General features: G+C 52.9%; 3 protein-coding genes and 1 pseudogene across 5 annotated transcripts in view; 2 read left to right on the top strand and 2 right to left on the bottom strand.

The window, feature by feature from the left end:
• LOC129693665 (phosphorylase b kinase gamma catalytic chain, liver/testis isoform-like) overlaps positions 1-5,668 on the bottom strand; it is a 20,495-nt gene extending 14,827 nt beyond the window's left edge. The window contains 5 exon segments of the mRNA XM_055630449.1: positions 30-95; positions 512-566; positions 2,692-2,867; positions 3,174-3,276; positions 5,621-5,668. Coding sequence (XP_055486424.1) covers positions 30-95; positions 512-566; positions 2,692-2,867; positions 3,174-3,276; positions 5,621-5,633 — 413 coding nt within the window. The 5' untranslated portion in view covers positions 5,634-5,668.
• Positions 5,669-23,249: 17,581 nt separating this feature from the next.
• LOC129693658 (zinc finger protein GLI4-like) lies at positions 23,250-25,389 on the bottom strand. The gene is made up of 3 exons (XM_055630441.1): positions 25,043-25,389; positions 23,850-23,919; positions 23,250-23,744 (listed from the first exon to the last, which is right to left on the bottom strand). The coding sequence occupies exons 1-3, from the start codon at positions 25,387-25,389 to the stop codon at positions 23,250-23,252; spliced, it is 912 nt and encodes a 303-aa protein (XP_055486416.1).
• A 5,044-nt stretch (positions 25,390-30,433) lies between these two features.
• Positions 30,434-39,109, top strand: LOC129693663 (zinc finger protein 239-like; annotated as a pseudogene).
• On the top strand, positions 30,434-56,788 carry LOC129693659 (zinc finger protein 850-like). Of its 3 annotated transcripts, none has more exons than XM_055630443.1 (3): positions 44,084-44,198; positions 44,925-45,045; positions 51,201-56,788. In XM_055630443.1, exon 3 carries the CDS (start codon positions 51,327-51,329, stop codon positions 53,910-53,912), a length of 2,586 nt encoding a protein of 861 aa, XP_055486418.1. In that variant the 5' UTR covers positions 44,084-44,198; positions 44,925-45,045; positions 51,201-51,326; the 3' UTR covers positions 53,913-56,788. The 3 variants fall into 3 exon arrangements, with proteins under 3 accessions (XP_055486419.1, XP_055486418.1, XP_055486417.1); XM_055630442.1 differs by having other exon boundaries at positions 51,198-56,788; XM_055630444.1 differs by lacking the exons at positions 44,084-44,198; positions 44,925-45,045 and adding an exon at positions 30,434-30,557.
• The last annotated feature ends 13,298 nt before the right edge of the window (positions 56,789-70,086 follow it).

Here is a 70,086-nt window from a genome sequence, read left to right as displayed (position 1 = left end):
ACATTTGTACATTGACCAGTATCTCTCACCTTGACTCTCTCTCAGTCAGGAGAACTTTCTTTGTCAGATAGTCAAACAGTTCCCCTCGTTTCATCCTGAGAGAATAAAGAATCACGTGATGTACCCACATCTGGTCTCGTCCCAGCAAGTCCGCGCCGACCAGCGATCGCCCCGTATACTAGTTTAGTTTAGAGATACAGCGCGGAAACAGGCCCTTCCCCACCCAGTCCGTGCCGACCAGCGATCCCGCACACAAACACACACACACAGACACACACACACCCACCCACACACGCCGACACACACACACACACACTGGGGACAATTTACAATCTTCACCGAAGCCAATTAACCTGCAAACCCGCAAGTCTTTGGAGTGTGGGAGGAAACCGGAGTGCCCGGAGAAAACCCACACAGATTATGGGGAGAGAACGTGCAAACTCCATACAGACAGCACCAATGAAACGCGGGTCTCTTGCGCAGTGGCAGCAACTCTAATAATAATACTTACAGATCAAACACGAGAAAAGTCACTGTGGCTGAACTGAAGTGGTCGATTAGTGTGACTGTGAGAGAGGGAGGAGGGGGCAGAGGGGAGAGGGAGAAGGGGAGAGAGAGAGAGTGAGGGGGGAGAGAAATAGGGGGCGAGAGAGAGAGAGGGGAGAGAGAGAGAATGAGGGGGAGAGAGAGAGGGGGAGAGAGAGAGGGGAGAGAGAGAGAGGGGGGGGGGAGGAATAGGGAGAGAGAGCAGGGAGAGAGGGGGAGAGCAGTTAGCGACGAGAGGAAACATGCCCACTGTTCTAATTCTAACACAAATCAGGGATACATCCACAAATAGGGAGGGGATGGAGGGTAGGGGAAGGGAGGAGGGTGGAGAGGGACAGGGGTGGAGGGGAGGGTAGGGGGCGGAAGAATGGAGGGATTCAGAGATGGAGGGAAAGAGAGCACACTCGCTGATGCTCGGGTGGCATAGAAAATAGGTGCAGGAGGAGGCCATTCGGCCCTTCGAGCCAGCATGCCATTCAACGTGATCATGGCTGATCATCCCCAATCAGTACCTCGTTCCTGCCTTCTCCCCATATCCCCTGACTCCACTATATTTAAGAGCCCTATCTAGCTCTCTCTTCAAGCCAGCTGAAGCACCATCTGAAGGATCTCCATCTCGGTGGGAGGGAGGGATGGAGAGACGGGGATGGAGGGGAGGGGGTGGAAGAATGGAGGGATTGGGAGATGAAGGATACTCACTGATATTCTGGTGGCCAAGTACCATCTTAAACATATAACCATATAACAATTACAGCACGGAAACAGGTCATCTCGGCCCTTCTAGTCCGTGCCGAACACTTATTCTCCCCTAGTCCCATCTACCTGCGCTCAGACCATAACTCAGACCAGACCATTCTTTTCCCGTCCATATAACTATCCAATTTATTTTTAAATGATAAAATCGAACCTGCCTCCACCACCTCCACTGGCAGCTCATTCCACACAGCTACCACTCTCTGATTAAAAAAGTTCCCCCTCATGTTACCCCTAAACTTCTGTCCCTTAATTCTCAAGTCATGTCCTCTTGTTTGAATCTTCCCTACTCTCAGTGGGAAAAGCTTATCCACGTCAACTCTGTCTATCCCTCTCATCATTTTAAAGACCTCTATCAAGTCCCCCCTTCACCTTCTGCGCTCCAAAGAAATAAAGACCTAACTTGTTCAACCTTTCTCTGTAACTTAGTTGCTGAAACCCAGGCAACATTCTAGTAAATCTCCTCTGTACTCTCTCTATTTTGTTGACATCCTTCCTATAATTAGGCAACCAAAATTGTACACCATACTCCAGAATTGGCCTCACCGATGCCTTGTACAATTTTAACATTACATCGCAAATTCTATACTCAATGCTCTGATTTATAAAGGCCAGCAAACCAAAAGCTTTCTTTACCACCCTATCTACATGAGATTCCACCTTCAGGGAACTATGCACAGTTATTCCTAGATCCCTCTGTTCAACTGCATTCCTCAATTCACTACCATTTACCATGTACGTCCTATTTTGATTTGTCCTGCCAAGATGTAGCACCTCACACTTATCAACATTAAACTCCATCTGCCATCTTTCAGCCCACTCTTCCAAATGGCCTAAATCTCTCTGTAGACTTTGAAAATCTACTTCATTATCCACAACACCACCTATCTTAGTATCATCTGCATACTTACTAATCCAATTTACCACACCATCATCCAAATCATTGATGTACATGACACACAACAGTGGACCCAACACAGATCCCTGTGGCACCCCACTAGTCACTGGCCTCCAACCTGAGTATCTCTATCTCGTTGGGGCTGAGGGATGGAGAGACGGGGATGGAGGGGAGCGGAAGGGGTGGAAGAATGGAGGGATTCATAGATGGAGGACACATTCCAATGCTCTAGTGACCAAGTACCATCTTAAGTTTCTCCAACGCTGCGAGGGATGGATGGAGAGACAGAGATGGAGGGGGTAGAATGGAGGGATTCAGAGATGGAGGACACATTCTGATGCTCTGGTGGCCAAGTATCATCTTAAGTATCTCCATCTCGTTGGGAGAGAGGGATGGAGTGACGGGGATGGAGGGGAGGGGTGGAGAGACGGAGGGGAGGGAAGGGGTGGAAGATTGGAGGGATTGAGAGATGGAGGGGAGTGAAAGACACTCACTGATGCTCTGGTGGCCAAGAACCATCTGAAGGATCTCAACCTCGTTGCGGATGGACCTGCGGGCCTCCTCCATCTGTTCAAGGGACAAACTCTCCTCCGGCACCTCCATCACCTTCACCGCGTACTCTTGTCCTGTCTTCTTGTGGACGCATCGCTGCACCACGCTGCTCACTCCCCTTGAGAGAGAGTGAGAAGAGTAGAGAGAGTGGGGAGACAGAGAGAGAGGGAGAGAGGGGGGGGGTGAGAGAGAGAGAAGGGAGAGAGGAGGAGGAAGAGGGGGGCCAGATGAGAAAGAGAGAGGGGGAGAGAGGGAGAGGGAGCTAGGCGGAGAAAGGGAGAGAGAGAGGGGGAGAGAGAAAGGGGGGAGAGAGAGGAGGGGGAGAGAGTGGTGAGTGAGTAGAGAGTAGAGAGAGCGGGGAGATAGAGGGAGAGGGGGAGTGGGAGGGTGAGAGAGGAGGGAGATAGGGAGACTTCATCCTCACCTGCCAAGCACTTCCTTGGGATTATACTTCTGGTGAAACCCACCAGCGGCCAAATCCTGCTCTTGCCTGAAGTCTCTGGACATCGGGAATGGAAAGATTGGCTCTAGAAATCAGGCAGGAGGGGGGGGGGGGGGGGAGAGAGGGGGGAGAGAGAGACGGGGAGGGAGGGAAGAAGAGAGGAGAGTTATGCCTTGGTCCTGTCTTCAAAAGAAGGATCTTGACCCGAAATGTCACCCATTCCTTCTCTCCAGAGTTACTCCTGCACTTTGTACTTATCCACGTTCTCCAGAGATGCTGCCTGACCCGCTGAGTTACTCCACCACCAGAATTCAGGCCATTCGGCCCATCGAGGTTTACAAGAACAATCCCAGGAACGATGGGCATTTCAGGGTTAACTTACGATGAGCGTTTGTCGGCGCTGGGCCTGTACTTGCTGGGGTGACCTCATTGAAACGTCACCGAACAGAGAAAGGCCATGAGGATGTTTCCATTAGTGGGAGAGTCCAGGACCAGAGGGCAAAGCCTCAGAACGAAAGGACGTTCCTTCAGGAAGGAGACAAGGAGGAATTTCGTTAGCCAGAGGGTGGTGGTGAAGTTGCCAGAGGAGTTAGTTGAGGCACAGGTTTAGAAGGATATGGGCCAAACGCAGGCAGGTGGGACTAGTGTGGATGGGGCATGTTGGTCGGGGTGGGACTAGTGTGGATGGGGCATGTTGGTCAGGATGGGACTAGTGTGGATGGGGCATGTTGGTCGGGGTGGGACTAGTGTGGATGGGGCATGTTGGTCAGGATGGGACTAGTGTGGATGGGGCATGTTGGTCGGGTGGGACTAGTGTAGATGGGGCATGTTGGTCGAGGTGGGACTAGTGTAGATGGGGCATGTTGGTTGGGGTGGGACTAGTGTAGATGGGGCATGTTGGTCGGGGTGGGACTAGTGTAGATGGGGCATGTTGGTCGGGTGGGAACTAGTGTAGATGGGGCATGTTGGTCGGGGTGGGACAAGTAGATGAGGCATGTTGGTCGGGGTGGGACTAGTGTAGATGGGGCATGTTGGTCGGGGGTGGGACTAGTGTAGATGGTGCATGTTGGTCGGGGTGGGACTAGTGTGGATGGGGCATGTTGGTCGGGGTGGGACTAGTGTGGATGGGGCATGTTGGTCGGGATGGGACTAGTGTAGATGGGGCATGTTGGTCGGGGTGGGACTAGTGTAGATGGGGCATGTTGGTCGGGGTGGGACTAGTGTAGATGGGGGCATGTTGGTCAGGGTGGGACTAGTGTAGATGGGGCATGTTGGTCGGGGTGGGACTAGTGTAGATGGGGCATGTTGGTCGGGATGGGACTAGTGTAGATGGGGCATGTTGGTCGGGGTGGGACTAGTGTAGATGGGGCATGTTGGTCGGGGTGGGACTAGTGTAGATGGGGCATGTTGGTCGGGGGGGGACTAAGTGTAGATGGGGCATGTTGGTCGGGGTGGGACTAGTGTGGATGGGGCATGTTGGTCGGGATGGGCAAGTTGGGCTGAAGGGCCTGTTTCCACTCTGTATCACTGTGACTGTGACTCCCTCCCTCTCTATCTCTCTCTCTCCCTTCTCCCTGCCTCCCTCTCTCTGTCCCCATCCCCCTCTATCTCCCTCCCCCTCTCCCTCACCCTCTTTCTCGCCTTCCCCCTTTCCCTCTCCTCCCCCCTCCATTCTCCTCTCTCTCTCCCCATGAACACAATGGCGCCAACCCTGACCCCAGACCCGGTGTTGCCCTGTGCCCGCCGTGCCCTCGCCGCCCGCAACCTGCAGGTATGTCGAGGCGTGGCGTGGCGGGGAGGTTCAGGGGGGTCGGGGCCTCCACTCCCTCTTGGCCAAAGAGGGTGGAGGGGACAAGATGGCTGCCGGGGCCACGTGACCGCGGGGGGGTCGTCACGGGTACACAACGGCCGCCGGCGGCGCGAGGGCACGTGACGTCATCGGCCGCGAAGTCATCGCGTCTCCTGCCGTTACCACATGACGTCATCGCGGTCCCGCCCATCGTTACCCCTCGACACCATCGCGTTCCCGCGGTCTCACCCTCCGAGCCGCCGCAACGTCATCGCGTTCCCGAGGCCACGCCCTCCGAGCGGCGTCGACGTCATCGCGTTCCCGCGGCCCCACCCATCGTTAGCCTTCGACACCATACAACACCGAGGCCCCGCCCTCCGAGAGGTCGCAACGTCATCGCGTTCCTGCGGCCCCGCCATCCGAGCCGCCACAACGTCATCGCGTTCCTGCGGCACCGCCATCCGAGCGGCCGTGACGTCATCGCGTTCCCGCGGCCTCGCCCATCGTTACCCCTCGACACCAAAGATCTTACAGCGGAGCTCCGCTTTAAGATCTTTGCTCGACACCATCGCGTTCCTGCGGCCCCACCCTTAGTGCGGCCTCGACGTAACCGCGTCCCCGCGGCCCCACCCATCGTTACCCCTCGACTCCATCGCGTTCCTGCGGTCCCTTGGGTCCCATCCACCGAGCGCCCGCGACGACATCTCATCCCCGAGGCCCCGCCCTCAGAGCGGCCGCGACGTCATCGCGTACCAGTGGCCCCGCCCATCGTTACTCCTCGCCATCATCGCGGCCCCGCCAATCATTATCCCTGACGTCATCGCGTCCCCACGGCCCCGTCCACCATTACCCCTCGACGTCATCGTGCAACCGTCGCTCCGCCCACCGCCTGCCTTCCGACGTCATCACGTCCTCTGCCTGCCCCAGGTCCTGGTTGATGAGGCAGACAGGTCCTGGTCGGTCAACAGAAGGGAAAACGTCACTGAAGCAACTCAGCGGGAAGGGCGGCGTCATTGGAGAGAGGGGATGGGTTGACGTTTGGGGGTCGTCACCCCACGTCAGACCGGTAACCCCAACCCCCCCCCCCCAAGCCGGGTCCTTCATTGTTCTCCCCCCCTCCCTCCTCACGGCAGTCCCCCGAGCTCTCTTCGACCGCAGACCGGGGCTCGACCCACGAGGCTTCACCGCCACACCGCCGAGGCTCCACCACCGCCGAGGCTCCACCACCGCCGAGGCTCCACCACCCACCTCCGCCGAGGCTCCACCACCGCCGAGGCTCCACCACCGCCGAGGCTCCACCTCCGCAGAGGCTCCACCACCGCCGAGGATCCACCACTGCCGAGGCTCCACCACCGCCGAGGCTCCACCACCGCCGAGGCTCCACCACCGCCGAGGCTCCACCTCCGCCGAGGATCCGCACACCGCCCAGGATCCACCTCCGCCGAGGCTCCACCACCACCGAGGCTCCACCACCACCGAGGCTCCACCTCCGCCGAGGCTCCACCACCGCCGAGGCTCCACCTCCGCCGAGGCTCCACCACCGCCGAGGCTCCACCACCGCCGAGGCTCCACCTCCGCCGAGGCTCCACCCCCGCCGAGGTTCCGCCACCGCCGAGGATCCGCCACCGCCGAGGCTCCACCACCACCGAGGATCCACCACCACCGAGGATCCACCACCAACGAGGCTCCACCATCACATCCCGTGACTAATAGCCCCAATCATTGTTGTGTCCAGACAGCACCATCTCGATAAGCCTCCGCTATATAAAGCAAACTCAAACTGAGAGCAATTGGATTGCAATATTTTGGGGTTATTTTTTGGGGTGACTGAGCGCTCTGAACCAAATGCTCTAGTATCTTTGCTCTGAACCAAAGCACCAATGTGTAAGTGGACGAAGGAGCGCATCTCTCGTAACACCCCCCAACCCCCCCCCCCCCCGTCCCAGGGTCAATGCTGTCCAGCCATGGCCGCCCTCCGCCCCGTCTCCCCCTGTGGGCCCCACTGTCACGGGCTGTGGGTCAGCAGAGCCCACACACGGGGCAGGATGAAGCGGGGCTGCGGCTCCGAGCAATGTCAGCTGCAGCAGAGTTAGGGACGGTCTACTCCCTCTGCCCACCCAGAGTTACTGACCGCGCTGCACCGACACCCCCCGACCTCTTCCTCCCCCCCCACCCCGTCCTCCCCCCCCGACCTCCCCCCGCCCTCGCATCCGCGACTGCCCCCTCCCCAACCTCCCCCGTGACCACCTCCTCACACCTCCCCCCGACCTCCTCCTCCTCCCCCCCACCCTCACATCACTGAAGAAGGTTTTCGACCGGAAACATTGCCTGTTTCCTTCGCACCATAGATACTGTCTCACCCGCTGAGTTTCTCCAGCATTTATGTCTACCTTTGATTTTCCCGTATCTGCAGTTCTTTCTTAAACATTTTGTCTACTCCACTGCGAAATCTCCTCAAGGTATGCCTACTTTGAAGAAGTTCTCCTCCTCCCTCTGAAGACAGTTTTACGACCTCCTCTTTCACTGTCCCCCCCCCCCCGTGATAGCCTCTTCCCTCCAACTCTATGACCATATCCTAAACAGTACCACAGCCACGTTCGCTTGCTCAGGACTTGCCTGTGCCTCCATCTCATACCTCATGGCTTCCAGCTCCAGTTCACTACCTCCCAGTTCGGACCCAACCCAGAATACCGACTGGCTATCTGCCGCCATACACGGCAATTCTCCTGTGGCCAGCGATCTACTCTGGCTGCGATGAGCCGGCACCAGCAGGACCTTGATTTGAATCTCCCAAAACTTCGGGCCTCACTCACCCGGACCTGCAACGGACCCCAACTCTATTCATCCTACGGAAGATCCACAACTTCAATCAATGATTCCTGGCCCACCTGGACTCTACCAATAACCTTAAACTCGCCCGCCTACAGGTTGCTCCTGCCACCGACACTCCGTGACTCGACTGCCTGCAGGCCCCGGGCCCCAAAACTGGCCCGCGCCGCCTGCCCGAACACCACCAGGCCGAGTCCCGTGACGCCATCTTTGCCACGAGGAGCAGCACCAACACTCACCGCCTCCAGACCGACCTCAGACCCGGACCACCGAGGACGCCGCCATCGCCGACCTCAACATCGATGCTGCCGCTGACCTTCACCTGCCCACCGATGACGCTGATCCTCGCTGCCTCACTGGTAACTCTGACTACCGCCCCCTCAACGATTACGCCGGCCCTCACAACCTCCCCGATTCCTCTATCGCCACCATAACGTGACTGCCGAACCTCGCCGCCTCACCGGGGCCTACTCACCGACGCTGCCTCACCGGGACCGTCGAACAACGCTGCCTCACCAGGACCATCGAACCTCGCCGCCTCACCGGGACCATCGAACCTCGTTGCATCACCGGGACCGTCGAACCTAACCGCCTCACCAGGACCGTCCAACATCGCCGCCTTACCAGGGCCTACTCACATCGCCGCCTCACCGGGGCCTACTCACATCGCCGCCTCACCGGGGCCTACTCACATCGCCGCCTCCAGGGCTGGCCTTAAGCCAAATGGACCAATTGCTCCCAATTGGCCCCGCGCCTATTGGGACCCCGCGCTAGGCTGACGGGCAACACACGCTATCCCCTCAGCAGCGACCCCAGTAGGTGAAATTCCTCACCGACACCAACACAGCCCCGCAGATAACTCTCAATAGGGAGGTTGCACGCAGTCGAGGTCACGACCCATGACCCATACTATTGCCACACAATGCCAACTGGAGTACACGCGGTGAACTGCAGGTAAGCATTTACTATGGCTGCCAGCACAGTGGGCCCTTCTTCTGTCTCTGCACCCGGACTGGATGCACACTCACGGACCCCGGACGCACCGGCGGTGGGGGGGAGGAGGGATAGGGTGCGGGAGGAGGAGGTCGGGGGGAGGGGTGAGGAGGTGGTCACGGGGGAGGTTGGGGAGGGGGAAGTCGGGGATGGAGGCGGGGGGGGGGGGGTGGGGGAAGGACGGTGTGAGGGGGAGGAAGAGGTCGGGGTGTCGGTGCATCGCGGTCAGTAACTCTGGGTGGGAGATTAGAGCCAGAGCTGAGAATTGGAGGAGAAAGTAAGGACCACACTGAAATTTTGTCAATGAAGTCACTGCCCAAGCAAAATATGAGGTGCTGCTCCTCCAATTTACGGTGGTCCTCACTCTGGCCATGGAGGAGGCCCAGGACAGAAAGGTCAGATTCGGAATGGGAGTGGGAGTTGGGGCTGAGCCACCAGGAGGTCAGGTTGGTTATTGCGAACTGAGTGGAGGTGTTGGGCGAAGCGATCACCAGTGTAGCATTTCCTGTGGTTGCAAGGGAAAATGCCAGGTACGAATTGACCAGGGAGTTACGGAGGAAGTGGTCTCTGCGGAATGCCAACAGGTGAGGAGATAGGAAGATGTGGCCAGTGGTGGGATCCCATTGGTAGACAAAAAAACCTGGAGAAAATCAGTGGGTAAGGCAGCTCTCTGGAGTGAAGGAATAGGCGACGTTTCAGGTCGAGACAGACAGGGGAGGAGATGGGAAGATGGGAAGATGTGGCCAGTGGTGGGATCACGTTGGATATGGCGAAAATGTTGGAGGATTATTTGTTGTATGTGACGGCTGGTAGGGTGGAAGGTGAGGACAAGGGGGACTCTGCCCTTGTTACGAGTGGGAGGATAGGGTATGAGTGCAGAATCACGGGGTATAGAAAAGACCCTGGTGAGAGCCTCATCTATGGTAGAAGAGGGGAACCCCCGTTCCCTGAAGAATGAGGAGATCTCCGATGCCCTGGTATGGAACACCTCATGCTGGGTGCAGATGCGGCATAGACGGAGGAATTGGGAGTAGGGTATGGAGTCCTTACAGGAAGCAGTGTGGGAAGAAGTGTAGTCCAGATAGCCATGGGAGTCAGTGGGTTTATACTGGATGTCGGTCAGAAGTCTATCACCTGTGATGGAGATAGTGAGGTCAAGAAATGGTAGGTAAGTGTCGGAAGTGGTCCTGGTGTATTTGAGTGCTGGATGGAAGTTAGTGGTGAAATGGATGAAGTCAGTGAATTCTGCATGGGTGCAGGAGGTAGCACCAATGCAGTTGTTGATGTAGCAGAGGTGGAGTTCGGGGATAGGGCCACGGTACATCTCGAACAAGGATTGTTCGACGTTCGCTACAAAGAGGCAAGCATAGCTGGGCCCATGCGCATGCCCATAGCTACGCCTTGTATTTGGAGGAAATGGGAGGAGTCAAACGAAAAGTTATTAAGGGTAAGCACCAGCTCCGCTAGGCGGAGAAGAGTATCGATAGACGGGGATTGGTTGGTTCTGCGGTCAAGGAAGAAACGGAGGGCTTTGAGACCTTCCTGGTGGGGAATGGAGGTGTAGAGTGACTGGACATCCATGGTGAAGATGAGGGAATGGGGGCCTGGAAAATCGAAGGCCTGGAGTCGACGAAGAGCATGTGAGGTGTCTTGAACATAGGTAGGGAGGGATTGAACCAGAGGGGATAGAATGGAGTCGAGATACGTGGAATGAGTTCGGTAGGACACGAACAGGCAGAAACAATGGGTCTGCCAGGACAGTCAGGTTTGTGGATTTTGGGGAGAAGGTAAAATCGGGCCGTGCGGGGCTGGGGAACGATGAGGTTGGAGGCTTGGGAGGACGGAGCCAGAGTTGATGAAGTCAATGATGGTGGTCGAGATGGTGGCCTGATGCTCCTCTGTGGGGTCATGGTCCAAGGCGCGTGGCCTCAGCCTTGTAGAGATCAGCGCGGCAGACCAACGCGCACCTACCTTATCGGCGGGTTTGATCACCCAGTCTGGATTGGTGCAGAGTGAGTGGAGGGCTGTACGTTCAGGGGGCCTTGAGGTTATAGTGAAACAGGGGAGTGGAGCAGTTGAGGCGGTTAATGTCCAGCCAGCAGTTTAAAATAAAGAGGTCCAAAGCCAGTAGATGGCCATGAGGGGGGGGGGGAGGTCTAGGAGGAGGGTATCCGTCGGAGAAGGGAGAAGGGGTCATCAATGGGGGGCGAGGACTCCTTCCCATGGAAGAACGCTTTGAGGCAGAGGCGACGGAAGAGCTCCACATCTCAGTTCTCCCTCAGCCCTCTGGCTCCACCTCTTCCTTTTTTACTCCCCACCCCCCACTCTCATAGCCGTCTGAAGAAGGGTTTCAACCCAAAACAATGCCTATTTCCTTCGCTCCATAGATGCTGCCACCCCCGCTGAGTTTCTCCCAGCATTTTGTCTACCTTCGATTTTCCAGCATTCCGCTCCCTCTCCCCTCCCCTCCACTATTCTCACCCTCCCCTCTGCCCACCCCGTCTCCCCCTCCCCCCCCTCCGCCCCCTGTGTGTTTGGGGGGTGATTAGTGTGAGTGTGATGCCGCAGCTCCACCCCCCCCCCCCCCCTCCCCCTGCAAACGCGCATTGGGGGCACATACCCAACGGGTCTGCACTTGGACCTATATTTAAAACTCTGTGGGGCTGCCTGCCGCCTGCCTGACTTGTGGCTTCCAGCCTTTGATTCCTTGCTACGCCAACACCAGACGCAGAATTGGCGAGATTTTTTCCATTTTGGTAGAGATTTCACTTTCCATTCCAAGTATCCACTTCTGATTAAATTTTGTCGTGTTTATGTACACATTTTTTAATAAAATCCTACTACTCCCCCCCCCCCCCCCAAAATTTCAAAATAAATCTCCTCACCCCTCTCCTTCCATCTCCTCTCCTCCCCTCTTCCTCTCCTCCCCTCCCCATCCCTCCTCTCTCCGCCCCCTCCTTCCCTCTACCCTCTTCTCCCCCCTCCCTTCCTCCTCTCTCTCCCCCCTCCCCCTCTCCCCCTCCCCTCTCCCCCCTCCCCTCTCCTTCTTTCTCTCTCTCCTCTCTCCCCTTCCCTCTCTCCTCCCTCCCCATCCCTCCCCTCTCTCCCCTCTCTCTCTCTCCCCCCTCCCTCTCTCCTCCCCTCCTCCCTCCTCTCTCTCTCCTCTCTCCCCTCTCTCCCCTCCCCCTCTCCCTCTCCTCCCCTCCTCCTCCTCTCAACCCTCCCCTCCCTCTTCCCCCCCTCCCTCTCCTCTCCCCTCCCCTCTCTCTCTCCCCTCTCCTCCCTTCTCTCCCCTCCTCCCCTCCTCTCCCCTTCCCTCCCCTCTCCCTCTCCTCCTCTTCTCCCCTCCTCTCTCTCTCCTCCCCCCTCTCTCTCTACTCCTCCCCTCTCCCTCCCCCCCTCCTCTCTTCTCCTTCTCTCTCCCTCGTCTCTCCTCTCCTCCTCCTCCCCCTCTCTCTCCTCTCCTCCCTCTCCTCTCCCCCTCCTCCCCTCCCCTCTCCTCCCCTCTCTCTCCCTTCCCTCCCCTCCCCTCTCTCCTCCCTCTCTCTCTTCCCTCCTCTCCCCGCTCCCTTCCCCCTCTCCTCCCCCTCCCCTCTCCCTCCCCTCCCCTTTCTCCTCCCTCTTCTCTCCTCCCTCCTCCCTCTCCTCTCCCTCTCCCCTCTCCCTCCTCCCTCTCCTCCTCCCTCCTCTCCCCCCTCTCCCCCACCTCTCCTCTCCTCTCCTCTCCTCTCTCTCCTCCTCTCCTCTCCTCTCCTCTCCTCTCCTCTCCTCCCCTCCCCTCCCCCCTCCTCCCCTCTCCTCCCCTCTCCCCTCCTCTCCTCTCTTTTCCTCTCCTCCCCCTCCTCTCTCCCCCCTCCTCTCTTCTCCTCCCCTCTCTTATCTCCTCGCCTCCCCTCTCCTCTCCTCTCCTCTCCTCTCCTCCCCTCCTCCTCCTTCTCCCTCCCCCCCCTCTCCTCTCTCCTCCCCTCCTCCCCTCTCCTCTCCTCCCATCTCCTCTTAACTCCTCTACTCTCCTCCTCTCCTCTCCTCCTCCCTCTCCTCCTCTCCTCCCCTCTCCTCCTCCTTCCCCCTCCTCCCCTCTCCTCCCCCTCCCCTCTCCTCTCCCCCTCCTCTCCTCCCTCTCCTCTCTCCCCCCCCTCTCCTCCTCTCCTCCCCCTCCTCTCCCTCCCCTCTCCTCTCCTCCCTCTCCTCCCCTCTCCTCCCCTCTCCTCCTGCTCTCCTCTCCTTCCCTCTCCGCTCCTCTCTTCTCCTCTCCTCTCCGCCCTCTCCTCTCCTCTCCTCTCCTCTCCTCTCCTCTCCTCCCCTCTCCTCCATTCTCTCTCTCTCCTCCCCCCTCCCTCTCCCTCTCCCTCCTCCTCTCTCCCCCTCCCTCCCCTCTCCTCTCCCCCTCTCCTCTCCTCCCCCTCCTCTCCTCTCTCCTCCCCTCCCTCCTCCTCTCTCTCTCCTCCCCCTCCTCCCTCCTCTCCCCTCCTTCCCTTCTCTCTCCCTCTCTCCCTCCTCCTCTCCCCTTCCCCCTCTCCTCCCCTCTCTCTCTTCCTCCCTCCCCTCTCCTCTCCCCCTCCCCCCTCTCCTCTCCCTTCCTCTCCTCTCCTCCTCCTCTCCCCTCTCTCTCCCCTCCTCCCCTCCCCTTCCCTCTCCTCTCCTCCCCTCCCCTCCTCTCCTCTTCCCCCTCTTCCCTCTCCCTCCTCTCCTCCCCCCTCCCTCCTCTCTCCTCTCCTCCTCCTCTCCCTCTCTCCTCCCTCTCCTCTCCCCCCCTCCTCTCCTCCTCTTCCTCTCTCCCCTCCTTCCCTCTCCTCTCCTTCTCCTCTCTCCTTCTGTCTCTCTCCTTCTCTCTCTCCCTCTCACTCTACATCTCCTCTCCTTCCCTCTGTCTCTCTCTCCTTCTCTCTCCATCTTTCTCTCTCCCTCCTCTCCATCTTTCTCTCTCCTCTCCTCTCCTCTCCTCTCCTCTCCTCTCCTCTCCCCCCTCTCCTCCCCTCTCCTCCCTCTCTCCTCTCCCCCCCTCCTCCTCTCTCTCTCCCCCTCTCCCCCCTTCTCATTCTCTCTCCCCTCTCTCCCCTCTCTCTCTCCCCCTCTCCCTCCTCTCTCTCTCCCCTCTCTCCTCCTTCACCTCTCCCTCTCCCTCTCTCTCCTCTTTCCCTCCCTCTCTCGCCCCCTCCTTCCCTCCTCCTCCTCTCCCCTCCCTCCCCTCTCTCTCTCTCTCTCCCTCCCTCCTCCTCTCTCCTCTCTCCCTCTCTCTCCTCCTCTCTCTCCTCCTCCTCCTCCCCTCCCCTCCCCTCTCCTCTCCTCTCCCTCTCTCTCCCTCCCTCTCTCCTCTCCCTCCTCCCCTCCTCTCATCCCCTCCTCTCCCTCCCCCTCTCCTCTCCTCTCCCTCCTCCTCCCTCCTCCCTCTCCTCTCCTCTCTCCTCCTCTCCTCCCCTCCTCCCTCTCCTCCTCTCCCCTCCTCCCCTCCTCTCCTCCCCTCTCCCTCCACCTCTCCCCCCCCCCCTCTCCTCTCTCTCCTCCCCTCCCCTCCCTCTCTCTCCTCCCTTCCTCTCCTCTCCTCTCCTCTCCCTCTCGCCCCCCCTCTCTCTCCTCTCCTAGTCCCTCTCCCTCCCTCTCCTCTCCTCCCCTCTCTCCCCCCTCCCTCCTCTCCCCTCCTCCCTCCCCTCTCACCTCTTCTCCATCCTCCCCCTCCCCTCTCCCCCCCTCCCTCCTCTCCTCTCTCCTCCTCCCCCTTCCCTCCCTCTTCCCTCTCTCCCTCCTCCCCTCCCCCCCCCCTCTCCCTCTCCTCCGTCTCTCTCTCCCTCTCTCCCCCTCTCTCTCTCCCTCTCTCTCCCCCCTCCTCTCCCCCTCCCCTCCCTCTCCTCTCTCTCCTCTCCCCCAGGAGTCCCTCTCCCCCTCCCCCACCTCCCCCCCTCTCCCCTCTCCTTCTCTCTCCCTCTCCCTCCTCCCCTCTCAATCCCCTCCTCCTCTCTTTCCTCCCCTCCCTCTCCTCCTCCCCTCTACTCTCCCTCCCCTCCCTCTCTCTCCCTCTCCTCTCTCCTCCCCTCTCTTCCCCCCTCCTCTCCTCCCATCTCCTCTCCTATCCTCTCCACACCTCTCATCTCTGCTCCTCCTCTCCTCCCTTCGACTTCCCTCCTTTCTCCTCTCCACACATCCTCTCCACCTCCTCTCCTCCCTCCTCTCCTCTCCCCCTCCTCCTCCACCCTCCCCTCTCCAAGGAGCCTCCTTCACCCTCTTCTCCTTGAGAACCTCTCCTCCCATTCTCTCTCCCCTCCTCTCCTCTCTCCTCTTTCCTCCCCCCTTCCTTCCCTTCCTTATTCCAGACTTCCTTCCCTCTCCCTCCCCATTTTGGTTCCTCAAAAAACTCTCTCACCAGACTCCCTCTCTCCTCTCTCCCCTCCCTCTCCCCTCCTCTCTTCTCTCTCCCTCACTCTCCTCTCCCCTCTCTCCCATTGAAAGTCCAATGCATCTGCAGCAGGGGCCTGAAAGAAAGCTCTGGTATGTTCCTTTTTTCATCTCTTCCCCTTGTCCCTCTTCCTCTCCCCCCTCTTCTACCTTCTCTTGTTTTCTCTTCTTCCTGAATCCCGCCCCTCCTTACCTTCCCGTACTCTTTTCTCTCTCCACTCCTCCCCCTAATCTTCTCATCCCCTTAGAGGGAGTTCCTCCTTCCCCTTCCTGATTCCCCCCCTCTCCCTCCTCTCTCTCCTCTCTCTCCCCAGACCCCTTATCTCTCCTCTCCTCTCTCCCCTCCTCTCCTCCCTCCTCTCCTCCTCTCTCTTCCTCCCCTCTTAAGTCTTCCCCTCCTCCAGGCTCCTCTCCTCCTCTCTTGTTCCCACAGTTCTCCCTCCTCTCCCTCCTCAAGGGGTCACAGCTCTCCTCTTCCCTCCTTCTCTCCTCTCCTCCCCCTCTCCTCTCTTCCTCCTCCCTCTCCTCCTCTCTCCTTCTCTCTCTCCCCCTCTCTCTCCCCTCCCTCCCCTCCTCTCCTTCCCTCCATTGGCTCTCTCCCTCTCCTCCCCTCCTCCCCCTCCCCCTCCTCTCCTCTCCCTCTCCTCCCTCTCCCCCCCAGGTCCTCTCCCTCTCCTCTCCTCTCCTCTCCCCCCATCCTCTCCTCTCCTCCTCCTCTCCTCTCTCTCTCCCCTCCCCCTCTCTTCCCTCCTCTCCTCTCCTCCCCTCCTCCTCCCCTCCCCCCCTCCCCTCCTCTCTCCTCCCTCCCCCCCCTTCCTTCTCTCCTCTCCTCTCCTCTCCTCCTCTCCCTCCCTTCCCTCCTTACCACTCTCCTCTCCTCCCCCTCCTCCCTCTTACTCTCCTCTTTCCCCTCTCCCTCCCCTCTCCCTCTCCTCCCTCCCTCCCCTCCCTCCTCTCCTCTCCCTCCCCCTCTCTCCCCTCCCCTCCCCCCCTCCTCCTCTCTCCCTCCCCCTCTCCCTCTTCCCTCCCCTCTCCCCCTCTCCTCTCCTCCCCTCCCTCCTCCCCTCCTTCCCCCTCCCCTCTCCCCCTCCTCTCCCTTCCCTCTCCCCCTCCCCCCCTCTCATCTCTCTCCCCTCCCCCTTTCCTCCCTCCCCTCTCTCCCCCCTCCATCCCCTCTCCTCCCCCTCTTACCCCCTTCCTCTCCCATCTCCTCTCCCCCTCCCTTTCCCTCCCTCTCCTCTCCTCTCCCCCTCCCCTCTCTCCTCATCCTCTCCCTCTCCTCTCCTCCTCCCCCTCTCCATCTCCCCTCTCCTCACCTCTCTCCCTCTCCCATCTCTCCTCCTCCATCCCCCTCCCCCTCTCTCCCCTCCCCCCTCTCCTTCTTCCTCCCTCCCTCCCCTCTCCCCTACCCCTCTGTCCCTCTATTCCACCACTCTCTCTACCCCTCTCCCCCTCCCTCCCCACTCTTTCACTCCCTCCCCCTCCCACTCTCCCTCCCCACTCTTTCCTCTCTCTCCCCCCCTCCCCCCTCCCTCCATGCAATTGTCCCTCTCCCCTCCCCTCCCCCCCATCTCCCTCCTCCCCGCCCTCTCCCCCACCCCTCTCTCTGTACCTCACTCTCCTCCCTCCCACCCCATTCCTCTCTCGCCCACCCCCCTTCTCCCTCCCCACTCTTCTTCCCCTCCCTCCCCCACACTCTTCCCCCTCTCTCCCCCTACCCCAGTCTCCCTCCTCCCCTCCGTCCCCCCTCCCCCACACCTGGAGCCCCTCCCCTCTCTCCTCCTGGTCTCCCATCTCCCTTGCCAAAGACATTCTTGCCATAGAGGGAGTACAGAGAAGGTTAACCAGACTGATTCCTGGGATGTCAGGACTTTCATATGAAGAAAGACTGGATAGACTCGGCTTGTTCTCGCTAGAATTTAGAAGATTGAGGGGGGATCTTATAGAAACTTACAAAATTCTTAAGGGGTTGGACAGGCTAGATGCAGGAAGATTGTTCTCGATGTTGGGGAAGTCCAGAACAAGGGGTCACAGTTTAAGGATAAGGGGGAAATATTTTAGGACCGAGATGAGAAAAACAATTTTCCCACAGAGTGGTGTATCTGTGGAATTCTCTGCCACAGAAGGTAGTTGAGGACAGATTTCGTAGGGGGCGCTGCACTGGCAGCGCCTGTCAGCAGCGCGTTAGTCTTTTCAATTTTTAGTATGTTTTAAAGTATGTTTTAAAGTTTGTTTGAATGTTCCTTTGTGTGTCTTGTGTGGGGGGTGGTGTGGGGGGGTAAGGGGGAAACCCCTTCGATCGCCTCCTCCCCCGTGGCCTAACAACGAGGATCGGCGCGGCCTTTTCCAGAGACGCGCCCGGGGCTTCGGCTAATCTCGGCTCTGTCTTCACTTTGAGATTAAGCACTGAGGCCCAATTGGCTTGTGGTGCATTTTTATCAAGTTTTGTTCAGATTGATGTTATGTTTCACAACTTATTCACACTTTTAACTTTACAAAATCCCAGATTGACAACAATTTCTTCCTTCTGCACACTGGCAGTTACAGCTATAACACCACAATCATCTGAGGACACGTTATCCGAGGACGTACACACCATTGAGGATAAATGGGGATACTGTGGATAGGGTGAGCTGTTTTAAATACCTGGGAGTCCACATCTCGGAGGATATGACATCGACATCACACACCGCAGCACTCGTGAGTAAGGCAAGGCAGCGCCTTTACCACCTCAGGCAATTGTGCAAATTCAGAATGTCTCCGAGGATCCTCCAGTGCTTCTACTCAGCAGGCTGTGGAAAGCATCTTGTCCGGAAATATTACAATCTGGTTTGGGAATTGCTCTGCCCAGGACAAGAAGGCGCTACAGGGAGTAGTGCGTTCAGCCGAACGCACTATGGAAACATCACTCGCCCCTCTGCAGAAACTATACATAAGGACTGCAACAACCAGGTTCAGGAATAGCTACTTCCCCACAGCCATCAGGCTATTAAACCTGGCTCGGACAAAACTCTGATCATTAATAACCCATTATGTGTTATTTGCACTTTATCAGTTTATTTATTCATGTGTGTATATATTTATATTATGGTATACGGACACTCTGATCTGTTTTGTAGTAAATACCTACTATGTTCTGCGTGCTGAAGCAAAGCAAGAATTTCATTGTCCTATCAGGGACACATGACAATAAACTCACTTGAACTTGAACTTGACACTTGCGGAGGTGCAACTCCTAGAACCAATAAGATCATGGGAGACCCCTTCAACCCCAGCAACGGACTGTTCCAGCTGCTATGTTCAGGCAAACGCATCCGTTGCCATGCCGTGAGAACGGAGATGTTGAAAAGGAGTTTCTTTCCAGAGGCCATTAGGACTGTAAACTCCTATCTCACCAGGGACTAACTTTACTGAACCACTCTACTGCTTTTTTTTAAATTGCTGTTTTTTTTCCCTTTTTCCTTCCGCCCACAATATATTTAATATGTAAAAGAATATGTGATTCTGTTCCATTCTGTTTGTAGTTTGGTTGTTTGTTTGTTTGTCTTCTTGCACAAAGTTCGCGAGCATTGCCACTTTTCATTTCACTGCACATCTCGTATGTGTATGTGACGAATAAACTTGACTTGACTTGACAATGGGATCCAAATCCTTGCTGGCCCTCCCCACTGAGTCCTGCCAGCAGGTTTTTAAAGTTTAAAAACAGGGAAGCTGAAGAGGAGGGGGGGGATGCTGGGGGAGGCAAGCTTGGTGTGGGGGGGTTGGAGAAAGTTGGAAAGGAGACGTAGGAATGGTCACCTTAGATTCCCTTCCCTCTCCAGATGCGGCCTGACCCACTGAGTTTCTCCGCTTTAGAAGGAATGGACAGACGACGTTTTGAATCGGCCTTTCTTCAGACTGATTGGAGAGGGTGGGGGGAGCTGGAAAAGAGAGATGGGGGCTGGACAAAGCCAGGCAAGTGACAGGTGGACACACAATACTGGAGTAACTCAGCGGGACAGGCAGCATCTCCAGAGGTCTCCAGGGATGGGTGACGTTTCAGGACGTGGCCGATTAGGAAAAAGGGAGATGTAACAAAACCTGGGTGTCATGGTACACCAGTCATTGAAAGTAGGCATGCAGGTGCGGCAGGCAGTGAAGAAAGCGAATGGTATGTTAGCATTCATACCAAAAGGATTTGAGTATAAGAGCAGGGAGGTTCTTGCAGTTGTACAGGGTCTTGGTGAGACCACACCTGGAGTATTGCGTACAATTTTGGTCTCCTAATCTGAGGAAAGACATTCTTGCCATAGAGGGAGTACAGAGAAGGTTCACCAGACTGATTCCTGGGATGTCAGGTAACTTTCATATGAAGAAAGACTGGATAGACTCGGCTTGTATTCGCTAGAATTTAGAAGATTGAGGGGGGTTCTTATAGAAACTTACAAAATTCTTAAGGGGTTGGACACGCTAGATGCTGGAAGATTATTCCCGACTTTGGGGAAGTCCAGAAGAAGGGGTCACAGTTTTAGGTTAAGAGGGAAATCTTTTAGGACCGAGATGAGAATATCATTTTTTGCACAGTGAGTGGTGAATCTCTGGAATCCTCTCCCACAGAAGGTAGTTGAGGCCAGTTCCATTGGCTATATTTAAGAGGGAGTTATATACGGCCCTTGTGGCTAAATAGATCAGGGGGTATGGAGAGAAGTACAGGATATTGAGTTGGATGATCAGCCATAATGGTGGATGGCTGTTTGTTGGGTTGGTGGCAGGTGACCAGTGGGGTGCCTCAGGGATCTGTGTTGGGTCCTTTGTTGTTTGTCATGTACATCAATGATCTGGATGAATGTGTGGTAAATTGGATTAGTAAGTATGCAGATGATACCAAGATAGGGGGTGTTGTGGATAATGAAGAGGATTTCCAAAGTCTACAGAGTGATTTAGGCCATTTGGAAGAATGGGCTGAAAGATGGCAGATGGAGTTTAATGCTGATAAATGTGAGGTGCTACACCTTGGCAGGACAAATCAAAATAGGACGTACATGGTAAATGTTAGGGAATTGAAGAATGCAGTTGAACAGAGGGATCTGGGAATAACCGTGCATAGTTCCTTGAAGGTGGAATCTCATATAGGGTGGTAAAGAAAGCTTTTGGTATGCTAGCCTTTATAAATCAGAGCATTGAGTATAGAAGCTGGGATGTAATGTTAAAATTGTACAAGGCATTGGTGAGACCAAATCTGGAGTATGGTGTACAATTTTGGTCGCCCAATTATAGGAAGGATGTCAACAAATAGAGAGTACAGAGGAGATTTACTAGAATGTTGCCTGGGTTTCAACAACTAAGTTACAGAGAAAGGTTGAATAAGTTAGGTCTTTATTCTCTGCAGCGCAGAAGGTTAAGGGGGGACTTGATAGAGGTCTTTAAAATGATGAGAGGGATCGAGTTGATGTGGACAAGCTTTTCCCTTTGAGAATAGGGAAGATTCAAACAAGAGGACATGACTTCAGAATTAAGGGACAGAGGTTTAGGTGTAACATGAGGGGGAATTTCTTTACTCAGAGAGTGGTAGCGGTGTGGAATGAGCTTCCAGTGGAAGTGGTGGAGGCAGGTTCGTTGGTATCATTTAAAAATAAATGTGGATAAGCATATGAATGAGAAGGGAATGGAGGGTTATGGTATGAGTGCAGGCAGGTGGGACTAAGGGAAAATAATTGTTCGGCACGGACTTGTAGGGCTGAGATGGCCTGTTTCCGTGCTGTAATTGTTATATGTTATATGGTTATATGATCATATTGAATGGCGTTGCAGGCTCGAATGGCTGAATGGCCTACTCCTGCACCTATTTTCTATGTTGAGATCCTTCTTCAGAAGTGATAGGTGGATATAGGTGAGGGAGACGCAAGAAACTGCAGATGCTGGAATCTTGCATAGAACTCAATTTAATTAGATGCACTGAATCTCTTGCCCAGAGTAGAGAAATCGAGGACCACCTGTGTTCAAGGTGAAACGGTTTAATAGGAACCTGAAGGGTAACTATGCCACACAGAGGATGGTGGGTGTATGGAACAAGCTGCCAGAGGAAGTAATTGAGGCTGGGACCATCCCAACGTTTAAGAAACTGTTAGACAGGTACATGGATAGGACAAGTTTGGAGGGAGATGGACCAAACGCAGGCAGGTCGGACAAGTGTAGCTGGGACATGTTGGTAGGTGTGAGCAAGTTGGGCCGAAGGGCCGGTTTCCACACTGTATCCCTGTATGTCTCTAACACCAAGTGTTGCAGTATCTCGGCGGGTCAGGCAGCATCTGTGGAGAACATGGATAGGTGACATTTCGGGTCAGGACCCTTCTTCAGACTAACACGATGTTAACAGATGAGGGCGTGACGGCAGATGAGTGGAGTAAGTGACAGAGGCGGGCGAGGGAAAATAAGATTAAAGGGAGTGAGATAAGGATAGAGGAATGTATATGTGCAGCTTTAAGGGACATAGAAACATAGAAATTAGGTGCAGGAGTAGGCCATTCGGCCCTTCGAGCCTGCACCGCCATTCAATATGATCATGGCTGATCATCCAACTCAGTATCCCGTACCTGCCTTCTCTCCATACCCCCTGATCCCCTTAGCTGAATCTGAATCTGAGTCAGGTAGCATTTGGAGTATTGCATACAGTTCTGGTCACTTCATTACAGGACTGATGTGGAGGCTTTGGGAAAGGTGCAGAGATGGTTTACCAGAATGGTTTAAAATCAAGGAACTGCAGATGCTGGTTTACAAAAAAGGACACAAAGTGCTGGAGTAATTTAGCGGGTCAGGCAGCATCTCTGGAGAGAAGGAATGGACGATGTTTCGGGTCGAGACTGAAGAGGGTCTTGACCCGAAACATTACCCATTTCTTCCAGAATTTTGTATTTAAACAGCGCCTTTCCCTGTTGCGGTGTGCCAGCAGGCTGGAGGAGCGGGCAAAGGCCTTGCCACAGAGCGGGCAAGTCAAAGCTTCAAAAGTTCAAAGGTAATTTTATTGGTCACATACACCTAGGTGTAGTGAAATGCTTCTTGCCAATGCAGCACATAAAGGAAGAATACAGACATAACAGTAATAACGAAATTTAAACATAAAAACATCCCCCCCACAATGGTTCCCATTATGAGGGAAGGCACAGTGTCCAGTCCCCATCCCATGTCCACCCATAGTCGGGCCTATTGAGGCCTCCACGGTTGCCTTTACGGCGGCCCGTTGTTCCAGGCCGTTCTCGCCGGGTGATGGTGCTCCGGCGTCGGGAGAATCCTTTCAGCGGCATGGGAACCCTGGAACGGCCGCTTCCCTTACCAGAGACCGCGGCTTACGAAGCCAACAGGGCCGCGCCGGAAGGAGCTTCACCACTGGCGATCTCAGCGAGAGATCCCAGGCTCCCGATGAAAAGACAGCGCCGCCGCCCACAGCTGGCCGCTCCACAGACCCGCAGCTCCGCGATGTTTCATCGGTGGTCTTCAGCTCACCGGAGCTCCGGCGCGGCGACCCGGGCAAGGCATCACCCACTCCGCAATAGCGCTCCAGCGTTGTGCAGCCGCCGCCAAAGCCAAGGTACTGGGCAGTCCCGTCAGGAAATGCCGCTCCAGGCCCGCTGGTAGGCCGCGAGGATGGGTCGATGGTGCAGTCCGGAGAAAAGCTGCCTCTCCGGCAAATGAAGGGGAGCTGGCCGGTGCGGACTCACTGGTGCTCCAGCAGGTGGTCAAGACGGGTGAAGTCCTTACTACAGGACGGGCAGGGGAAGGGACGCTCACCGCTGTGGGTACGCCGGTGCTGCCACAGGCTAGACATGCGGGTGAAACCCTTGCCACACTCAGCGCACACAAAGGGTCTCTTTCTGGTGTGTATCCGCTGGGTCTCCCATAGCCTCCGAACGCTGTTGAAATGCTTGCCGCAGTGGGAGCAGCCGCTCGCCGGCGTGGGACCACCGGTGCTGCCACAACTCCCGCGAGCTGTCAAACGCCTCACCACAGTACGGGCAGTCGTAGGGCTGGCCACTGGTGTGCACGTGCTGGTGAGACAGAGTTTGGGAGGCCATGGCAAAGTGCTATTCACACATCGGGCTGGGGAAGGGAAGGTCGCCGGCGTGCACCCGCTGATGGGACAGCAGGTTGCTGGAGCGGGAGAAGGCCTTGCCGCACTTGACGCAGGTATAGGGGCGCTCGCCAGTGTGGATGCGCTGGTGCTGCACCAGGGCTTTGGAGCGGGTGAAGCCCTTGCCACAGTCGCTGCAGCTGTAGGGCCGCTCCCCAGTATGCAGGCGCCTGTGCACCTTCAGGTCCGGCGACAACCTGAAATCTTTGCCACAGTCGGAGCAGGTGAAGGGCCTCTCGCTGCTGTGCACTCGCCGGTGGACCTTCAGGTGATTCGTTGACTTGAAGCTCTTGCCGCATTCGGAGCAGCCGAAGGGCCTCTCACCAGAGTGCACTTGGTAGTGCCGCAACAGGTTGCCATAGCAGGAGAAGGTCTCGCCGCAGTTGGAGCATTCGAAGGGGCGTTCTCCCGTGTGCACCCGTTGGTGGGTCTCCAACTGGCTCGGTTTCTGCCAGGCCTTGCCACACACGTCGCACTCATAACGCTTCTCCTTGTTGTGCCCCGTCATGTGGTCCTCCATTGAAGCTCAGCCCTCGAAGCTCAGCCCGCTCACCGGCACCCTGGCTGCTACCAATGGCCGCTCACGTTCCTGTCTCTCCATCCACAGCAACGGCTTTAAAACCCTGCAAGGGGGGGGGGGGGACACACAGAGGGTCAACAAGCTGGCAAACAGGACATTACTAATGTGTGAACATTACTGGTGCTTGAAGGGGGAGGAGGGGGGGGTTGTGGGGGGGGGGGCATAGTCGGGGTGAGTTGTGGGGGGATAGGGGGGGGTGAGTGGTGGGGGGTGAGAGGAGTGGGTGGGGAGGTGAGAGGAGTGGTGGTGGGGGGGGTGAGAAGAGTGGTGGGGGTGAGAAATGTGTGTGGGGGGTTAGAGGAGTGGTGGGGAGGAGTGGTGGGGGGTGAGAGGTGGGGGGTTGAGTGGTGGGGGGGGTATGTGGGGGGTGAAAGGAGGGGTGGTGGGGGTGAGAAATGTGTGTGGGGGGTAGAGAGGCTGTGTGGTGGGGGGTGAGAGGGAGGGGGGGTTGAGGGTGTGTGGTGGGGGGAGAGGAGTGTGGGGGGGGTGAAAGGAGTGGGTAGGGGGGGGTGAGAGAAGTGTGTGTGGGAGGAGTGTGGTGGGGGGGTAAGAGGAGTGGTGGGGGTGTGAGAGGAGTGGGTGGGGGGGTGAGAGTGGTGGGGAGGTGAGAGGAGTGGCGGGGGGGGGTGGGGGTGGTCTGAGGAGGTGTGGTGGGTGGGAGTGGGGGTGAGGAGAAGTGGGTGGGGTGTGTGAGGAGCTGGTGGGGAGGTGTGGGAGGAGATGGAGGGGGGTGTGAGGGGGGTGTGTGGGAGTGGGTGGGTGTGGAGGGGAGGGTGTGAGGAGGGGTGAGAGGAGTGGGGGGTGTGAGGGTGGGGGGGGTGTGGGAGGAGTGGTGGGGGGGAGGGAGAGGGGGGTGTGGGAGGGGTGGGGGGGGGGGGAGTGGAGGAGGTGGGGGGGAGGTGAGAGGGGAGTGGCGGAGTTTGGGTTGGGTGTCTGGGAGGAGAGGGGTGAGGGGAGTGGTGGGGTGGTGGATGTGGGTTGTGGGGGGTGGGAGGAGGTGGTGGTGGGGTGGGGGAGGGGTGTGGGGGAGTGGGGGGTGTGTGGGAGGATGAGGAGTGGTGGTGGGGGGGGGGGGAGAGGAGTGGTGGTGGTGTGGGGGTGAGGGTGTGAGAGGAGTGGATGGGGGTGTGGGAGGAGTGTGGGGGGGGGGGGGGGGGGGGGGGCACCGATCCGGGGACACCGGGAAACCGCGTCCAGTCGCCCGCCCGGCGTCATCCGCCACGATCGGCGCCCTAACGTCATCGCGTGGCACGGCTCTGTAATCGGAGGACCAGAGGGCGCCCAGAAACTGACATTCTCCCCCTCCCCTCCATCCGCACGCCTCGGGAAGGGAGGGGAAAGGGCGCGGGACCGAGCGACGGCGGCTGTTCCCACCTGAGCTCCCGGGGAAGAGCGGCCTCGCCTCACGTGACCGATAAACAGGTCCCGCCCGCGGGCTGACGTCATAATGGTCCAGGTCCCGCCCCGGGCTGACGTCATAATGGTCCAGGTCCCGCCCGCGGGCTGACGTCATAATGGTCCAGGTCCCGCCCCAGTGATGACTTCATAAAGGTCCAGGCACCGCCCCCTCCTTCTGTCCGACCAATCAGAGCCGCCTCCCCGCCGCAGGTGACCGCGTCCTAAAGGTCGTGGCGTAGCCCCGCCCCTCGGATAGACAGCACCCTCCGCCAGTCGGAGTCGCCCATTGCAACAGAGCGGCCGGTCCCGCCCCCACGCCTCATGCACCATGTGATGGGGAACAATGACAGCAGCTGCAGTGGCTGCAAACCTGAGATAAAACTTCAAGGGAGGCCTGGCTACAAAATGCTGCAGAAACTCAGCGGGACGGGCAGAATGGGCGAGGTTTCGAGGTTGAGACCCGTCCTCACACTGAGAGTCACAGGAGAGATATAGACCATGATGTGGAGTGAAAAGCTTTTGCATAGAAACATAGCCAAAAGGTGCATGAGTAAGCCATTCGGCCCTATGAACCAGCACCTCCATTAAATCAGTACTACGTTCCTGCCTTCTGCCCATATCCCCTGACTACGCTATCTTTAAGAGCTCTATCTAATTCTCTGTTGAAAGCATCCAGAGAACCGGCCTCTGCCTGAGGCAGAGAATTCCACAGACTCACAATTCTCTGTGTGAAGAAGTGTTTCCTCATCTTCTAAATGGCTTACCTCTTATTCTTAAACTGTGGCTCCTGGTTCTGGACTCCCCCAACATCGGGCACATGCTTCCAGCCTCTAGGATGTCCAAACCCTTAACAATCTTATGTTTCAATAAGATTCTCTCTCATCCTTCTAAATTACACAGTATACACGCCCAGCCGCTCCATTCTATCAAGATATGACATTCCTGCTTTCTCTCCATATCCCTTGATTCCGTTAGCCCGAAGGGCGAGATCTCTCTTGAAAATATCCAGTGAAGTGGCCTCCACTGCCTTCTGTGGCAAAGAATTCCACAGATTCACAACTCTCTGGGTGAAAAGGTTTTTCCTCATCAGTCCTAAATAGCCTACCCCTTATTCTTAAAGTGTGGCCCCTGGATTTGGAATCCCCCATCGGGGACATTTTTCCTGCATTTCGCCTGCATCCAATCACTTAAGAATTTAATTTGTCTCTATTGTTTTAACTCCAGTGAATACAAGCCCAGTTGACCCATTATTTCATCATTAGTCAGTCCCGCCATCCCGGGAATTAATGCGGTGAACCTACACTGCACTCCCTCAATATCAAGGCTGTCCTTCCCCCTATTATGAGACCAAGTCTGCACACAAAACTTCTGGTGTGATCTCACCAGGGCCCTGTACAACTGCAAAAAGACTTCTTTGCTCCGAGACTCAACTTATCTCATTCTAAAGGGCAACATGCCATTAGCTTTCTTCACTACCTGCTGTAACTGCATGCTTACTTTCAGTGACTGATGTACAAGCATACCCAGGTCTCGTTGTACTTCCCCTTTTCCAAACCTGACACCATTCAGATAGAATGCTGGAGTTACACCATACACTTCCTTATCTCTGCGTCTCCCTCTCCTGTGACTCTCAGTCTGAAGGTTCCTTCTCTCCAGAGATACTGTTTTTCCCGCCCAGTAACTCCAACTCTGTCTGTGGAGAACATGAATAGGGACGTTTTTTGAGTCACGACTCTTCTTCAGACTTGAAACATCGCTTATCCACGTTGACCAGAGATGCTGCCTGGCCTACTGAGTTACTCCAGCACTCTGTGGAATGTCACCAATCCACATTCTCCACAGATGATGCCTCCAGCACTTTGTGTCTTTTTGTGTATGAACCAGCATCTACAATTCCTGGTATCTGCCAAAGATAGGCACCAGTGCGGGGGAAATAATATGGGCAACGTTTCAGGTCAGGACACTTGGCTACTTGTCAAACATAGTTCGAGTTGAGAAATATCATTCTGTGATTTTAGTTAACTATCCAACAACCTACCTCCCTTTTGTGGATAGCGGTATGAATATTGATTTCTCTAACTTAAAGTAACCCTGACATCCCCGCTCTCCATCCCACCCCCACCCAAGTCATACCAGTTTCAAAGTAATCGTATTGAGTCTCATTGTCTGTCTCGATTTCACTTCGCCCGCAGCTAACAATGGCCTTTCCTTCAACATAGTCATTTTTTGCATATCCTTAGCATCTGATTTCTGTCATTTTCTAACCTCACCCTTCCATATCTCTAGTCTCCCTCTCCCTGACTCAGCCTGAAGAAGGGTCTTTCTTTCTCGACTGAAAACATTCCTCTTCTCCAGTGATGCTGTCTAACTTGCTGACTTATTCCAGCTTTTTGTGTCTCTCCCCTTTTTATCCCTCTCTCTTCCCTCTTTGAATTGAGAGAGAGAAAGAGAGGGGGGAGAGAGGAGAGGGATGGAGAGAGGAGGGGGGAGAGAGAGGGGGGAGAGAGGAGGGATGGAGAGAGGAGGAATGGAGAGAGAGAGAGAGAGAGAGAGAGAGAGAGGAGAGAGAGGAGAGAGAGAGAGAGAGAGAGAGGAGGGAGGGAGGAGGGGAGGAGGGAGAGGAAGGGGAGAGCGGGAGGAAGAGAGAGAGGGAAAGATAGACAGGGATAGAGAGAAAGAGAGCAAAACAGTGTGTGAGAGAGACGGGTTAGTGGGGACCTAACTTCACTGTGGGTGTATGTGTGAGAGAGGGGAAGGGAGGAGGAGAGAGGAGGGAGGAGGAGAGAGTGGTAGAGGGAGAGAGAGGGAGAGGGAGTGAGAGGGAAGGCAAGGAAGGGGGAGAGAGGGAGAGGAATATAACGTGTGCGTGTGTGGAGGGAACCTCATTGTGTGTGTCTTCCCTCAATCTCTCATCCTGTCTCCTTTCTCCTCCCCGTCACACCCTCTCTCTCCCTCTCCCTAATCCCTCATCACCCCTTTTCCTTCCTCTCTCTCACATCCGTCTCTCTATCCCCCCCCTCCCTGCCCGCTCCTCTCCCAATATCCCTCCTTCCCCCTCCCCCTATCTATCTATCCCACCCCCGCTCCATCCTTCCTTCCCTCCCCTCACACTGTCTCTCTCTGTTTCACTCTCTCTGTGTCTCGCTCTCTCTGTCGCTGTCTGTCTCTCTCTCGATGTCTCTCTCTCTCTCTCTCTCTCTCTCTCTGCCAGTAACCAGGACTAGCACAACTAGCAGCTGGTTACTGTCACTGCGATGACCAGGAGAGTGCAAGCGACGCAGACCAGTGAAACCAGACGCCAGCCATCACTAGTTTAACCAGGGAAAACGGCCAGTAACACTGACCAGCATAACCAGGTTCACCGAGAGTGCGGGCGATCCAGACTAGTGTAACCAGTGTAACCAGGCGTCTGCCTGCCATCACGAGGGTAACCAGTGTAACCAGGCGCCTGCCATCACGAGTGTAACTAGTGTAATAAGGCGCCCTCCATCACTACTGTAACTAGTGTAACCAGGCGCCTGCCATCACGAGTGTAACCAGGCGCCTGCCATCACTACTGTAACTAGTGTAACCAGGCGCCTGCCATCACTACTGTAACGAGTGTAACCAGGCTACACAAAAAAGCTGGAGAAACTCAACGGGTGCAGCAGCATCTATGGAGCGAAGGAAATTGGCAACGTTTCGGGCCGAAACCCTTCTTCAGACTGGGTCTGAAACCTACTGTAACTAGTGTAACCAGGCGCCTGCCATCACTACTGTAACTAGTGTAACCAGGCGCCTGCCATCACGATTGTAACTAGTGTAATAAGGCGCCCGCCACCACTACTGTAACTAGTGTAACCAGGCGCCTGCCATCACGAGTGTAACGTGTAACTAGATGCTTGTTATCACCAGTTTAACCAGGGGGACGGCCAGTAACCAGGACTAGCATAACCAGGTTCACCTGGAGAGTGCAATTTACGCAGACTAGTGTAACTAGACGCCTGCCATCACTAGTGTATCCAGAACGAGCATAACTAGCAGCTGTGATGACCAAAGATCCTAGATGACTGGGAGAGCGGGCGCCCCCAGACTAGTGTAACCAGGCGGTCCTTGGTCACTCACCTCACTCCAACCGGAACTGGAACCAGACCACCCGCGCCGGATGGGGATGGGTGGCCGTGCGTGCTGACGGCGAGGAGTGTGTACGCGGTGACGTCGTGGGTTGGGGGTCAGACGATTCCGCGCGCTGACGTCAGGTGGCAGTGCGCGCTGACGTCAAGAGGGCGGAGTCAGGGTAACGAGCTGACGACGTAGTCAATGTCGACGCGTTGACGTTCTCAGGGTGTACGTGGTGACGATGTCAGGGACGGAGCCGGTCAATGGCGGGTCAGGTCGGGTCGGGACCAGGATCATCTGTTCAAGCTGCTGAGAGAGAGAGAGAGTGAGTGGGGGAAGGATGGATGGATGCAGCGAGGGGGAGGGAATGGGAGAGAAGGGATGGAGGGATAGAGAGAAAGGGAGAGGGGATATTGGGAGGGGAGAGCGGGAGAAGGAGAGAGGGGAGGGGGGAGGGGGCTGTTTCCCGAAGTGTCTGAACATCTCTCACCCTCACTCTCCGTCTCTCTGTCCCTCTCTACCTCTCTCTCCCTCCCTCACTCTCCCTCCCTCCCTTACTCTCTCCCGCCCTTACTCCCTCCCTCCCTCCTCACTACTCACTCTCCTCCTCACTACTCACCCTCCCTCCTCTCTCTACCTCTCTCCCTCCCTTCCTCTCTCCCTTACTCTCTCCCTCCCTTACTCTCTCCCTCCCTTACTCCCTCCCTCCCTTACTCCCTCCCTCCCTACTCCCCTCCCTCCCTTACTCACTCCCTCCCTTACTCTTTCCCTCCGTTACTCTCTCCCTCCCTCCCTTACTCCCTCCCTCCCTTACTCCTCCCTTACTCTCTCCCGCTCTCTCCCCGCCCTTACTCCCTCCCTCCCTCCCTTCCTCCATCCCTTTCTCTCTCCCTCCCTTACTCTCTCCCTCCCTTACTCTCTCCCTCCCTTACTCTCTCCCTCCCTTACTCTCTCCCTCCCTTACTCTCTCCATCCCCCTTACTCTCTACCTCCCTTACTCCCCCCCTTCCTCCCCCTCTCTCTCTTCCTCTCTCTCTCTCTCTCTCTCTCTCTCTCTTCAGGTAGCTACATCACGACTATCGGAGCAGATTTCAAGATTTAGACGGTCGTTGTTAATGGGGAGAAGGTGGAGCTGCAGATCTGGGATCCCGCTTGGCAAGAACGATTACGTACAAACACGTCTACGTAAGTTCAATCCCCCTCTCCCCTATCGCTCAAGTCAAGTCAACTTTATTTGTTCCATCACATACAAGATGTACAGTGAAATGAAAGTGGCAAAGCCTGCAGGATTCCCCTCCCTCTTCCCCCCCTCCCTTCCGCTCCATCTTTTCCCCCTCCCCATCCTTCTCTCCAACCCCCTCCCCTCCTCTCCTCCATCCCTCCCCTCCCCCATCGAGTCTATGCCATTCAAAAATGGTTAATCTATCTCTCCCCCCTAACCCCATTCTCCTGCCTTCTCCCCATAACTCCCGACACCCACACTAATCAACAATTTATTTACCTATCTCTGCCTTAAATATATCCACTGACGTGGCCTCCACCGCCGCCTGTGGCATTGAATCTCACAGATTCACCACCCTCTAGCAAAATGAATTCATCCTCGTCTCCTTCCGAAAGGAATGTCCTTTAATTATGAGCCCTCTGGTCCTAGTCTCTTCCACCAGTGGAAACATCCTCTCCACATCCACTATACCCAGGCCTTACACAGTTTGCTAAAGTTTCAATGAAGTCCCCCCCCTCGTTCTTCTAAACTCCAGCGAGTACAGGCCCAGCGCCAACAAACACTCATCGTACATGAACCCACTTATTCCTTGGCTCGGTTGCCGTGAACCTCCTCTGGACCCTCTCCAGAGCCGGCACATCCTTCATAGAAACATAGAAATTAGGTGCAGGAGTAGGCCATTCGGCCCTTTGAGCCTGCACCGCCATTCAACATGATCATGGCTGATCATCTAACTCAGTATCCCGTACCTGCCTTCTCTCCATACCCTCTGATCCCCTTAGCCACAAGGGTCACATCTAACTCCCTCTTAAATATAGCCAATGAACTGGCCTCAACTACCCTCTGCGGCAGAGAGTTCCAGAGATTCACCACTCTGTGTGAAAAAAGTTCTTCTCATCTCGGTTTTAAAGGATTTCCCCCTTATCCTTAAGCTGTGACCCCTTGTCCTGGACTTCCCCAACATCGGGAGCAATCTTCCTGCATCTAGCCTGTCCAACCCCTTAAGAATTGTGTACGTTTCTGTAAGATCCCCTCTCAATCTCTTAAATTCTAGAGAGTATAAACCAAGTCTATCCAGTCTTTCTTCATAAGACAGTCCTGACATCCCAGGAATCAGTCTGGTGAACCTTCTCTGCACTCCCTCTATGGCAATAATGTCCTTCCTCAGATTTGGAGACCAAAAACTGTACGCAATACTCCAGGTGTGGACTCACCTAGACCCTGTACAACTGCAGTAGAACCTCCCTGCTCCTATACTCAAATCCTTTTGCTATGAAAGCCAACATACCATTCGCTTTCTTTACTGCCTGCTGCACCTGCATGCCTACCTTCAATGACTGGTGTACCATGACACACAGGTCTCGCTGCATCTCCCCCTTTCCCAATCGGCCACCATTTAGATAATAGTCTGCTTTCCCGTTTTTGCCAACAAAATGGATAACCTCACATTTATTCACATTATACTGCATCTGCCAAACATTTGCCTACTCACCCAGCCTATCCAAGTCACCTTGCAGTCTCCTAGCATCCTCCTCACAGCTAACACTGCCCCCCAGCTTAGTGCCATCCGCAAACTTGGAGATATTGCCTTCAATTCCCTCATCCAGATCAGTAATATATATTGTAAATAGCTGGGGTCCCAGCACTGAGCCTTGCGGTACCCCACTAGTCACTACCTGCCATTGTGAAAAGGACCCGTTTACTCATACTCTTTGCTTCCTGTTTGCCAGCCAGTTCTCTATCCACATCAATACTGAACCCCCAATGCCGTGTGCTTTAACATTGTATACTAATCTCTTATGTGGGACCTTGTCGAAAGCCTTCTGGAAGTCCAGATACACCACATCCACTGGTTCTCCCCTATCCACGCTACTAGTTACATCCTCGAAAAATTGTTTATGTCTTCCTTAGTGAAGATGGAACCAAAGTAGTTATTCAATTGGTCCGCCATATCCTTGTTCCCCATGATCAACTCACCTGTTTCTGACTGCAAGGGACCTACATTTGTTTTAACTAATCTCTTTCTTTTCACATATCTATAAAAACTTTTGCAGTCAGTTTTTATGTTCCCTGCCAGTTTTCTTTCATAATCCATTTTTCCTTTTCTAATTAAGCCCTTTGTCTTCCTCTGCTGGTCTCTGAATTTCACCCAAATATGCTGCTTTTTCTGGCTAATTTGTACGCATCATCCTTCGCTTTGATACTATCCCTGATTTCCCTTGTTATCCACAGATACACTACCTTCCCTGATTTATTCTTTTGCCAAACTGGGATGAACAATTTTTGTAGTTCATCCATGCAGTCTTTAAATGACTTCCATTGCATATCCACTGTCAACCCTTTTAGAATTAATTGCCAGTCAATCTTGGCCAATTCACGTCTCATACCCTCAAAGTTACCTTTCTTTAAGTTCAGAACCATTGTTTCTGAATTAACAATGTCACTCTCCATCCTAATGAAGAACTCAACCATATTATGGTCACTGTTGCCCAAGGGGGCACGTACAACAAGATTGCTAACTAACCCTTCCTCATTACTCAATACCCAGTCTAAAATAGCCTGCTCTCTCGTTGGTTCCTCTACATGTTGATTTAGATAACTATCCCGCATACATTCCAAGAAATCCTCTTCCTCAGCACCCCTGCCAATTTGATTCACCCAATCTATATGTAGATTGAAGTCACCCATTCTAACTGCTTTGCCATTGTCGCACGCATTTCTAATTTCCTGTTTGATACCATCTCCAACTTCACTACTACTGTTAGGTGGCCTGTACACAACACCCACAAGCGTTTTCTGCCCCTTAGTGTTTCGCAGCTCTACCCATACTGATTCCACATCCTCCAAACTAAAAAATTTGAATCCCTCCCCCTTGCACCATTTTTCAAGCCATGTATTCATCTGCAATATCCTCCTATTTCTGCTCTGACTGGCCCGTGGTACTGGTAGTAATCCAGAGATTATCACCTTTGAGGTCCTACTTTTAAGTTTATTTCCTAGCTCCCTAAATTCATCCTGTAGGACCTCATCCCTTTTTTTACCTATATCGATGGTGCCAATATGCACCAACGATATGGGGTCAGATATGGGGTCCAAAATTGTTCACCTTTACTCCAAATGCGGCTGAACCTGCGCCTTATAGAGCCTCAGCATTACGTCCCTGTTTGTAAACAAGTAACATTAGCAAATTTGCAGATGACACAAAGCTGGGTGGCAGTGTGAACTGTGAGGTGGATGCTATGAGAATGCAGGATGACTTGGACAGGTTGGGTGAGTGGGCAGATACATGGCAGATGCAGTTTAATGTGTATAAATGTTAAGTTATCTACTTTGGTAGCAAAAACAGAAAGGCAGATTACTATCTGAATGGTGTCAACTTGGGAAAAGGGGAAGTACAACGGGATCTGGGGGTCCTTGTTCATCAGTCAATGAAAGTAAGCATGCAGGTACAGCAGACAATGAAGAAAGCTAATAGCATATTGGTGTTCAAAACAAGTGGATTTGAGTATAGAAGCAACAAGGTCCTTCTGCAGTTGTACAGGGCCCTAGTGAGACCACATCTGGAGTATTGTGTGCAGTTTTGTTCCCCTAATTTGGGGAAGGACATTCTTGCTATTGAGGGAGCGCAGCGTGGGTTCACCAGGTTAATTCCCGAGATGGCAGGAGTGTCATAACTTAATAGAATGGAGCAGCTGGGATTGTACATTCTGGAATTTAGAAGGATGGGAGGGTATCTTATTGAAACATATAAGATTATTATGGGTTTGGACACGCTGGAGGCAGGAAACATGTTCCCGATGTTGGGGGAGTCCAGAACCAGGGGTCACACAGTTAAAGAATAAGGGGTCGTCCATTTAGAACGTAGATGAGGAAACACTCAGTTGTGATTCTGTGAAATTCTCTGCCTCACGGGGAGGCCAGTTGTCTGGATACTTTCAAGAGAGAGCTAGATAGGGCTCTTAGTATCAAAGCGAAGGATGATGCGTACAAATTAACCAGAAAAAGCAGCATACCGGAGGACTGGGAGAAATTCAGAGACCAGCAGAGGAGGACAAAGGGCTTAATTAGGAAAGGAAAACTAGATTATGAAAGAAAACTGGCAGGGAACATAAAAACTGACAGCAAAAGTTTTTATAGATATGTGAAAAGAAAGAGATTAGTTAAAACAAATGTAGGTCCCTTGCAGTCAGAAACAGGTGAGTTGATCATGGGGAACAAGGATATGGCGGACCAATTGAATAACTACTTTGGTTCCATCTTCACTAAGGAAGACATAAATAATCTGCCGGAAATAGCAGGGGACCGCGGGTCAAAGGAGTTGGAGGAATTGAGTGAAATCCAGGTTAGCCGGGAAGTGGTGTTGGGTAAATTGAATGGATTAAAGGCTGATAAATCTCCAGGGCCAGATAGGCTGCATCCCAGAGTACTTAAGGAAGTAGCTCCAGAAATAGTGGATGCATTAGTAATAATCTTTCAAAACTCTTTAGATTCTGGAGTAGTTCCTGAGGATTGGCGGGTAGCAAACGTAACCCCACTTTTTAAGAAGGGAGGGAGAGAGAAAACGGGGTATTACAGACCAGTTAGTCTAACATCGGTAGTGGGGAAACTGCTAGAGCCAGTTATTAAATATGGGATAGCAGCACATTTGGAAAGTGGTGAAATCATTGGACAAAGTCAGCATGGATTTACAAAAGGTAAATCATGTCTGACGAATCTTCTAGAATTTTTCGAGGAAATAACTAGTAGCGTGGATAGGGGGGAACCAGTGGATGTGGTGTATCTGGACTTCCAGAAGGCTTTCGACAAGGTCCCACATAAGAGATTAGTATACAAACTTAAAGCACACGGCATTGGGGGTTCAGTATTGATGTGGATAGAGAACTGGCTGGCAAACAGGAAGCAAATAGTAGGAGTAAACGGGTCCTTTTCACAATGGCAGGCAGTGATTAGTGGGGTACCGCAAGGCTCAGTGCTGGGACCCCAGCTATTTACAATATATATTAATGATCTGGATGAGGGAATTGAAGGCAATATCTCCAAGTTTGCGGATGGCACTAAGCTGGGGGGCAGTGTTAGCTGTGAGGAGGATGCTAGGAGACTGCAAGGTGACTTGGATAGGCTGGGTGAGTGGGCAAATGTTTGGCAGATGCAGTATAATGTGGATAAATGTGAGGTTATCCATTTTGGTGGCAAAAACAGGAAAGCAGACTATTATCTAAATGGTGGCCGACTAGGAAAAGGGGAGATGCAGCGAGACCTGGGTGTCATGGTACACCAGTCATTGAAAGTAGGCATGCAGGTGCAGATTGAGGGGGGATCTTATAGAAATGCACAAAATTCTTAAGGGGTTGAACAGGCTAGATGCAGGAAGATTGCTCCCGATGTTGGGGAAGTACAGGACAAGGGATCACAGCTTAAGGATAAGGGGGGAATCCTTTAAAACCGAGATGAGAAGAACTTTTTTCACACAGGGAGTGGTGAATCTCTGGAACTCTCTGCCACAGAGGGTAGTCAAGGCCAGTTCATTGGCTATATTTAAGAGGGAGTTAGATGTGGCCCTTGTGGCTAAGGGGATCAGAGGGTATGGAGAGAAGGCAGGTACGGGATACTGAGTTGGATGATCAGCCATGATCATATTGAATGGCGGTGCAGACTCGAAGGGCCGATTGGCCTACTCCTGCACCTAATTTCTATATTTCTATGTTCTATGCTAAAGATAGCGGAGTCCGCGGATGTGGGTAGAAGGCAGGAACGGGGTACTGATCAGCCATGGTCACAGTGAATGGCTCAAGGGGCTGAATGGCCTACTCTTGCACCTGTTGTCTATTGACTTGCTGATGCATGTCCCGCTGAGTTACTCCAGCACTTTGTACCTGTCCACGTTCTCCATAGATGTTGCCTGTCCCGCTGAGTACTGCGCACCCGTATGTAGTAGTAGTAGACACAGTAGCCTGGTAGATACGAGCCTGAACAGCACTTTGCAAACCATCACTGGGTGCCTTCAACCTACTCCAGTCGACCAGCTCCCTATACTTGCATTCCGCCTGCAGGGATCAGAAGGCAAGCAGCAACTCTGGCACGATCTCGTCATGCCATGAACCCAGATCACCTCCTCAGGCTATCAGCAGAGAGCAGAGGCCACCCCAACTGAAGTCCCGTGACCCCTTTGCTCCACATGGAAAACAACTAGCATCCATCCAGCCAACTGAGACAAAAGCACACTGGATAGCCACCAATTGGTCACAGGAGTGGAAAGCAACCCCATTACACAGCTACATCTCTTCACCAGTAAAGGTTGTCCAGGGTCTGAGCTCCCCAGAGGAGCATGGGTGAAGCTCAACAGACTTGGTACTGGAGTTGGGCGTTTCAATGCCAGTATGTGGAGATGGGGACTCCCTCCGCCAGCCTGTGAATGTGAAGCAGAACAACAGACATCCAACCATGTCATCTCTGGGTGCCCGCTCTACCACCCACCAAATGGAGCTGTGTCAGGGCCTGGCAGACAGACATTGACACCAACAGAGACAACAACCTGGCTGCTCAACACCCGGCTTCAGATCTAACTTTGGTTTGTTTCGCTCGCAAAAAGAAGCGCCCCCTGTTGGTTGAAGGCTGCGGTGCAGCGTCTCTGGTCCACCGACTGTAGCGCCCCCTGTCGGTTGAAGGCTGTGGTGCAGTCCTCATCCCCCTTCCCCACATCCCCCCATGCTTCCTCATCACCTCTCCCTCCCCCTTCCCCCGCTCCCCTCCGCATTCCATCCTCCCCCGCTCCACCTCTTCCAACCCTTCAAGCACTAGTAATATTCACGCGTTAGTAATGTCCTGTTGCCAGCTTATTGATCCTCTGTGTTCCCCTCCAGCAGGATTTAGGAGCTGTTGCTGTGGACGGAGAGACGGAAGCATGAGTGACTATTGAGGGCAGCCAGGGAGCCGGTGAGCCCCTTCCATCTGCTCGGTGTGCGGGCTGAGATTCGTGTGACTGAGCTTTGATGGAGGACCACATGGCGGGGCACAACAAGCAGAAGCATTATGAGTGTGACGTGTGTGGCAAGGCCTTGCAGAGCCCGAGACAGTTGGAGATCCACCGGCGGGTGCACATGGGAGAACGTCCCTTCGACTGCTCGGAGTGCGGCAAGAACTTTGCCAGCTACGACAGCCTGCTGGAGCACAACCGCGTGCACTCTGACAAGAGGCCCTTCACTTGCTCCGACTGCGACAAGAGATTCAAGGCAGCGCACGCCCTGAAGATCCACCGGCGAGTTCACACGGGCGAGAAGCCCTTTGGCTGCTCCACCTGTGGAATGTGTTTTGTCCAGTCGTCGGGGCTGCGGATGCACCAGCGGGTACACAGCAATGAACGGCCCTTCACCTGCTCCGACTGTGGCAAAGGCTTCAAGTCGTCCTGGAAACTGAAGGGACACTGGCGCGTGCACACCGGGGAGCGACCCTACACCTGCAGCGACTGTGGCAAGAGCTTCACCCACTCCCACACCCTGGTGCTGCACAGGCGCCTACACACCGGCGAGCGGCCCTACACCTGCACCCAGTGCGGCAAGGGCTTCATACGCTCCACTCGGCTGCTATCCCATCAGCAGGTGCACTCTGGCGAGAAGACCTTTAGCTGCTCCGTGTGTGGCAAGGACTTCAAGACGGCGCATGGACTGAAGACTCACCAGCGGGTGCACACGGGCGAGAAGCCCTATGGCTGCTCCACCTGTGGCAAGAGCTTTGCCCAGTCATCGGGTTGCGGGTGCACCAGCGGGTACACAGCAACAAAAGGCCCTTCACCTGCTCCAATTGCAGCAAAGGCTTCAAGTCATCCACTGAACTGAAGTGACATTGGCGCCTGCACACCGGGGAGCGGCCCAACACCTGCAGCGAATGCAGCAAGAGCTTCACCGACTCCCACACCCTGCTGGTGCACAGGCGCCTACACACCGGCGAGCGCCCCTACACGTGCGCCCAGTGCAGCAAGGGCTTCACCTGCTCCTCCCGGCTGCTGTCCCACCAGCGGGTGCACGACAGTGACCGTCCCGTCCGCAGCCCAGCCTGTGGACAGCGCTTTACCATGGCCTCCCACACCTTGTCTCTGGGTGATACCTTTTCCTCCCCATCTCAGTCCTAATTGGCTGACCCCTTATTCTTAAACTGTGGCCTCTGGTTCGGATCCCCTCCGCTCCTCGACTACAAACCGACCTGTAGTGGCCGAGTGGCCGAGCCCAGTCGCCGACCATTCTTCTGGGCTCAGCTTAAGAACCTGCTGGGGAAGGCGGATGCCAAGGCTTGCTCCCTTCCCTCACCTTCGCTCTTGCCCCACTCGCCCCTCCCAGTCCTCTCTCACCTGCTTCCCCTCCTCTCCCACCGCTCGCTCACCTCCTGCTCCTCCCTCTCTTCCACTCTCACCCCTCCTGCCCCTCACTCCCCTCCCGCCCCTCCCTCTCTCACCCCTCTCCTCCCGACCCTCAGCTCCCGTCCCACTCACCTGCTTCCCCTCTTGCCCCTAACTCCCCTCCCTCTCTTCCCCCTCACCCCTCCACTCACACTCACCCCCTCCCCTCACCACCCCTCCCCTTCCCCTCCTTCAGATCCTGCCCCCCTCCCTCACCCTCCCGACCCTTTCCCTTCTCTCCCATGCCGCCCCCCCGCCCATCACCCATCCCACCCCTCAATCCCCTCCCGTCCCTCGATCACCTTCCGACCCTCTCTCCCCCACCCCTCTCCCCTCCCTCTCCGTTCACCTCCCGACCCCATTGCCCTCCCTCCCTGACCCTCTCGCTTCTCCCACTTCCCAACTCACCCTTCTCTCCTCCCCTTACCCCTCCCTCACCTCACTCCCCCACTGCCCCTCACTCCCCCACCGCCCCTCTCTCCCCTCCCTCCTCTCTCCCCTCCCCCACCGACCCTCTCTCTCCTCCCATCCGGGCCCGCTGCATCCTCAATCATGAAAGTTGCCAGCTGGCGTAATTGGCCTGTCCTATACTGCATTTCTCGATGGGTCGAGATAGATACTTCGTGCTCACCATGAACCCGATGGGCCGAAGGGCCTATTTGCCTGCTGTTTAGCTCCATGTAAGGTTAGACATATGGGTCACTACCAACTGGATGGACCGAAGGGCCTGTTCCTGTCCTGTACATCTCAATATTGGTATAGGTTATTGGCGGTCACCATGAACCCGAAGAGCCCATTTCCTTGCGGCTAGACTAAATGTTGGGTTAGACTTATTGATCACTACCAACTAGATGGGCCGAATGTTTCCTGTCCCGCATTGCTCAATCCTGGGATAGTACTTGGCGGTCACATTGAAGTCAATGGGCAAAGGGCCTGTAGCTGTGGCAAGATATGGGCCAAACGCGGGCCAATTGGGCATCTTGGTCAGCATTGACGTGTTGGGCCGAAGGGCCTGTTTCTGCACTGTATTACTCCTGGTTCAGTCACAGAGTTCAGAACGGTCCCCAGGCAGAGCTGAGGCTGGTCACCTTGTGGAGCTTCGTGTTGGTCTGCTACCGAACCTGGTGGTGGTGGTGGCCAGGCGCTGCTAGCTCCTTCCTCCAGACCCGTGTGTCCCGGTAGTGGGTGCAAGAGGTTGGAATCCCCGCTGCCCTGAGGAACGGATTAAGCATCAACTAATCAGTCATCAACGCTGTAAATACATGGAGAAGCTGCTGCATATAAATACGCTGCAGAGCCATGGGAGACGAGGACGGGAGGAAGGAGACTAGTGGGGAGGGGGAGAATGGGTGGGGGAGGGACTAGTGGGGAGGGGAGAAATAGACTAGTGGGAGGGGGGGATAGACTAGTGGGGAGGGGGGCGAGACTTGTGGGGAGGGGGAGATACGGATGGGAGGGCGGAGGTGAAAACGGGGAGCGGGAGAGAGGAGTGAGAGAATGAGGGGTGGTAAGCGGGGGAGGGAAGAGGGGGTGGGGTGACAGAGGAGTAGGGGTGGGGGAGAGATGGAGATGTGGGGAGATAGATGGGTGGGAGAGATGGGGGCCGTGGGGAGGGGAAGGGGAGAGTCAGAGGGTGGGGAGATAGAGCAGGGGGGGGGGGGGGAGAGCACCCCTCCTGTCTGCACACAAACCTGTTAAATTCACGTTAAAACCCACGGCCGATTCAGGTTCCCTTTTCCAAAGAATGGTGATGGAAACACTTCAGTACTTGTGTAAGTTGGTGAATATTCTGTCTTTATAATTTTTATAACCTCAATCAAGTATTTTTTGAAATAAAATAAAGCTGCAAACTGAAGCAGAGAGTGGGTCGTTGAAGGGGGTGAGGGAATATGTGGGGGGGGGGGAGACCAGAGTTACGGAACAGTGGCAGCAGAGGGAGTTCAATTCAATTCAAAGCACTTTATTCGTCCCCGAGGGGCAATTTAAAAGGGCGCATTACAGTAGCTTTTTAAAAAGGGACACAATCAACAAACATAAGCAGCACGCATACTGCACAATCAACCAGCACACGCATTCCACAGACACACTGCACAATGACACAACACACACCGCACATCAACATTCAACACATAGTAATAGTTTTTAAAGTGCTTCCTAAGTGCTTCAATTAAAAAGTGCATATAGATGGTTATTTCATTTCATATGTTCATGAGTCAATGATCAGCATTAAAAAGCTGGACAGCCCTGGGGATGAAGGTTGCCTTCCTCCTCTGTGTCCGGCAACCCGGACAGCGGAGTCTGCGTCCTGAGGGGAGCCACTCAAACTCAGGAAACAGGATGTGATAGGGGTCCTGAAGAATCCTACGGAGTGGAGAGATGTGGGCTAGAATGGGGGTGACGGTGGGAGGGAGCAAATGAGGAGTAAGGGGGTGAGGGAACACTGTGGGGGGAGAGGGAGTGAACAGACGTGGGGTGGAGGGAGGGAGGGATGAGGAGAGTGAATGAAAAGGGGGGGTATGAGGAGATTGAATGAAATGGGGGAGGGAGGGAAGCTGGTGGAAGGGAGGGAGTGTGGGGATGGAGGACTAGAGAGGAGGGGGGAATAGAGGTAACATTGGGAGTGAGGGGGGGACGAGGAGATGGAAGGGGATGTTGAGATGGGGAAGGAATAAGGGATATCTGAGGGAGGATCTTGAGATGGAGAAGGAATAAGGGGAGAGGCTCACGGACAGTGGGGAGGGTCAGGGAGAGAATGTAATCTTGATTGTAATTTTCAGACAAACCCAGAGAAACAAAAAAACGAGTCAATTCAGTGTGCAGGAAAAAATAAATAGAAATAAAAAATACATAATAAGAACAAATAAACACTACTCTTAATAAACATCAACAGCTTTCCGATCAGCAGCATGCAGGAGAGAGGGGGAGATAGTCAGAAGAGAGAGAGAGATCTGAGGGGGACGAGGCTGAGAGGAGAGTGTCCGGGGGCTAGGAGGGTAGGTGAGAGGCTGGGGGTGGAAAAGGGGTGGCCTTGTGTATGACGCGCACAGCCTAAAGTTATATTGTATATCTTTATTGTCATTTTCCTGAGTACTCACATACCCAGAGGAAACAAAAAAACATTGCTCAACCAGTGTCCATTCAGTGTGCAGTAAAAAATAAATAGAAATAAAAATACATATATCATGAACAAATTAACACTCTACTCTCTACTAAACATCAACAGGCTTTCCGATCAGCAGCGGCACGACAGTGGCTCTGCTGCAATGTGTCCAGGTTGGTGGTTGGTGCGCGGTACTTTGGCAGGGGGCAAAGTCCGTTTATCAGTCTTATAGCCTGCGGGAAGAAGCTGAGGAGCATCCTGCTGGTTTTGCAGCTAATGTTCCTGTACCTCTTCCCAGATGGCATAGATCAAGGGTAGACATCCAGGCCAGGACAGCATCATTGGATGGGCTTTGATGCCCCCAGGTAAAAGCCTCAGTGAGCAGTCATTCACCGTGTGTGGTCTGGTCTGGATGTCTGCAGTCACAAGCAGGGCTGTCTGTCATCCCTCGCGTATGCAGGTGCAGGTGATGTAGGTATGTTGCAAAACCTACCTGAATCGCCGTTGAGAATCTGCCCCAGCCCTTGTGCGCGATTTTGGCGCTGTTTAGAGGGGGCGGGTTTAAAACGCGATTTTTACTAGGCTGTTGCAATCGAAAATGTCCAGCCTAGTAAATCATTAATGAAAAATCGCTGAAAGACCCCGTCGCAAAAGGTATTATTAGTTTTTATGGCCTTGTATAATAGTTATAGTAGTTTAAAAATCACTCTCTAAACCCGCGACCTCTCGCAGCCCCAGGGTTTTATAAAGCAAACAATTAAAGGTATGTACCTTATTTTTACATTAAAAGGGGCTACTTAAGAACCCTGTATATAAAGTTTTCCATAGCGAATAGTTCATTTTGGGCTCTTTATATCCTGCAGTATTTTTCTGGGCATTTGAGGCACAAATCCAGCGCAATGTGAACGTTCTAAACCAGCGCGTTCACAGGAACGCACTAGAAAGCTGATTTAAAATGGACTTTAATTTACTGCAATTGAACACTAAATTCCTTCCATTTGGCCTATAAATTAATGTAAATGAGATTTTAAAATCATGTTTTATTGTGAATTATTTATTATTATTTGGACACTTGAGCTATTTAAAAACGTTAATCATTTATTAAGAAATGGATAGATGTTTAGATCTAGTAATTGAAGTTTGAAATTAGCTACACTTGGGTAACTAACTAATTATATACTTTAATTTCAGGTCATCCAAGTTAGATTATTTTATGTTTGTTTCAGAATGGTTCAATCTACGATAACTGAAAATTTCATTCAGTGCTCTTAATTTTTAAGAAGGTTATGGCCTTTTGACAGCACGCGATCATAGCTTTTTTGTTATGTCCATAGAAAATCAATAGGGAACAAGATGCTAATTTCCGAGTATGAAAATGGCCATAACATTTTAAATACTTGAGATATGAAAGTGAATTAGGTGTCAAACTAAACTTCTTTTTTTGCTTTATCTGATGGGATAAATTACAGACTTGATTTTTTAAATCTCAAAATTTTGTAACATTGCTAGGTGATGGTCTGTTCTTGCATGGAGGGTGCGGATTCTGTTCAGGGTTAGCCATTGCTTGCGATGGAGGTCGAAACCCAGTGGTTCCACTGCGCGGTCTCCGTTGTTGGTGTTGGCATCTTTCCAGGCTCCGCGCCACTCGGCCTTGGCCATGTTGGGCAGATAGTTCAAGTGTAACTAGGTGGAACCAACGATCCTATAGCAGATCTTTATGCTATAGGATCTTTGGGTGGAACTTTGACCAGCGGTCACTCACCTCACTGCAACCGGAACCGGAACTGGAACCAGACCAGCCGCGCCGGATGCGGGGGGGGGGGGGGGGGGGAGAGGGGGTGGCCGTGCGCGCGCTGACGTCGGGGAGTGTGTACGCGGTGACGTCAGGATTGGGAGGGAGGGGGGTGTCAGACGACTCCGCGCGCTGACGGCAGGTGGCAGTGCGAGCTGACGTCAAGAGGGCGGGGTCAGGTTAACGAGCTGACGACACGGTGAATGTCTACGCGGTGACGTTCTCAGGGTGTACGTGGTGACGCAGTCAGGGGCGGAGCCGGTCAATGGCGGGTCTGGACCAGGAACATCTGTTCAAGCTGATGATCATCGGGGACACACAGAGTGAGTGAGGGAATGGGAAGGAGAAGGGATGGGGGGAGAGAGAGGGAAAGGGAGAGGGAGGCGGGAGAGGGAGAGGGGGAGGGGGAGGGGAGGCGGCTGTTTCCTGAATTGTCTGAACATCTCTCCCCCTCTCTCTCTCCTTTCCTATCTCCTTCCCTCTCTCTCTCCCCCCCCTCCGCCTCTCTCTCCTCCCTCCCTCACCTACTTGTCTCTCGCTCCTCACAACCCCCCCCCCCCCCCTGCTCTCTCTCCCCACCCTCTCTCCCCCCTCAAACCCCCCCCAGCCTCTCTCCTTCCCTCTCTCTATCGGAGTCTCGTTAATGGGGAGAAGGTGAAGCTGCTCTGGGAAACCGCTAGGCAAGAACAATCTCTCTCGTCAATTCCTCACTCCCCTCTCTCTCTCTCTCTGTCTCCCTCTCTCTCTTCATCGCTCTCTCTCCCTCTCTCTCTCCCTCCCTCCCTCCCTCCTCTCTCTCTCCCCCTCCCGCTCTCTCCCCTTCTCTCTCCTCTTCTCTCTCCCCATAACACGACCCCGCACTCTCCTCTCTCCCCTTAAATATATCCACTCCGTCCTCTCAATGAATCCCACAGATTCACCCCTCTGGCAAAAGCAATTCCTCCTCTCCTTCCCCCCCCCCCCCCCCCCTCCACTCCCCCGCTCCTCCCCCCCTCATCTCTCCCCCCCAGCTCTCTCTCTGTCTCTCTCCCCTCCCCCCTCTCGTTCAGGTAGCTACATCACGACTATCGGAGTGAATTACAAGATTCGGACGGTCGTTAATGGGGAGAATGTGAAGCTGCAGATCTGGGAAACCGCTAGGCAAGAACAATTCCGTACAATCACGTCTACGTAAGCAATCCCCCCTCTCCCCCCTATCGCTCAAGTCAAGTCAACTTTATTTTGTTCCATGCACATGCAAGATGTACAGTGAAATGAAAGTGGCAAAGCTTGCAGGATTCCTCCCTCTCCCTGCACCCTCCACACCCCCTCCCTTTCCCCCCCCCCCTCCTTCTCTCCAACCTAGATGAGGTTGGAAGAGATGCAGGTAAACCTCCCCCTCCCCTCCCTCTTACCTCCCTCTCCCCACCTCTCCCCCGCTCTCTCCTCCCCCCTCCTCTCTCTCCCCCCCCCCCACTGGATCGAGTATATGCCATTTAAAAATGGCTGATCTATCTCTCCCTCCTAACCCCGTTCTCCTGTCTTCTCCCCATTACACGACACCCGCACTAATCAACAATTTACCTATCTCTGCCTTAAATATATCCACTGACGTGGCCTCCACCACCGCCTGTGGCAATGAATCCCACAGATTCACCACCCTCTGGCAAAAGCAATTCCTCCTCTCCTTCCTAAAGGAACGTCCTTTAATTATGATGTTTTGCCTTCTAGACTCTCCTACTAGTGGAAACATCCTCTCCACATCCACTCTACCCAGGCCTTTCACTGTTCGCTAAAGTTTCAATGAGGCCTCCCCCCCCTCATTCTTCTAAACTCCAGCGAGTACAGGCCCAGCGCCAACAAACATTCATTGTACGTGAACCCACTCATTCCTTGGATCGGTTGCCGTGAACCTCCTCTGGACCCTCTCTAGAGCCGGCACATCCTTCTTCAGATATGGAGCCCAAAACTATTCACATTTACTCCGAATGCAACTGGACCTGCGCCTTATAGAGCCTCAGCATTACGTCCCTGTTTTTGTAAACAAGTAACATTAGCAAATTTGCAGATGACACAAAGCTGCGTGGCAGTGTGAACTGTGAGGTGGATGCTATGAGAATGCAGGGTGACTTGGACAGGTTGGGTGAGTGGGCAGATGCATGACAGATGAAGTTTAATGTGGATAAATGTGAAGTTATCTACTTTGGTAGCAAAAACAGGAAGGCAGATTACTATCTAAATGGTGTCAAGTTGGGAAAAGGGGAAGTACAAAGGGATCTGGGGGTCCTTGTTCATCAGTCAATGAAAGTAAGCATGCAGGTACAGCAGGCAGTGAAGAAAGCGAATGGCACGTTGGCGTTCATAACAAGTGGAGTTGAGTATAGGAGCAAAGAGGTCCTTCTGCAGTTGTATAGAGCCCTAGTGAGACCACACCTGGAGTATTGTGTGCAGTTTTGTTCCCCTAATTTGAGGAAGGACATTATTGCTATTGAGGGAGTGCAGCATAGTTTACAAGGTTAATTCCAGGGATGGCAGGACTGTCATAACTTGATAGAATGGAGCAGATGGGCTTGTACACTCTGGAATTTAGGATGAGAGGGGATCTTATTGAAACATATAAGATTAAACATAGAAAATAGGTGCAGGAGTAGGCCATTCGGCCCTTCGAGCCTGCACCGTCATTCAATAGGATCATGGCTGATCATTCAACAGTATCCCGTACCTGCCTTCTCTCCATACCCCCTGATCCCCTTAGCCACAAGGGCCACATCTAACTCCCTCTTAAATATTGCCAATGGAATGGCCTCAACTACCTTCTGTGGCAGAGAATTCCACAGATTCACCACTCTCTGTGTGAAAAATGTTTTTCTCATCTCGGTCCTGAAAGATTTCCCCCTTATCCCTAAACTGTGACCAGGGCTCGAAATTAGCGGTTGCCCGGGTGCCATTGACCACTCAAAGTGCAGCCGGGCAACCTAAATGCCGACTCATTTTGCCCGGCTTGGCAATCAAATACTGGTTTATTACGATAGACACAAAAAAACTGGAGTAACTCCACGGGGCAGGCAGCATCTCTTGAGAATAGGAACGTGACGTTTCGTGTCGGCGGTGGCGGCTGCATTCGCAAGCAGCGGCCGCTATCGCCCTGATAACCAAAGATACGCTATAAACTTTGCTGATAACGGCCACTGCTTGCAAATCCGCCAATGGCGCTTTCACAACCCCTCCCGCACGCCGAGGCCGGGAGGAGGGAGAGGGGGAGGCGGAGGCCTCCTTCCGCCGTCTGAAGCAGCTGCACGACAGATCCTATAGCTATAGGATCTTTGAGCTGCACTGCTCGGCCCTACACCTTCCAGTCGACTGGCGGAGGAGGGGAGGCGGCTGGTGTTGGACAGGAACAGCCAAGGCAGCAGGGTGATGTTGTCCGAGAAGCGCTGACCTTCCTTCCTCCCCACCTCCTCTGCACCTTCCACCCCACCCTCTCCCTCTCTCTCTTGTACGCCCCCCTCCACCCTTCTTATCCTGGGACCCCTCCTCTCCATCCCGCACTGATCCCCATTCCCTCCTCCTCTATTCAGTCCTCACTGACATCCCCTGTGCTCCCCTTCCTATCTACCCCCCAATCTATTCATCACCCTACCCACCTCGCATTGATTCACCTGCCACCCCCCATCCATCCTACACTGGTCCCCCAATTCATCCTGTACTGGCCTCCCTTTCCATCCATCCTGCACTTCTCCCCCCATTCATACTGCACTGATACTCCCATTCATCCGGTACTAACCTACCCTCCATTTACCCTGCATCCATCCTGTAGTGATCTCCGCATTCATCTTTTACTGATCTCCCATTCATCTGTTACTGTTCCCCCATTCATCCTGTACTGATCCCCTCATGCATCCTGTACTGATCCCCTCATTCATCCTGTAGTGATCCCCCAATCATCTTTTACAGACCTCCCATTCATCCTGTGCTGATCCTCCATTCATCCTATACGGATCCGCTCATTCATCCTGTAGTGATCCTCCATTCATCCTGCACAGACCCTCCGATGCACACTGACCCCCCCCCCCACCCCCCAATTCATCCTGTACTGATCCCCCATTCAACCTGTGCTCCCCCCCCCCCCCCCCAATCATCCTGTACTGATCCCCCCCATTCAACCTGTGCTGACCCCCCCCCCCCCCAATCCATCCTGTACTGATCCCCCCATTCAAGAATGGGGGGAACAGTTTGAAGAAGGGTCTCGACCCGAAACGTTGCATATTCCCATAGCTCCATAAATGCTGCCTCACCCGCTGAATTTCTCCCGCATTTTTTGTGTACCCCCATTCATCCTGTACTGATCCCCCCCCCCCCCCCATCCTTCCGTACTGACCAACCATTCAACACTACTGCCATCTCCCCTCACAATTTTACACACTCCAACCAACACGTACTAATTCACCTGCCTCAACCCATCCATTCTGCACCAATTGCCTTCACAAATCCCCCACCGCCATCTATCCACCCCGCACTGATTCACACACCCCCTGACCCTATTGTGCTTCATGGTCTTCAGAGCGAACATTAACTATGTTTGATAACGGAATGCAATCAAATGTGTTTTAATTCCCAATGTTATTATTTGTTTTGACACCTTTAAACATATTACCAAAAGAACATTTGCTGCAGTTATGTCCTTTGGCCATCTCTTGTCATGTTTAACCTGTCAGATGGGTATAGTTGGTTTTAACAGCTATTATCATAAAATGCATGTAGAAATTTCCTTGCAACCTGTATATGTTGTTATGGATAAATTATGTGGAAAGCCAGAGTGTTTCTGTGCCAATAGCAATAACGACCCATGCTATGGCCATGTCATGGTAATTTTCGGTCCTTCACAGAAAACATGCTTGCATCAATTGCAATGTGTAAAAAGAGTTGAGATATTGTATTATAATTTTGCTGCATGTCATTGCGGTATATATAATGTCTTGATTGGTGAATATGTTTAGTTTGTGACTTTATTTGAAGCAGTAATAATATGTGAATGTAGACAAAAGTGCTGGAGAAACTCAGTGGATGCGGCAGCATTTATGGAGCGAAGGAAATGGGCAACGTTTCGGGCCAAAACCCTTCTTCAGACTGATGGGTTTTGGCCTGAAACGTTGCCTATTTCCTTCGCTCCATAGATGCTGCTGCACCTGCAGAGTTTCTCCAGCACTTTTGTCTACCTTCGATTTTCCAGCATTGCAGTTCCTCTTGAACATAGTATGTGAATGCTTCATTGAGCATAATTCCAAATGGTAACTACGCACTTCGTCCAAGCACATTATCACACGCTCCATGCAAACCGTCTTAAATGACCACTAAACTGTCATTTGGCAACCTAAAAAGGTGTCAAGGTTGCTCGGCTGGCAACAGGGAAAAAAAGTTAAGCGAGAGCCCTGATGACCCCTTGTTCTGGACTTCCCCAACATTGGGAACAATCTTCCTGCATCTAGCCTGTCCAACCCCTTAAGAATTTTGTAAGTGTCTATAAGATCCCCCCTCAATCTTCTAAATTCTAGCGTGTACAAGCCAAGTCTATCCAGTCTTTCTTCATATGAAAGTCCTGACATCCCAGGAATCAGTCCAGTGAACCTTCTCTGTACTCCCTCTATTGGCAAGAATGTCTTTCCTCATGGTTATTAAGGGCTTGGGCACGCTAGAGGTAGGAAACATGTCCCCGATGTTGGGGGATTCCAGAACTAGGGGTCACACAGTTTAAGAATCAGGGGTCGTCCATTTAGAACGGAGATGGGGAAACACTCAGTTGTGAGTTTGTGAAATTCTCAACCTCACAGGGCGGTGGAAGCCAGTTGTCTGGATACTTTCAAGAGAGAGCTAAATAGGACTCTTAAAGATAGCGGAGTCCGCGGATGTGGGGAGAAGGCAGGAACGGGGTATTGATCAGCCATGATCACAGTGAATGGCAGTGCTGGCTCGAAGGGCCGAATGGCCTACTCAGCACCTGTTGTCTATTGACTTGCAGATTAACTTTTTGGGAAGTTCTTCCCCTCACTACCCCCTCACCCCCTTTCTCTCCCTCCCCCTCCCTCCCCACAATAGAAAGCATTTTATCAGGATGAATCACAGCACGGTTTAGGAACATCTCCGTTCAAGACCCACAAGTGATCGCAGAGATTTGTGTAGGAAGGAACTGCAGATGACTGACCCGCTGAGTTACTTCAGCACTTTGTATGTACCTGCCCACGTTCTCCAGAGATGCTGCCTGACCCGCTGAGTTACTCCAGCACTTTGTACTTGTCCACGTTCTCCACAGATGTTGCCTGACCTGCTGAGTTACTCCAGCACTTTGTGCCTGCCCACTTCCACCAGAGATGCTGCCTGACCCGCTGAGTTACTCCAGCACTTTGTACCTGTCCACGTTCTCCAGACATGCTGCCTGTCCCACTGAGTACTGTGCACCCATATGGAGTAGTAGTAGACACAGTAGCCTGGTAGACACGAGTCTGAACAGCACCTTGCGGACCATCACTGGGTGCCTTCAACCTACTCCAGTCGACCAGCTCCCTATACTTGTAGGCATTCTGCCTGCAGGGATCTGAAGGCAAGCAGCAACTCTGGCACTATCTTGTTGTGCCATAGACCCAGATCACCTCCTCCATCAGGCTATCAGCAGAGAGCAGAGGCCACGCCGACTGAAGTCCCATCACCCCTTTGCTCCACATGGAAAACAACTCCTAGCATCCATCCAGCTAACTGAGACAAAAGCACACTGGGTAGCCACCAAGTGGTCACAGGAGTGGAAGGCAACCTCATCTCCATTACACAGCTACATCTCATCACCAGATAAAAGTTCACCAGGGTCTGAGCTCCCCAGAGGAGCATGAGTGAAGCTTAATAGACTTGGTACTTGAGTTGGGGGTTTCAATGCCCGCGTGTGGAGATGGAGGCTCCCTCTGCCAGAGCCCAGCATGTGAATGTTGAGCAGAACAACAGACAGCCAACCATGTCATCCATGCTAACAGAGACAACAACCTGGCCACTCAACACCGGCTTGAGATCTAACTATTCCTTTGGTTTATGTTTCACTCACAAGAAGAAGAAGCAGAAGCGCCCCCTGTTGGTGGAAGGCCGCGGTGCAGCGCCTCTGGTCCACCTACTGTAGCGCCCCGTGTTGGAGGGAGGTCGCGGTGCAGCGCCTCTGGTCCTCCAACAGTACGTCCCCTTCACCCATTTTCCTCCACATCCCATCCTCCCCTGCTCCACCTCTTCCAACCCTTCAAGCACTAGTAATATTCACACGTTAGTAATGTCCTGTTGCCAGCTTGTTGATCCTCTGTGTTCCCCTCCAGCAGGATTTAGGAGCTGTTGTTGTGGACGGAGAGACGGGAGCATGAGTGACCATTGAGGGCGGCCAGGGTGCCGGTGAGCCCATTCCATCTGCACGGTGTGTGGGCTGAGCTTCGAGGGGCTGAGCTTCGATGGAGGACCACATTGCGGGGCACAACAAGGAGAAGCGTTATCAGTGTGATGTGTGTGGCAAGGCCTGGCAGAGCCCGAGACAGCTGGAGATCCACCGGCGGGTGCACATGGGAGAATGCACCTTCGACTGCTCGGAGTGCGGAAAGAACTTTGCCAGCTACGACAGCCTGCTGGAGCACAACCGCGTGCACTCCGACAAGAAGTCGTTCGCCTGCTCTGACTGCGGCAAGAGCTTCAAGACGGCACAGGAGCTGAAGATCCACTGGCGTGTTCACACGGGCGAGAAGCCCTTTGGCTGCTCCACCTGTGGAATGTGTTTTGCCCGGTTGTCGGGGCTGCGGATGCACCAGCGGGTACACAGTAACGAACGGCCCTTCACCTGCTCTGACTGTGGCAAAGGCTTCAAGTCATCCCGGGAACTGAAGGGACACTGGCGCCTGCACACCGGGGAGCGGCCCTACACCTGCAGCGACTGCGGCAAGAGCTTCACCCACTCCCACACCCTGGTGGTGCACAGGCGCCTACACACCGGCGAGCGGCCCTACACCTGCACCCAGTGCGGCAAAGGCTTCACCTGCTCCACTCGGCTGCTGTCCCATCAGCGCACCCACACCGGCGAGCGCCCCTACATCTGCAGCCAGTGCAGCAAGGGCTTCACCCACTCCATCTCTCTCCTGGTGCACCAGCGCACCCACACCGGCGAGCACCCTTTCACTTGCGCCCAGTGCGGCAAGGGCTTCACCTGCTCCAATCGGCTGCTGTCCCACCAGCGCACCCACACCGGGGAGCGCCCCTTCACCTGCGCTCAGTGCGGCGAGGGCTTCACCTGCTACACTCGGCTGCTGTCCCATCAGCGGGTGCACACGGGCGAGAAGCCCTATGGCTGCTCTGTGTGTGGCAAGGACTTCAAGACGGCGCATCGACTGAAGATTCACCAGCGGGTGCACACGGGCGAGAAGCCCTATAGCTGCTCCACCTGTGGCAAGAGCTTTGCCCAGTCGTCGGGGCTGCGGGTGCACCAGCGGGTACACAGTAACGAAAGGCCCTTCACCTGCTCCAATTGCGGCAAAGGCTTCAAGTCGTCCACTGAACTGAAGGGGCACTGGCGCCTGCACACCGGGGAGCGGCCCTACACCTGCAGCGACTGCGGCAAGAGCTTCACCCACTCCCACACCCTGCTGGTGCACAGGCGCCAACACACCGGCGAGCGGCCCTACACCTGCACCCAGTGCGGCAAGGGTTTCACCTGCTCCACTCGGCTGCTGGCCCACCAGCGGGTGCACTCTGGCGAGAAGACCTTGAGCTGCTCCGAGTGTGGCAAGAACGTCAAGACGAAGAATGAGCTGAAGATTCACCAGCGGGTGCACACGGGCGAGAAGCCCTATAGCTGCTCCACCTGCAGCAAGAGCTTCAAGACGAAGTATCTGCTGAAGATTCACCAGCGGGTGCACACGGGCGAGAAGCCCTATAGCTGCTCCACCTGCGGCAAGAGCTTCAAGACGAAGTATCTGCTGAAGATCCACCGGCGAGTGCACACGGGCGAGAAGCCCTATGGCTGCTCCACCTGTGGAATGAGGTTTGCCCAGTCATCGGGGCTGCGGGTGCACCAGCGGGTACACAGTAACGAACGGCCCTTCACCTGCTCCGACTGCGGCAAAGGCTTCAAGTCGTCCCGGGAACTGATGATGCACAGGCGCCTGCACACCGGGGAGCGGCCCTACACCTGCAGCGACTGCGGCAAGGGCTTCACCCACTCCCACACCCTGGTGGTGCATAGGCGCCTACACACCGGCGAGCGGCCCTTCACCTGCACCCAGTGTGGGAGGGGCTTCACCCGCTCTTCCAGGCTGCTGTCCCACCAGCGCACCCACACCGGCGAGCGACCCTACACCTGCACCCGGTGCAGCAAGGGCTTCACCCGCTCCATCTCTCTCCTGGTGCACCAGCGCACCCACACCGGGGAGCGCCCCTTCACTTGCTCACAGTGCGGCAAGGGCTTCACCTGCTCCACTCGGCTGCTATCCCATCAGCGGGTGCACTCTGGCGAGAAGACCTTTGGCTGTTCCGACTGTGGCAAGAGCTTCAAGACGGCGCATGGGCTGAAGATTCACCAGCGGGTGCACACGGGCGAGAAGCCCTATAGCTGCTCCACCTGCAGCAAGAGCTTCAAGAGGAAGTATCTGCTGAAGATCCACCGGCGAGTGCACACGGGCGAGAAGCCCTATGGCTGCTCCACCTGTGGAATGAGTTTTGCCCAGTCGTCGGGGCTGCAGGTGCACCAGCGGGTACACAGCAACGAACGGCCCTTCACCTGCTCCAACTGCGGCAAAGGCTTCAAGTCGTCCCGGGAACTGAAGGGGCACTGGCGCATGCACACCGGGGAGCGGCCCTACACCTGCAGTGACTGCGGCAAGAGCTTCACCCACTCCCACACCCTGCTGGTGCACAGGCGCCTACACACTGGAGAGCGCCCCTACACCTGCGCCCAATGCGGCAAGGGCTTCACCCGCTCCTCCAGGCTGCTGTCCCACCAGCGGGTGCACGCCAGCGACCGTCCCGCCCCATTTAACCATATAACCATGTAACAATTCCAGCACGGATACAGGCCATCTCGGCCCTTCTAGTCCGTGCCGAACACGTATTCTCCTCTAGTCCCATATACCTGTGCTCAGACCATAACCCTCCATTCCTTTCCCGTCCATATAACTATCCAATTTATTTTTAAATGATAAAAATAAACCTGCCTCCACCACCTTCACTGGAAACTCATTCCACACAGCCACCACTCTCTGAGTAAATAAGTTCCCCCTCACGTTACCCCTAAACTTCTGTCCCTTAATTCTCAAGTCATGTCCCCTTGTTTGAATCTTCCCTACTCTCAGTGGGAAAAGCTTATCCACGTCAACTCTGTCTATCCCTCTCATCATTTTAAAGACCTCTATCAAGTCCCCCCTTAACCTTCTGCGCTCCAAAGAATAAAGCCTTAACTTTTTCAACCTTTCTCTGTAACTTAGTTGCTGAAAACCAGGCAACATTCTAGTAAATCTCCTCTATTTTGTTGGCATCATTCCTATAACTAGGCGACCAAAATTGTACACCATACTTCAGAATTGGCCTCACCAATGCCTTGTACAATTTTAACATTACATCCCAGCTTCTATACTCAATGCTCTGATTTATAAAGGCCAGCACACCAAAAGCTTTCTTTACCACCCTATCTACATGAGATTCCACTTTCAGGGAACTGTGCACAGTTATTCCCAGATCCCTCTGTTCACCTGCATTCTTCAATTCCCTACCATTTACCATGTACGTCCTATTTTGATTTGTCCTGCCAAGATGTAGCACCTCGCACTTATCAGCATTAAACTCCATCTGCCATCTTTCAGCCCACTCTTCCAACTGGCATAAATCTCTCTGTAAACTTTGAAAATCTACTTCATTATCCACAACCCCACCTATCTTAGTATCTGCATACTTACTAATCCAATTTACCACACCTTCATCCAGATCATTGATGTACATGACAAACAGTGGACCCAACACAGATCCCTGTGGCACCCCACTAGTCACTGGCCTCCAACCTGACAAACAACCATCCACCATTACTCTCTGGCATCTCCCATTCAACCACTGTGAATCCATCTTGCTACTCCACCATTAATACCCAACCTTTGAACCTTCTTAACCAACCTTCCCTGAGGAACCTTGTCAAAGGCCTTACTGAAGTCCATATATACAACATCCACTGCTTTACCCTCATCAATTTCCCGAGTAACCTCTTCAAAAAATTCGAGAAGATTAGTCAAACATGACCTTCCAGGCATGACCTCCATGTTGACTGTTCCTAATCAGACCCTGTTTATCCAGATGCTTATATATATTATCTCTAAGTATCCTTTCCATTAATTTGCCCACCACTGACGTCAAACTATCAGGTCTATAATTGCTAGGTTTACTCTTAGACCCCTTTTTAAACAATGGAACAACATGCGCAGTACGCCAATCCTCCGGTACTATTCCCGTTTCTAATGACATTTAAAATATTTCTGTCATAGCCCCTGCTATTTCTACACTAACTTGCCAACGCAACCTCATATCTTCTTTTAGCTTTTCTAATTTATTTCTTAAGATTCTTTTTACATTCTTTATACTCCTCAAGCACCTCATTTACTCCATGCTGCCTATAATTATTGTAGATCTCTCTCTTTTTCTGAACCAAGTGTCCAATTTCCCTTGAAAACCATGGCTCTTTCCAATTTTTACTCTTTCCTTTCAACTGAACAGGGACATAAAGATTCTGTACTCTTAAAATGTCATTTAAATGTCCTCCATTTCTCTTCCACATCTTTCCCATAAAACAAACTGTCCCAATTTACCCCTTTTAAATCCTTTCGCATCTCCTCAAAGTTAGCCTTTCTCCAATCAAAAATCTCAACCCTAGGTCCAGTTCTGACCCTCTACATAATTATATTGAAACTAATGGTATTGTGATCACTGGTCCTGAACTGTTCCCCAACGCATTCCTCTGCCACCTGACCCGTCTCATTTCCTAACAGGAGGTCCAGCACTGCCCCTTCTCTAGTAGGTACTTCTGTGTATTGCTGCAAAAAAACTATCCTGCACACATTTAACAAACTCCAAACCATCCAGCCCATTTACAGAATGTGTTTCCCAGTCTATGTGGAAAATTGAAATCTCCCACAATCACTACCTTCTGCTTACTCCTAATATCTGCAATCTCCTTAATTATTTTCTCTTCCAATTCTCGCTCCCCATTTGGCGGTCTATAATACACACCTATAAGTATTGCTACCCCTTTCCCATTTCTCAGTTCCACCCAAATAGCTTCCCTAGACGAGCCCTCTAATCTATCCTACCAAAGCACTGCTGTAATATCTCCCCTGATAAGCAATGCAACACCTCCACCTCGTCCCCAGCCCAGTCTGTGGACAGCGCTTTACCATGGCCTCCCACACCCTGTCTCTGGGTGAAACCTTTTTCTCCCCATCTCAATACTAATTGGCCAACCCCTTATTTTTAAACTGTGGCTTCTGGTTCGGGTCCTCGACTGCAAACCTACCTGTAGTGGCCGAGTGGCCGAGCCCATTCACCGACCATTCTTCTGGGTGCAGCTTAAGAACCTGCCGGGGAAAGAACCTGCCGGACGCCAAGGCTTGCTCCCTTTCCTCACCTCCGCTCTTTCCCCAGTCGCTCCTCCCACCCCTCTCTCACCTGATTCCCCTCCTGCCCTTCCCCTCCCACCGTAGCTCACCTCCTGCCCCTCCCTCTCTCCCTCTCTTCCCCTCTCACCCCTCTCTCACCTCCCGCCCCCCCACTCCCCTCCCGCCCCTCCCTCTCTTCCCCTCTCCTGCCGTCCCGACCCTCCCTCAGCTCCCACCCCCCTCACCCATGCCGACCCTCTTTCCCCTCTCACCCATTCCTCACCTCCCGCCCCTCACCCATCCCGTCCCTCACTCCCCCCCGTCCCGTCTCCCGACCCCCTCTCCCACCGCCCCTTCCCCACCCTATCTCACCTCCCTCTCTCCTCACCCCTCCCTCACCTTCCTCCCCCACCACCCTTTTATCCCCTCTCTTCCCGACCCTCACCGACCCTCTCGCCCCTCCCTCACCTCCCTCCCCCACTGCCCCTCCCTCCCCTACCGCCCTTCTCTCCCCTCCCTCCTCTCTCCCCTCCCTCCTCTCTCCCCTCCCCCCACCGACCCTCTCTCTCCTCCCTTCCGGACCCGCTGCACCCTCAACCGTGAAAGCTGCCAGCCGGCGTAATTGGCCTGCGTAATTGCATATCTCGATGGGTCGAGATAGATACTTCGTGGTCACCATGAACCCGACGGGCTGAAGGGCCTATTTGCCTGCTTTTTATCTCAATGTACGGTTAGACATATGGGTCACTACCAACTGGATGGACCAAAGGGCCTGTTCCTGTCCTGTACATCTCAATATTGGGATAGGTTATTGGCGGTCAGCATGAACTCGAAGGGACGAAGAGCCTATTTCCTTGCGGCATGGCTCAATGTTGGGTTAGTCTTATTAATCACTACCAACTAGATGGGCCAAAGGTTTCCAGTCCCGCATTGCTCAATCCTGGGATAGTACTTTGTCACATTGAAGGGCCTGTAGCTGTGGCAAGATATGGGCCAAACGCGGGCCAATGGGCATCTTGGTCAGCATTGCTGTGTTGGGCCGAAGGGCCTGTTTCTGCACTGGTTCTGTCACAGAGTTCAGAGCGGTCCACAGGCAGAGCTAAGACTGGGCCCCAAGCGGAGCTTCGTCTTGGTCTGCTACCGAGCCTGCTGGTGGTGGTGGCCATTCGCGGGCCAGGCGCTGCTAGCCCCTTCCTCCAGTCCCGTGTGTCCCGGGAGTGGGTGCAGGCGGTTGGAATCCCCGCCGCCCCGAGGAACGGATTAAGCATCAATAAATCTGTCGGCAACGCTGTAAATACATGGAGAAGCTGCTGCATATAAATATGCTGCAGAGCTGTGAGAGACGAGGACGGGAGGGGAGAGACTAGTGGGGAGGGGGAGATGGGAGGGTGGATAGACTGATGGGAGGGCGGAGGTGGAGACGGGGGGGGGGGGGAGAGGTGTGTGAGAGAATGAGGGGTGGTAAGAGGGGAAGGGATGAGAGGGTGGGTGACGGGTGGGGGAAGAGATGGAGATGTGGGGAGATAGAGGGGTGGGAGAGATGGGGGCAGTGGGGAGGGGTGAGATAGGGTGGGGAGATAGTGCAGGGTGGGGGGGGGGGGACAGAGCATCCTCCTGTCTGCACACAAAACTGTTACAATTCATGTTAAAACCCATGGCCTATTCGCGTTCTCTTTGCCAAAGAATGGTGATGGAAACACTTCACCACTTGTGCAAGTTTGTGAATATTCTGAAATAAAATAAAATAAAGTTTCAAACTGAAGCAGAGAGTGAGTCGTTGAAGAGGGGGAGGGCAATATGTGTGTGGGGGGGGGCAATATGGGGGGGGGGGGGTAAGTTACGGAACAATGGCAGCAGAGGGAGTGGAGAGATGGGGGTGAGGGAACAACGTGGGGGGAGAGGGAGGGCCTGGGTCTCGGTCTGGGCCTGAGCAAAGATCCTGTCGCTCGCTATAGGATCTTTGGGCCTGAGCGCGAGTGACAAGTAGAGCGTCATCAACTGACCGCCAGCGGGTTGGAGCGCGCGAGTGGTGACGTGCCTGCGTTAAGATGAAGCGGCGGCTCTGGGTGGGAGAGCGGGGAGAGGAGGAGGAGGCCCAGGCCCGGTAGAAAAGAGGCCTGACACGGTTAGATGAATCGGGGGAGGAGAGTAGAGAGTTGAGAGGGTCAGAGAGAGCTAGATCGGAGAGAAAGAGAGATCAGAGAGATAGAGAGAGAGTGGACAGGGAGAGAGAAAGAGAGATTGTGGAGTGTCGGAGACAGTGGGGAGGGGTTGAGAAACAGTCAGAAAAGAGAGTCGAGAGAGATATATTTGAGGGGGGGGATGCCGAGAGGGGCAGGAATAAGGGGAGAGGGTCAGGGAGAGTGGGGAGGGTCAGAGGGAGAAGAGTCAGGAGGCAAGAGAGGAGGAGAGAGTCATGAGAGTGAGAGAGATCTAATGGGACGAGGCTGAGAGGAGTGAGTCCAGGGGCTGGGAGGGGAGGTGAGAGGCTGGGGGTGGAAAAGCGGTGGTCTTCTTTGCATATGGCATGCACAGCCTAAAGTTGTAGATCAAGGATTGACATCCAGGCCAGGACAGCATCAGTTACTGAGTGGATGGGCTTGGTTCCCCCCAGGGAAAAGCCTCCGTGGGCAGTCAGTCACCATGTGTGGCATGGTCTGGTCTGGTCTGGATGTCATCCCCCACTTATGCAGGTGATGGGCTGTTCTTGCAGGGAGGGTGCAGATTCTGTTCAGGGCTAGCCATTGCTTGCGATGGGGGTCGATGTGATGACCTCTCCATTGTTGGTGTCGGCATCTTTCCAGGCTCTGCTCCACTCAGTCTTGAAGTCAAAGTCTTCCAGGGATTTGACTGAAGGCCAGAAAGGTTTGCAGGACTTCAGGCGCATGTTGGGCAGATAGTTGAAGTCAGCATGGATGGGAAGTCAGGGTTAGCCTCGATGGTGCACCAATCTTTCAACATCCTCTCCCTTCCGCGTATGCTGGGAGGGGTGATATGAGAGAGAACAAGGAGCCACTGTAAGGTGTTGACTTAAGCGTCCCTGTGATGACCTGCATTGCTGAGTTAAGGACAGTGTCAACTCGTTTGGTGTGGCGGCTATTAGCCCAAACTGTTGAGCAAAACTCGGCTGTTGAGTAGACTAGGGCTAAGCTTGCAGTACGGAGGGTGTGTACATTGGTCCCCAGCTGTTGCCTGCAAGTTTCCTGAAGATGTTGACCCTTGCTTTCAGTTTATCAGCCACCCTCTTCAGGTGTTCACGATAGGTGAGGGTGCGATCCAGGGTGACTCCAAGGTACTTGGGGAATTCTTCATGCTTCACCAGCTTACCACAAAAGGGCACTCGGAGCTTTGCCACTTTGGTGGCAAAAACCGGCAAGTAGACTTGTATCTGAATGGTGGCAGATTAGGAAAAGGGGAGATGCAACAAGACCTGGGTGTCATGGTACACCAGTCATTGAAAGTAGGCATACAGGTGCAGCAGGCAGTGAAGAAAGCGAATGGTATGTTAGCATTCATAGCAAGAGGATTTGAGTATAGGAGCAGGGAGGTTCTACTGCAGTTGTACACGGTCTTGGTGAGACCACACCTGGAGTATTGCGTACAGTTTTGGTCTCCTAATCTGAGGAAAGACATGCCATAGAGGGAGTGCAGAGAAGGTTCACCAGATTGATTCCTGGGATGTCAGGACTTTCATATGAAGAAAGACTGGATAGACTTGGCTTGTGCTCGCTAGAATTTAGAAGATTGAGGGGGGATCTTATAGAAATGTACAAAATTCTTAAGGGGTTGGACAGGCTAGATGCAGGAAGATTGTTCCCGATGTTGAGGAAGTCCAGAACAAGGGGTCACAATTTAAGGATAAGGCTGAAGTACGGCAGCTGCACCATGGCAGTAAGGGAGAGGCTTCAGAGGGTAACTAGGACAGCACAGAAGATCATTGGTTGCCCTCTCCCCTCCCTGATGGATATTTACACCTCCCGCTGCCTTAGCAGGGCAAAGAATATCATCAAGGACAGCTCCCATCCTGCGTTTGGACTGTTCGACCTGCTGCCCTCTGGAAGGCACTATAGGTGCATCAAATCTAGGACAAATAGACTCAGGAATAGTTGTTTTCCGAAAGTCATAACTACTCTTAATTCACACATGCACTGACTTCACAGCCCAACACCCGGACTTCCATCTATTATATCCACGTACTGAAATTTGGAACTGTAATGTGTATTGTAACTGTAATTTTTTACATTTTTTTAAAACATTTTTAATATTTAATATAATCTTTAAACATCTGCCTAAGAATACTACCTATTCATCCTTCACCATTTTGCCTTTATGGATATGTATATAGCGCCGCAGAATTGTGCACCTATCCCCCCCCCCTCTCCCTTTTGTTTTTGTTTTCTGTTTCTTGTTTTTTGTACTAAATTATATGTATGCACTGAGTACGAGCTGCTTTTAATCTCATTGTACATGTATAGTGACAATAAATGGCATATCTATCTATTTTAGGACCGAGATGAGAAAAACATTTTTCGCACAGAGAGTGGTGAATCTGTGGAATTCTCTGCCACAGAAGGTAATTGAGGCCAGTTCATTGGCTATATTTAAGAGGGAGTTAGATGTGGCCCTTGTAGCTAAAGGTATCAGGGGGTATGGAGAGAAGGCAGGTACAGGATACTGAGTTGGATGATCAGCCATGATCATATTGAATGGCGGTGCAGGCTCGAAGGGCCGAATGGCCTACTGCTGCACCTATTTTCTGTTTCTATGTTTGCATTAGCGACCCGATTGCTGAGGTGGAAGTCAGTGACAGTTGTCTTAGATGGGTTAGGGCAAAGTCACCAGAAAGTGAAGTAGTCCTCGATCACCTTCAAGTCTTGGGTTAGCACTGCTGATATCCCCAAGGGCAGCTTCCTGGTAGGCAAGGGCAAGGTAATTTGCATATGCAGACTTCCTGGACGAGGTAGTTGGTATGTCACTCGCATAAATGTTTAAGAGGAGGGGAGCTAGGACAGAGCCCTGGGGGACACCATCATTCAGGGTCCTGACAGAGCTGGTCTGGTTCCCAAGTAAGACACAGAGAGTTATCTGCCTCAGAGGGCGATGGAGGCCAGTTCTCTGGATGCTTTCAAGAGAGAGCTGGATAGACCTCTTCAACATAGCAGAGTCGAGGGATATGGAGAGAAGGCAGGAACGGGGTACTGATTGTGGATGATCAGCCATGATCACATTGAATGGTGGTGCTGGCTCGAAGGGCCGAATGGCCTACTCCTGCACCTATTGTCTATTGAGACCCTAACTCTAGGGTTGCTGAGGATGGATGTGAGGGCATTCATAGTGGTTTAGCACTTCAAGATTCTGGAGGCTTTCAGTAACAGACCATGTCTCCACACGGTGCCATAAGATGATTGCAGATCGATGAGAGCAACACCAGTTTTCAGGGCATGTTGGAAGCTAGCCTCTATATTGGTAGTGAGGGCAAGGACTTGATCTGCGCAGCTTCTACCAGGTCTAAAACCAGCTTCCTCTCTGGGCAGAGCAGGTTCTAGCAATGGAGAAATCCTGGTAAGCAGGAGGCGCTCAAACAGCTTGTCCACAAGCAGGATGTACACAAGAGCCTTTGTGTTTTTGCCACAAAAGTGGATAACCTCACATTTATCCACATTGAACTGCATCTGCCCACTCACCCAACCTGTCCATGTCACCCTGCATCTTCTTAGCATCATCCTCATAGTTCACACTGCCACCCAGCTTTGTGTCATCTGCAAATTTGCTAATGTTACTTTGAATCCCTTCATCTAAATCATTGATGTATATTGTATATAGCTGCGGTCCCAGCACCGAGCCTTGCAGTATGCCATTAGTCACTACGTGCCATTCTGAAAGGGACCCGTTAATCCCTACTCTTTGTTTCCTGACTGCCAACCAATTTTATATCCATGTCAGCACTCTACCCCCATACCATGTGCCCCAATTTTGCCCACTAATTTCCTAAGTGCGATCTTATCAAATGCTTTCTGAAAGTCCAGGCACACTACATCCACTGGGTCTCCCTTGCCCATTTTCCTAGTTACATCCTCAAAGAAGATTCCAGAAGATTAGTCAAGCATAATTTCCCCTTCGTAAATCCATGCTGACTCGGACCGATCCTGTTATTGTTATCCAAATGTGCTGCTATTTCATCTTTCATAATTGACTCCGGCATCTTACCCATCACCGATGTCAGGCTAACTGGTATATAATTCCTTTTTTTTCTCTCTCCTGCCTTTCTTAAAAAGTGGGGTAACATTAGCTACCTTCCAATCCACAGGAACTGATCCTGAGTCTATAGAACATTAGAAAAATGATCACCAATGCATCCGGTTTTCCTAGAGCCACTTCCTTAAGTACCCTGGGATGCAGACCATCAGGCCCAGGGGATTTATCATCCTTCAGTCCCATCAGTCTACCTAATGCCATTTCCCGCCAAATGTGAATTTCCATCTGTTCTTCCAACTGTAGTGCCGACCTGGTGGCGGGAGGGCACGATGAATTGTCTCTGGTCCTCCGACTGTAGCGCCCCGCTGCGGCACCTCTAGTTCTTCGGGTACAGCGCTCTCCTGGTGGCGGGAGGCCACGGTGCAGTGATGCACAAGGGAGAGCCAGTGGATGTAGAGTTCATGGACTTTCAGAAAGCATTTAATAAGGTCATACATAGGAAATTAGTGGGCAAATTTAGAGCACATGGTATTGAGGGTGGGGACTGACATGGATAGAAAATTGGTTGGCAGACAGGAAACAAGGAGTAGGAATTAACGGGCCCCTTTCAGAATGGCAGGCAGTGAGTAGTGGTGTACCACAAGGCTCGATGCTGGGACGGCAGCTACCAATAATATACATTAATGATTTGAATGAAGGGATTAAAAGTAACGTTAGCAAATTTGCAGATGACACAAAGCTGTGTGGCAGTGTGAACTGTGAGGATGCAGGGCGACTTGGACAGGTGCAGATGCAGTTTAATGTGGATAAAAGTGAGGTGGCACTTTGGTGGCAAAACAGGAAGGCAGATTATTATCTGAATGGTGTCAAGTTGGGAAAAGGGGAAGTACAACTAGATCTGTTGGTCCATGTTCATCAGTCATGGAAAGTAAGCATGCAGGTACAGCAGGCAGTGAAGAATGCTAATGGTATGTTGGCCTTCATAACAAGCGGAGTTCAGTATAGGAGCAAAGAGATTCTTCTGCAGTTGTACAGGGCCCTGGTGAGACCACACCTGGAGTATTGTGTACAGTTTTGGTTTCCAAATTTGAGGAAGGATATTCTTGTTATTGAGGGAGCTCACCAGGTAAATTCACCAGGTTAATTCCCGGGATGGCAGGACTGACATATGATGAAAGAATCTTATAGAATCATATGAAATTATGTAGGGATTGGACAGGCTACATGCAGGAAAAATGTTCCCCATGATGGGGGAGTCCAGAACCAGGGGTGACATTTAAGAATAGGACTGAGATGAGGAAAAACGTTTTCACCCAGAGAGTTGTGAATCTGTAGAATTCTTTGCCACAGAAGGCAGTGGAGATCAATTCACTTGATGAATTCATTTGATGGAAATCCTTTAAAACCGAGATGAGGAGAACTTTTTTCACACAGCAGAGTGGTGAATCTCTGGAACTCTCTGCCACAGAGGGTAGTTGAGGCCAGTTCATTGGCTATATTTAAGAGAGAGTTAGATGTGGCCCTTGTGGCCAAGGGGATCAGAGGGTATGGAGAGAAGGCAGGTACGGGATACTGAGTTGGATGATCAGCCATGATCATATTGAATGGCAGTGCAGGCTCGAAGGGCCGAATGGCCTACTCCTGCACCTAATTTCTATGTTTCTATGTTTTCAAGAGAGAGTTGAGGGGCTGTCCCACTTGAGCGACCAAATCCGCGAATTCTGGCGAGTTTGTCCTCGACTCATACTTGCAGCATGGTCGACACAAGGTCTTAGGAGGTCTTTGTAACTCTCCTTCATGATCAAGAGTAGTCTCCATGTACTTGAGGCCTCAGCTGGTTCGAGGCATATTTTTCAACGTTGAAGTAAGTAAAAAAGGTCGCCATGGAGAAAATCAATACTTTTTTTACTCGGAGGTTCAGTCGTAGTAGGTCGGCATGTTAGTCGTAGGTAATCGAAGGTAGTCGTAGATAGTCTTCATCATAGTCGAAGGGAGGTCGAAGGAGGTCGTCTGCACTCTCCACTATTCGGTGTCCAATTTTCCCGAAATTAGGTGTAGCTAGTTGTAGCTTGTCTAAGCTAGTCTTCAAACATAGTCGAAGGAGGTCTTCAACATGACATTTTTTCAAATTGTCCTAAACTCTTCTAAACTTGCCAATTAGGTTGCCCCAGTGGGATAATCCCTTAAAACCCCTCATAGGGCCGAACAGCCTACTCCTGCACCTATTTTCTATGTTTCTATGTTAAGAATTAGCTCTAAGGGCTACCAGAATCAAGGTGATATGGGAAGCATGAACGGGGTACTGATTGTGGATCATCAGCGAAGCGTTTCAAGAGCACACGGGGGCTACAGGAGCACCAGCGGATACACACCAGTGATGCACCCCAGCAAAGGTCGGCGGTCCGCTATAGGGACCTGGTCGCCGGTCGCGTGAGGGACGAGGCCTCCGCTCAGTGCCTGGAGCTCAGGTGGGAACAGCCGCAGCCGCTCGGCCTCACGTCCTTTCCCCATCCATCTCATCCCTTCCCGAAGGTGATCCTGCGGCCAGCGACCCGAGAAGGGTTGGGAGCAAAGATCTTATAGCGAAGCAAGATGGGTTACTCTCACGCAAACGTGAGGTACGCTCATGGGCGGATTCATGGGTGATTATAGGACACATTTTAGCAACCTGACTCCGCCATCTTGTTCTGCCATCTTGCTCCCGCCTTCTTGCTTCCGGCCAAAGATTGGATCCGCAGCGGGGAGAAGGAGTGTGGGGCCCGGGGCAGCGGGGAGAGAGAGTCCGGGGTCCGGGGCAGTGCGGGGCCCGGGGCAGCGGGGAGAAGGAGTGCGGGGTCCGGGGCAGCGGGGAGAAGGAGTGCGGGGTCCGGGGCAGTGGGGAGAGAGAGTGCGGGGTCCGGGGTAGCGGGGAGAGGGAGTGCGGGGCCCGGGGCAGCGGGGAGAGGGAGTGCGGGGCCCAGGGCAGCGGGGAGAGGGAGTGCGGGGAGAGGGAGTGCCGGGGCAGCAGGGAGAGGGAGTGCGGGGTCCGGGGCAGCGGGGAGAGAGAGCAAAGATTTCAAGTTGTCCACGCACCTGTAGTTGTTCACTGTGGAGCGGCTCTACACATGCAGTGACTGCGGAAAAGGCTTCACCTGCTCCTACAGCCTGCTGGAGCACCAGTGCACCCACACCGGCGAGTGCCCTTTCACCTGTACCCATTGCGGCAAGGGATACACCCGCTATCCAGCCTGCTGTCCCACCAGCGGGTGCAGGCCAGTGACCGTCCCTTCCACAGCCCGGTGTGTGAATAACGCTTTGCCATGGCCCCCCACACCCTGTCTCACCACCGCGTGCACACTCGTGGCCCGCCCTATGGCTGCCCGTACTGCAGTGAGGCGTTTGACTGCTCTCGGGGGTTGCGGCAGCAATGGCGACCCCACACCAGCGAGTGACTGCTCCCATGGCGGGAAGCGTTTCAAGAGTGCACGGGGGCTGCAGGAGCACTAGCAGCTACACACCAGTGGGAAACCCTTTGAGTGCGCTGAGTGTGGCAAGGGTTTCACCCGCATGTCCAGCCTGTGACAGCACCGGCATATCCACAGCGATGAGCGTATCTTTCCCCTGCCCGTCCAGTGGTAAGGGCTTCACCCACCTTGACCACCTGCTGGAGCACTGGCGAGTCCACGCGGGCCTTCCCTGACGCCTTCACATCAGTCCTGTAATAGAGGGACCAGAACTGTATGCAATACTCCAAATGCTACCTGATCAATCACTCGATCATATCTATCTATCCTATTATACTAAAAGTCTGATCTTGACCGCTTTTGGCCCACTGTGCTGTGATTTCCGAAAGAATGCCGCCACCTACGGCCGTCATTTTTGGCCACCTCGCTCAGAGACCCCTCCGCCTTCCGGGACCAGAAGATTTTTCCCATCGATGAAAAATCAGTGAGATATTAATGTTTAAAAAAAATACCCCATTCGCTCTGCTGCCCCCGCTGGCGTCAGGGGGGAGGGAGAGGGGGGAGGGACTATAAAACCCGGAGGTGTCGTGCCTCACAGTCTCTGCCAGACCCAGGAAGCAAGAGGGTCACAGCTCTCTGAGCTGCGAATAACACTGAACGCACGTCTACTCCATGGTGAGTCCCCTCGATGTGGCTGTAAATTGTTTGCCTCGCCTTTTAAAAAGTTTGTGTTCACAAAATGAATTTTGGTTGTCAGGTGGCTGCTGCCAAATTGGTTGCCTCCCCTTGGTATTTAAAATCGTTTAAAAAAGTTTTTGGATGGATAAAGCGTAAATAAACATTTTATTAGATCAGGACTGTTTTTAATTGCAAAATTGGCGCTCATTCCATGACTTCCGCTTATGGCAAGATGGCGCCGATGACGTAATTTCCAGTTTGTGTCAAGATGGCACTGACTGCGTCATTTCTGGTTCGTGGCAAGATGGCTCTGACTGCAGAAGGCACAGAGTGAAGACGTTGTTGAATAATTCAAGAGAGCTTACTGCTCTGTATGGTGAGTGTGTTTGTCGGACGTTATTTAAAGCACGTTTTTGCTTCACCAGCAGCCGCCTCTACAGGAGGCTTTAAACATTTGAATCATTCAGTTTACATACTGTATGTTCACCACGTTCTGAAGTTACTTGGCATTTTAGTATTGGTTGTGAGTCTGTGTGTGAGAGAGTGTGTGTGTGTATATATGTGTGAGGGAGTGTGTGTGTGTGTGTGTGTGTATGTGTATATTTGTGTGTATGTGTGAGAGAGTGTGTGTGTGAGAGTCTGTGTGTGTCTGAGAGTGTGTGTGTCTGAGAGTGTGTGTGTGAGAATCTGTGTGTGTGTGAGTGTCTGAGGTGGAGGGTGTGTGTGTGATCAACAAATAACAAATAGTACAAATAATATATTATTTCGTAGTGCAGAGCTTATTCGTTATGTTTAATAGCCTGATGACTGTCAGGAAGAAGCTGTTCCTCAATGTGGATGTTACAGTTTTCAGTTTACAAAAGTCGAACATGACTCCAGAAGTCGGGCATTAGTCAGTCAGTCCACAAGCTGTGATTCAGTCTGTCAGTCCAGAGGCCATGAGTTAGTCAGTCCAGAGACCATGAGTTAGTCCCAAGGCAGTCAGTCCAGAGGCCATGAGTAGGGCACTCACTGCAGCTCCCCCACTGGCATCCCCACCTCAAGACGCTGCCCACCAACTGGCTATAGGATGCTCCCCCTCCTGAAGCCGCTCCCATCCCTCATCAGCCCACAGGAGCCCCCGACTGAAGCCATCCCCCTCCCTCGGCTGCAGGACGTTTGCCACCCCCGGGGTGGAAGATTGCAACCTTCACGTGGTCCGCCCTGTTTGCAGTATTTTTCTGGGTTTATGGGGTACAAATTCACCGCAATGGGAACGTTCCAAACCAGCGTGTTCCACAGGTTCCCACTCGAAAGCTGATTTAAATGGCCATTAATTTACAGCAATTGAACACTAAATTCCTTCCATTTGGCCTATAAATTAATGTCAATGAGATTTTAAAATCATGTTTTATTGTGAATTCTTTGTGAATGTTCTTTGGACACTTAGGCTATTTAAAATGTTAATCTTTCCTTAAGAAATGGATAGATGTTTAGATCTAGTAATTGAATTTTGATGAAACATGATTTTCTTTTTGAGTATTTACTACTTGCTTTAGCATTTAACTTTATAATTTCTGCCTTTTTTCTAAAACTGCAAATAATAACTTGTTTCTGTTAATGCTGTTCAGTGTTTTTTTTATTTACATTGTAAACAGATGTCTCCAAAGAAGAAATGCAAAATTGTGAATCCAAAAGCCCAGCCACGCATAGCTAGAGTTCAACTTGAAGTGAATTTCTCTGTCATACCCAAGTCTATGAGGGATCTTAAAAATGGACACATCTTGTACTTGTATACCTCGTTTGGAAAATGTCTGCCTGAAACAGAGAAATCGCTGAGTTCACATTTCTCTTTGTCGGATGCAGAAGACTATTCATTTGGTGCTGTTAAGTTAAGAGTGCAGGCTCTCGTTAACCGGACTTTGCTTAAGTGTAAAAAACTCACCAATCCCAAGGAACTTGGAACATTTATGGAAATTTGTGATGAAACTTTTAAACTTCCAGAAGGCAGTTAACACATTTCTTTAGATGACATACCACCGCCTGGTGCTCAAGATCCTGAATCCTTGACATCAGCTGAAAGCCAAGTGCCCATATTTCAAGACACTGAGGACATGGGACAGGGAAGAGGATGTGAGACGCCTCAAATTTGACAATCTTGTCCTCAAAGAAACAATCGAAACTCTGCAGGCTGCCAGTATTGTCAAAGCAAAGGTGGGCCAGAAAACGTACTCCTCAACAATAAGGATGCATGTGTTTGACTATATTGTAAACAAAACTCCCACAGCAAACATTCCAATCCTGATAAGCCAGTTCTACAAGCGGAGTGGACTTCATCTGGATTATGTTCCTCAATGCAGTGCAGTTGAAGTTATGGCCCAAGAATTGGGAGCTATTGCTGAGTTGCAAACAGCAGAGATGCTCCTTGCAACAAAGGGTTTGACTGTGGGTTTTGATGCAACCACCCAGGAAGAGATCCACATTAACAGCGTTCATTTCACCACCACAAACAAATGTCTCTCTGCAGTGGGACTGCTGAGGACTATGCACAACATATTTGTGAAACAATTGACAATTTATGTAAAACCTACACATATTTCAATCTGCAAGCAAATTATCAAGGAACCAGACAAAATATAATCGCCAACATTTCAAACACAATGAGTGACAGGTGTGCAGCTAATCATGCTGCTATTAGAATTGTGAGTAGTGAGTGGGGTAAATCTTTGAACAAGCTCTACTGCCACTTGCATCCTCTTGCCTCCATTGCTACATCAGTTCGCTCAGCCCTAAAAATGCTGAAATAATCCGGAGGACAATTTTTGTTTGGGAAAGACTGTCTAGCAGTAAATGCCATTCTGCAGATGAGCAAGCTTCGTTATAAAAACAGAAAAAAGGGACCCAAAAGGATTTGTCGCATTTTTAGATGACAGGAACATCCCAGAGGTGTCCTCCCACGGTACCGTGGCAACAGATTGCACATACTGTTTCACATTAGTGGCAAGCAAATAGAATATTATGATGACTTTGTTGTACTGCTGAATAGCGGAACATCCTGCAGGGGGGTTGAAAAGCGCCATCCTCGATGACTTCACCCAGGCTGAAGCAAAAGTAGAACTTCAGATATTGGGCTTACTTGGCAAATATCTGACTGGGCCTTAGATGAAGCGCTTCTACACTTCAAGCCAGAATCAGACCAACCATGTTGATGGCATCAAAGTGGTTAAAGGAGTGATTGCTGCTCTAAAGGAAGCCACAGAAAATCCAGAGAAATTGATATTGGCAAGGGCAGATTTCTT

Source organism: Leucoraja erinacea, unplaced genomic scaffold, assembly GCF_028641065.1.
Source record: "Leucoraja erinacea ecotype New England unplaced genomic scaffold, Leri_hhj_1 Leri_380S, whole genome shotgun sequence".
NCBI classification, from domain to species: Eukaryota; Metazoa; Chordata; class Chondrichthyes; order Rajiformes; family Rajidae; genus Leucoraja; species Leucoraja erinaceus.
Note: the sequence above shows the minus strand (reverse complement) of the source record. Positions and strands in the feature narration are given on the sequence as shown.

Bases quoted from the DNA above. Each gene is read 5' to 3' on its own strand.
- LOC129693658 (XM_055630441.1), bottom strand. From the start codon at position 25,389: ATGACGTCAGCCCGCGGGCGGGACCTGGACCATTATGACGTCAGCCCG. The intron at 23,920-25,042 runs GTGCCCCCCCCC...CCCCCCTTGCAG, and splicing joins TTCCCGGTGTCCCCGGATCG to GGTTTTAAAGCCGTTGCTGT. The intron at 23,745-23,849 runs GTGAGCGGGCTG...AAGGCCTGGCAG, and splicing joins TGGTAGCAGCCAGGGTGCCG to AAACCGAGCCAGTTGGAGAC.
- LOC129693659 (XM_055630444.1), top strand. From the start codon at position 51,327: ATGGAGGACCACATTGCGGGGCACAACAAGGAGAAGCGTTATCAGTGT.